The sequence below is a fragment of the Rutidosis leptorrhynchoides genome, chromosome 4 (assembly GCF_046630445.1).
Source record: "Rutidosis leptorrhynchoides isolate AG116_Rl617_1_P2 chromosome 4, CSIRO_AGI_Rlap_v1, whole genome shotgun sequence".
NCBI classification, from domain to species: domain Eukaryota; kingdom Viridiplantae; phylum Streptophyta; class Magnoliopsida; order Asterales; family Asteraceae; genus Rutidosis; species Rutidosis leptorrhynchoides.
In genome coordinates, this window is record NC_092336.1 from 171,234,866 (window position 1) to 171,306,954 (window position 72,089).

The window sequence follows — 72,089 nt, forward strand, 5'->3', positions numbered from 1 at the left end:
CGATCGAGTGTATATGGTAAATTATAGGGACGCCCAATTGTAAATCTTTATATTAACATTAACAAACTATCATTTAGTTAAACAAATATAAAGCCCATTAATAGCTCATAGTCTAATTTCCACAAGTGTCGTTCTTTTGTCCAAACCCCAATTATGGTACAAAGTCCAATTACCCAATTTTAGTAATTAGCCCAACATCATGATTACTTCGGCTCAAATAAGCATAATAATAACTTAAGTACGAGACATTAATTTAAAAAGAAGAACATAGCTTACATTGATTATTTATCGCGTAGTGTTACACGGACAGAGCTCCGACTTTAAAACCCGTAAAATAACCTTTACATAACCCGAACTAATCTAATATAAAACTACACTATACTATATATATTATATATATATTTATTTATTACAGAGTATTATTATTATTATGTGTGTGTGGGTTTTTAAACTCGGACGAAAAATGGCAAATTTATAGACCAGGCCTGATTCTGATCCTCATGCGACTCGCATGGGAAATAGCCTTCTGGCCATGCGACTCGCATGGCCACCAGAATCCAGCTCAATATTTTTGTTTTCTTGTTCGTCGACATAATTTAAAATAAATATAAATATATAAATAATTAATATAATTATTTATTATATTATATTTTCGGACGTCTTCGCGTATTATTTTATATCGTGTACTTTGCGTTCCGCAACTTGTACTTTTATCATTTTTAGACGTTCTTCATCAATAATTTGAACCACTTTAATTGTATCTTGTACATTTGAGCATTTTGGACCTTTCCGTCTTCAATTCTTCGTTTTCGCCTTTTGTCTTCGCACTTATTAAATATAAACGAATATTACTTGAATATGGAACAATTACAACTAAATAATTTACATATTGGGAGGATATTGCTACTAAATATATGTTCATTTGGAGCACTATCAAATATCCCCACACTTGATCGTTGCTTGTCCTCAAGCAATACATAACTTGAAATTATAATACATCACACAAATCACTTCTTTATTCTTCACACTTTGTACATCAGTGATTTTGATATGGCGGTATAAATAATGATAGTAACGATAGAACCATGGTTAAAGGTGGGTGTGTCATCCACAGTTGCCTCGGGTTTAGGTCAACGACACTTGCAATCAAATAGCCGATTTACTTTCGGTTTCCAAAGCAAAGTGCACATTTGAAAGGCGGTTTACAGTCCCACATGACTATAAAAATGTAGATCCTTAAGGAAATTGGATCTTTATGAAAACATTTGATCTTTTGAAAATTCAAGCTAGATTTTACCCTAGACAAGTTTTCTGATTTAATCCATTCTTTGGTGTTGCAAAATATATTTGTGGATCAATATTTTGGCTTAAAACTTTTAGGTTCGTGTAATCCACTGCTATCCTGGTATCGAAAAGCACACATCCAGTTTACTTGTTCCGTATATTACCTTTCGGTAAACTACCGTCCGGTTGTAAAGGAAAGCGATGAACAAGAAACTGTTAAGGCAATGTCTAATGACATGCATTTGTTCATGGTCTAAAAACGTGTCGGATGCTAGAACTATCCTTGGTAGGAGCAATAGTAAAGATCATCCTATGATTTTTCGGTCTGGCACAAGGTCCTGTCTCTGACCATGCTATGCAACCACCGTTCTTACGGTTGACACCCGATTTGGTTCAGGTGACCTAATGAATTCTAGGTGAATTCCTAGGATTTTACGTTCAATGGTAATGAACGCATTGAAAATGGGTTTTCAGAAAACAAATCGGTTTGTATTTTTGATCAAAATATTTTCTCGTTCAAGCTCGAGTTTAGATATCATCGAATTCCATGAGTTTGTAATTCTCAATCTTTAAGGTCAATCTCAAGGATTGAGTAATATCAGGCTTAAAAGCTGATTTTTAATCTTTTAAGGAGATTATCCTTTCTGGGGATCTGATTCATTAGTCTTATCAAGCTAATTTGCACGGTGCCCCCCCATTGTACGAGATAAATCCTTCTCATGGTTAGGATAAATCTGACCACTTGGCGACCCTGTTTGATGCTGAGGTCCTTGGATTTCCTGCTGATTTTAGAAATGACTTTTCTAGATTTTTCGTCAACCTACAGCTGGTCTGGACGACAACTTCTTGACCTAAATCAAGAAGCGCGTGTCTTTTTCGGAAGACTTTACTTCCTTTTAATGATGGAATTGATTCATCGTGTAGATCCATCTCTCATTACAGTAAATCGGGTAAAACAGTTAATTTAGTCCAAAACAAAACACCTGCAATAACTTTACAGAAACATGTGATAGATAGTTCTTAATTGAATGACTTGGTATATTCTCCCCACACTTAGTTTCTTTCTTTGCCTTTTTATTCTCCTTTATTCCATTCTTAAATGAATTCAAGCATTTTGGGTTGTTTCTCAATTTATGTCCTTTTCGAGGTAACGATAATTTCGGTATTAACACCTAGTTTTCATCGTTCATAAATATATATAAACATGATTTTGACTTCATTTAGTTAAAAAAAATTTTTTAATTTTCACAAAATTTGGCAAATAAACTAAGTGTAAACCCGAGAGAATTTATAACCCTTCCCCACACTTGAGATCATGCAATGCCCTCATTTGCATGAAATCAGACTATAATTATAAATTCATGAGGGTGATTAGTGTAGAAAAGTGATTAAGAATACCTAGTTTGTACTTACAAAGCTCGTCGAATGATAGATGGCGCGCCTCACCGTTCATTCCTTCTTGTTTTATCACACATGTTTTTCTTCAAAAATGGTTGCTTTTTTTGAACAGTTTGCTAATCTTTGAAAATGCGTCTTTTACCCTAACTTATCATGCATGTTTATTAACGAGTTATGCACTAACCCGAACCCCTAATTTAACGTTAAGTGGGGTTAGACTTCCCTACACTTTAGCTGACGATATGTGAAGTCGGTGGAATAAGTTCCTCGAATTAAAATAGTGAGCCAGTTATTTATATCTCGGGTGGTGTATAATATATCAATGGGTTTAAAGTTTAGACTCACCCGTTGATCGTCACTACTTAATTTTTTTTTAAGTGTAGCTTTTAGTAAATGGATATGTCTCTTTTCTGGTTCTTGGTCAAATGGATCGTTATACACTGACATACATATTCCTATAGGGTGGTCAATTCCTAACATTTCCTTCCGTTCATTCTCGGGTTCAAAGTTTTCACCTCTATTACCCATTTGGGTAAAATTTGAGGTGTCATTATCTATTACAGTTCTTAGTTCATCTTCGGTAGATGATTTGTCTATTGAGAATATTGGGTTGAAAGGTTGTGGAATGGTGAATTTCGGGATCGAAGTAGATTCTTCTTCATTAATGGTACTTATCGGTCCCACCACTTTGGTCTCGGGGGTAAAATTTTCAACGTTATCGTTTTCCCAAGAGTACCAATTTGTCACCCTTACTTCTTCTTCATCCATTGGTGGATCGATGATTTCGTCGGTAGAGGCTAATGTGTCGATATGTTGTGAAATTGGTAAAACTGAATAAAAAGTATCATCGGGATAGTTGGTGATTTCGGAGCTCTCGAATTCATCAAAATTCGATGATTTGAGATTTTCTTGAACAATACTCCTCAGATCAACAGGTGTGTAGTCTGATAGAGTTTCAGCTTGCCGGTTTACAAACTCGCTCATTTGTTCCTTTTGAGCATCAAGTTCTTCGAGTTTGATTCTCATATAATCTAAAGAATTTTCGGACACGTAATTTTCCTCGTCTTCTGGTTGTTGAGTTTCGATAAATTCTTGGGAATAATCCCAGTTTGAATTGCGTTCTTCGTAATCGCTCCATTCAGGTTCTGTGGGTACGTAATTTTCCATAGGAACGTAATAGTAACATTCCCATGTTGAGTGATAATCTCCACAGATTTCACAACCAGTTATTGTTTCATCGTTCGCGATCCAAGATTGACTGAATGAATTGTCATCAACACTCGGTTGAGAGTATTGATTTAATTGATTTTGGAGTTCAAAAAGAGTTTCCAAGGCCTTGTTTTCAAAATTTTCCATTTTATTGCGATGGCCAAATTTTAGCTACAATGTGGTGCATTCACGAATTATCCTATTAGTTATAAAAAAATAGAAAAACTTATCTAAGTTGTCCAATTAATAGACTTTTCTGATTTTTGCCCACGTTTCGAATAGCCAAAAGATGCAGCAGGTAGCCAGGTCCCTTTAAATCGGAAGCCCACAACTAGCCACTAACAAATCCAACTATTACTACGAACCAGAAAAATGTCAACGTCCATTAATTTAACCACTTAAATAATTTTTCTTTCCGTTTGAGAATTAGATAAGAAGTAGAGAAAATTTCTAAGTCCTAGAAAACTAAAGCGTCGAGAAATAAGAAAGAAATAGATTGCGCGTCAAAAAGTGTCGAAAAATAAAAAGGTAGAAAAATAGGCGTCGAAAAATAAAAATAAGAAAATAAAACGTCGGAACTTAAAAGTCTAAAAACTAAATCTAAAAAGTTGTGCCTAAAGGTATTAAGGCTTAGAAGCAATTCTATAGGAAATCCGCAATTACTTAAAGGCACTAAAATCTATTTAAAACTAAAGCGAAAAACGGCGTCGCAAAATTCTAAAGCACCTAAATCTTAGTCTAAGGAATAAGCACTTAAGGGATTTTACGGCAATGCCTAAAAATTCTAGAAATAAAAATGAAACTACGGTAAAAACTAGACTTAAAACTAAGCACGAATGATAAAAATACAAAAATTACGCTAAAAATAAATAAAAGATACAAAATATAAAGGAAAATAAAAAGTTGATAAAATTATATATTTTTATAAAAATATTATTTTTATATTTATATTATAAAAGTATTAATTTTAAATAAAATAAAACTAATTATAAGTAATAATAACTAATTAAAAACTGAAATATAATAATAATAAATAGATTAGGGTTTATAATAATAATAATAATAAAATCCGTAATAAATGCGAAATTAGGGTAGAATGGTGGCCTGTCAGAAGACCTCATGCGACTCGCATGGGTTTATGCAGAAGGGTCATGCGAGTCGCATGACCTGTTGGTCCAGTTCAAAATGGGGGTCAAAAAAATGACAGGTTCACGTTTTATTTATTATTTATTTTTTATTTTCTGTTTTTCTAATTTTTAATTTTTCTGTTTTAAAAATATTTATATAAAATATATAAATTAAATAAAAACTTTATATTTTTATAAAACTAAAATAAAAATAGAGATAGTTTATAGTAAAAATCTTAAAAATAAATTTATATATAAAAATTTTTAAGTTTTTAAGTTTTTTTAAATTTTTTTTTTTTTAAAGATTTTATATTGTTTTTCTAAAAACAAAATATAAAAATTTCGCCGACTCCCCGGCAGCGGCGCCAAAAACTTGATGTGGTAGCACGGGGTTACGAAATAGTGTATATTTTTAATACGGAATGCTACAAAATTTAACAAGTTTTAATTAAATATTTACAAAATGGATATACCAAAACCTTGCTACAACACAATAGGCAGTGTACCTAGTCGCGAAGTAGTATAGTTTTTAGTAAGTCCGGTTCGTTCTACAGGGAGACGGGCTTATGAAACACTTTATTTTTATATAACAATATATAAATATAAATATAAAAAGGGGGGTTTTACCGTTTAATGACCGGTTTGTCGATTTTAAAACTTTAGTCGCAGTTAAAACCTAATGTAAAATATAAAATAAATACAAGACTTAAATTAAAGCGTAAAGTAAATAACGATAATGAAATTGCGAATAATAAAAGTGCGATAAAATAAACTTGCGATAATTAAAAAGTACGATAATTAAAAGTGCGATTAAATAACAATAAATAAAAGTGCGATAATTAGAAGTGCAATTAAATATAAAATAAAGAAAATTAAATATGAAATAAAAGAATTATGCTTATTTAAACTTCCGTAATCATGATGTTTGACGTGTTGATTTTAGTTTTATGCCCATGGGTTAATTGTCCTTTGTCCTGGATTATGTAATATGTCCGTCTGGTTTTTGTCCATAACAGTCCATCAGTCATAAATATAAAATGCGAGTGCCCTCGTCAAATTATTATTATACCCGAAGTTAAATATTCCAACTAATTGGGGATTCGAATTGTAACAAGGTTTTAATACTTTTTTTAATGAATACACCAGGTTATCGACTGCGTGTAAACCAAGGTTTTACTACTTTGTTAACAATTACACCAATTACCCTTGAATGTAATTTCACCCCTGTTTTAATTATTCTAGTGGCTATTAATCCATTCCCGTGTCCGGTTAAATGAACGATTATTCGTACATATAAATACCCCGCCCATCGTGTCCGATCGAGTGTATATGGTAAATTATAGGGACGCCCAATTGTAAATCTTTATATTAACATTAACAAACTATCATTTAGTTAAACAAATATAAAGCCCATTAATAGCTCATAGTCTAATTTCCACAAGTGTCGTTCTTTTGTCCAAACCCCAATTATGGTACAAAGTCCAATTACCCAATTTTAGTAATTAGCCCAACATCATGATTACTTCGGCTCAAATAAGCATAATAATAACTTAAGTACGAGACATTAATTTAAAAAGAAGAACATAGCTTACATTGATTATTTATCGCGTAGTGTTACACGGACAGAGCTCCGACTTTAAAACCCGTAAAATAACCTTTACATAACCCGAACTAATCTAATATAAAACTACACTATACTATATATATTATATATATATTTATTTATTACAGAGTATTATTATTATTATGTGTGTGTGGGTTTTTAAACTCGGACGAAAAATGGCAAATTTATAGACCAGGCCTGATTCTGATCCTCATGCGACTCGCATGGGAAATAGCCTTCTGGCCATGCGACTCGCATGGCCACCAGAATCCAGCTCAATATTTTTGTTTTCTTGTTCGTCGACATAATTTAAAATAAATATAAATATATAAATAATTAATATAATTATTTATATATTATATTTTATTCTTGTGCATAGTAGACTAGATATTTTTGGTCCGTTGCGTCGGGCGTTTCTTCTTGGCTCGGGTCCCGGTTCCGGATTTTCGGACGTCTTCGCGTATTATTTTATATCGTGTACTTTGCGTTCCGCAACTTGTACTTTTATCATTTTTAGACGTTCTTCATCAATAATTTGAACCACTTTAATTGTATCTTGTACATTTGAGCATTTTGGACCTTTCCGTCTTCAATTCTTCGTTTTCGCCTTTTGTCTTCGCACTTATTAAATATAAACGAATATTACTTGAATATGGAACAATTACAACTAAATAATTTACATATTGGGAGGATATTGCTACTAAATATATGTTCATTTGGAGCACTATCACATCCTCAAATTTGACCCAATTCCAATTTACCCATTTTGACCAAAGTCATAAAACGCCCCATAATCACTAACGACTAGTGATTTTATTTCCAAAACACCAATTAACACTTAAATAAAGTATTTACATACTTGATTCACCAAAACTTGACTCAAATCTTAGTTTGACACTAAATCAAAGTCAACACCCATTTTGACCAACTAACATGTTCTTATGAACATCTATACACAAACACATTTATAATCTAGTGATTACACCCAAAATCATGACCAAATTCGTCACCAAACCCTAACCCACCAATAACGGGTCAAAACCCATCTACTAACCACAACAAACCCATTTCACAACCATTAAAGGGTTTCTAACAAAATCAAGCTCAAACCCTAATTTGAATATCAAAATCAAATAATGAAATTTGGAGTTAGAGCTTACCAATACTACCAAAATGTAGCCAAGAACGAGATGAACAACTTTAATACTCGTGACTTGACCCGATTCACCCTTCTTCTTCCTCAAACCAAGTTCTCTCTCTCTAAATTGAATGTGTGTAGTTGAGAGAGTGAGAAATGAGATAGGGTTGAGCTTTGGATCAGTTATTAAGGCCTCAAACCGTCCACAATGTGAAAAGACTAAAACACCTCAAAATATACCCTTAAAAACGGGTCAAGAAAGTCAATTCAGCGACCTTGTCGCGTTTCGTGACAGTTTGTCGCGTTTCGCGACACCCAGGACGCGACAAACCACCCAATACGCGATAAAGTGGTCAGGTGGGGGATTTCCAAGCCGTCGCGTTTCAACCTAATCTGTCGCGTTTCGCGACGCACCAGAACGCGATACAAGTGCTCCAAACGCGATACCTTCAGCTCTTCAACCGAATTTCAGTTTCCAGCTTCAAATTAAAAGTTCAGGGACTGAGGTTGACAGATTCTGATTCTGATGTAAATTCTGAAAATGCATAAGTGTTAGGTTCACTTTTAGTGGTGCTTTCTAATGCATACATTTACTGACACTTTCAGGAACATTTTCTGATGCACAAAATTCAAGATCTTACATAAAAGATGAACTTGATAAATGTTGCAAGAATACAGAAATGAAGGCTTGGGACAATGTTTTTCAAGTCCTCTAATCAAAATTGAATGATAGTGCTAATCTAACTTGCTTTGAAAAGTAAAATAGACTTGAAAAGTAAACCTACTCAAAGAATACAAGAAAATGCGGAGAAAAAGATTAAACTAAGCTACAAGATGTTCTTAAACGGCCTAAATTCGACCTCTACTTATACGATAAAATGAAGCTCAGCCAGCGGCTTGGATTGCTCAGCTGGCGACTCAATATGGCAGTTTTGATCTTCTATTTAATGCTGACTCCACCTGGTTGCTTATCCGGTGGTTGGGCCTTTGGTTACGTTCAAATGTTTTAATGATACGTGCATACCCTGCGGCTTGGTATGCTGAGCTGGGGGATTGGGGCAAGAATCTTGGAAAGTCATTTAATCTGGTCTGACGCTCCAGCCGTTTCTTCTTTAGCTGGCGGCTAATAATGTTCAGCCGGTGGTTGGATTTCAAATCTTGGCGGTCTTTTTTCTTCATTTAAGACGGCGGTTGGACCTTGATTCCAGCCGACGTCTAGGATTTCTAGCCGACGGCTGTGTTTCTTGACTTTGTGTTGACTTTCTTAGTTACTTGTCTTTTTTTTTTTTTTTGTCTTTTTACCTGATTAATTACTAAATTTCGCACCAAAGATGTTTGTAGACCCATTTACACAAAATATGCATAAAATACATATAAAAGGTTAATTTTGTATTAGAAACCGGGAAAATACGTCTCTAAAAGAGTTGTAAAAGTAGGTATAATTTGAGACGTATCATTGACCAATGCACCTGCATGGAAGAAATCAATGAAGAAATAAGTTGAACCGTGCCCACAAATGACAAAAATTTATTTATGTAGTCATTAATCTTGCATTTAACTCTATCAATAAGGAGCTTACAACCCTTATAAAATAAATGAGAAGAAACTAGAGGGACCCCAAGTATTTAACAGGAAGCACGCCCTCATCGAAGGGAAAAAGCTCAAGGATATCATATCTAACACGAGTAGGCACATCACAAAGAAATGTCATACTCTTCTGCATACTCAGGACTAAACCCATAATCCTCTTAAATTCTTCCAATGTATTAACTATGATCTTATTCGGATCCTTGCTGGCATGCGAAAACAGGAAAAGATCATCCGCAAAACAAACATTAATAATCTCTTGTTTCTCACTTCGGCTGGTAATGAAACTTAGGCGATTCTCTAAAGTTGAGCTTTAAAATCAGAGTAAGAGTTTCCATGACTAACGTGAAGAAACAGGGGGACATGGGATCACCTTTCCTCAAGCCCTCTTGCCCTTAAAATAGTCATGTAACTAACCATTCACATTAATCGAAAATGATGTTGTTGACACAAACTTCATAATCGATTTAATCACAGATTTATGAAAACCAAATCCTCGCAAGATAGCCTCCAAAAACTTTCAATCTACGATATCATAGGCCTTTTGAATTTCAACCACAAATGCACATCTAGGAGTATCATATGATAAGTATTAGTTTCTCATATTCTCTTTTGTAATCAAGATATTATCATAAATACATCTTTCGGAAACAAACGCGGACTAGTTCTCACTAACAATAGACTCTAACCCAAATTGAATAAGAGTCGCAGTTTTTTCACTAATACACTTTCAAATTACATTACAACTTGAAATTGGGCGATAGTCATTTACCTTGATCGGGGTTTGAACCTTCGGGAGAAGGGTGATAATAGTGTGGTTTATTTCAGTTAATAACTGACCTTTTCAAAAAAAGTTCATTTACAGCTTCAGTAACATCATTCCCTATAATATCCCAAGACGTCTTGAAAAAAGCCGAAGTAAACCCATCCGGATCTGAAGAATTACTTTCATCGATATCGAAAATTGCACTCTTCACTTCATAATCCATAACCAGTCTTCAATAATGAAAATATCCATGTATTTGTCAAATGAAAATATGTTATCTCTTTAGTCACTTTATTTTTTAATAAATGCACGGTTAATTATACATGGATACATAAATTTCATCTTTTTGAAATCCTTAATTATATTTAATGGATGCATGACGGATCCATATAATTTGGATGCCTAAAACTGATTTTTAGAATATGGATCCATAAAATTTAGATGCATAAAATGTTAGAAATAAAGCACGTGAGCCCTAACAAGACTTGATAACCTTAGGTTATCAAAACCACTTACAATAAACGAAAATAATTGATGTATATGAAGAAACTAGCGAAAACGATAAAGAAAGGAGAATTTAACGAGGTTATATGTAATCACGAATGATTACTTTAATCCTCGGCCACCAAAGAGAGTTCTTTTATTGATAATTTTCGTGGATACATGTATGTGTTACAATAAGATGCTTAAATAGGCAAAACTCAACAAGGAATTAACTTTGGGAACAAGAAAACGCGTTTTTGGAAACTTCCTCATCAGACCATAGCCGCGTCACGCCCAGGAGGAGCCGTGTCGCGCCTCCAAGGCAAAAACCAAAACAAAAACTTTTTTTTTTGTTTTTCAAATCCTTGTTTAACTCGCTTCGAACTTCAACAATCTCTTACTCGAAGAGACGTTAAACAACATCCATCATAACCTAACATCATCAACATCATCATCCCACAATAACAACTTGACTCGCTAATTATACCTCCTTTTGATACCGCCGGATTTACACCCGAATCACGCCGCACTTCATTCGACAACCTTCGAACAAGTGAAGTCTTTCGACATCAAAAACTTACCGCTGAGTTATAATACGATCTTTATGTAACTAGCTTGGGAAACCAAAACAACTCTTTAGCTATGGCACCTACCTCCTTAGTTTAGGAGATAATGGGTCGTATGAGTCCGACCTGACCCAATTAACCCCATCGCCCAAGTGATCCACCCGTACACAATATCATCCACCTGATTCAACTTTCCAACAAAGAATAAACCCGCCGGTAGATCAAACATGTGGATAACACCATTAAGGCAACCAGGTGAGAATGCAATCACACCCTTGATCTTCCACATAACTGCCTTTGCTTTCACCATTGGAACACTGACCACATAAGTGCGCTGTAAGACCCTATTCTAATTTCTGTTTTGTTCAGTTAGGTGGGACGCCGTCCAGAATGAGGGACGCCATCCAGTAAAGAATGGTGGGACTCCGTCCAAGGATTGGGACGCCGTCCAACAGAACTGACGGGCCAGTTGTGTAATTTTAGGATTTTAAAAGGGTATGTTGGTCTTTTCACTTGGGGTCAATTTGGAGCCTTCAAAGCTGACCCATTGATCATCTTATCCTCACTTTACACCCACAAACACTATCATCTTCAAACCCTAGAGAGAGGAAGAATTTTAGAGAGAGGAAGCTCCATTTGGAGAAGAAGGAGTTGGATTCTCACCAAAGCTCGGGTTTTAAAGTTGTTCATCTCGTTCACGGCTACGTTGTGGTAGTATTGGTAAGTTCAAACTCCGAATATCATTTGTTAGATTTGTTATTCAAGATTAGAGTTTGAGCTTGATTGATTGTGAAACCCTTTTGATGATGAAGTGAGTTTATGGTGACTAGTTATTGTGGTCACTTGGCGGGTTTTGGGTTAGTTGACATTTTGGCCATGATCAGGCTTTGATAATGGGTATAATCACTAGTATTAGTGATTATGGAAGTGTTAGAACACTTTTGAGTGTATTTGGTTGACTAATTTTGAAATGGGTCAAAATTAGGATTTATGTGTCGAATTGGGCAAGACGAGTGTTTAACACTTGTGTTGTTTGTAATGGGTTAGTTTGTAATCTACCCTAATTGTGTTGTTTGTTTATGTGATAAATGGAATAGGTACGTTCCAATGGCGAGTTGCGGGATTGGATTGCACTTCATCGAGGCGTTTAAGGTGAGTGTAAATTTACTATGCATATGTGTATGTGTAAAATGGGTGCGTGTGTGTAGAGTGACCCTTGCTTGGGTTTACTCTATGTTGGTGTGGTTGAATGGACTCCTCTTGTGCTTCGGGTCCATGTGATACGCTTATGCGTTTCGGGTTTTACCCTTGGTGTGGTGATTTGGCTAGCGTTTTGGATAACCCTTTTGGCGATGGGTTGCTAGCATTTGTTGTTGAGGAAATGAATCTCGGTTAGTGCAGATTCATGATGACTCGGTTAGTTCGATCATCTTGGTGATGAGGTGGTGAATTTCGGGTTGTGCGAATTCACTAAGGTCCGGGTAGTTCGGTCATCCTTCATATGGTTTGGGTTAAGGGGTTAACCTTATTTGTTGTTGTTGATTATATTTATTGTATACGCGTATATACTTATCGTTGCGTTGTAGCATCTAGTGGCATTAGCTTGGTGATTACATAGCGTGTAGCTACTTTGCGTATGTGCTCTTTTGTAGTTTGTTTACCATGCGGAGCCGGTATGTGTTTATCTTGATGCTTGGTGATGCGTAGCCATTTTATGCATATGTATGTGTATAGTATCTTTACATTCACTAAGCATTAGCTTACCCTCTAGTTGTTGCTATTTTTTAGGTTCGCATGATTGGCGGCTCGGGTAAGCGTGGGAACTAGTAGACTCGCGTAGGTTGCTTTAGAAGACGTGCTTTTGGATTGATTAGGATTGGGTAGCGTATCCCCAATCGCCATGCTCGGTCTTTATTTTGTGTTAAAAATCATGTGGTCGAAAACTTGTAATTTTGTACGAAAGTCGTAAAACGGCCGATGTGGGCCCGGTGTCGTAAAACTCGGTTTTATCGTGGAAAACACTTAGTTTTAATTATTATAACATATTATGAAAGTTTTTTCGTGTGAAAGTGTCGGGAAGCGGGTTTTTCGTTCGCGTAAGTTGGAACTTGGTAACAGAATTTTTACAGTGCTTTTGGACGCCGTACAAATTGATTGGACGCCGTCCTGTCTTTTATAACTGGACGCCGTCCAGATAACTGGACGCCATCCAGATACACTGGATTACAAAAAAAAAATTTTAAGGCGTGTTTTTAGTCGGATAACGGGTTGGGTCTTTACAAGTGGTATCAGAGCATGGTCTAAGGGATTTAGGTGACTTGAGATAGGTGTCTAGACTTAGACTTTTGTGTGTGCTTAATTGTTGCGGGACTTGTAGGAGTACGGTTCGGAATGGGAATTTGGTTAGTACCTTAATTGTAGGTGGACTAACGTTTATATTAATATGTGGATATTGTTAATATATTATTGTGTTGTGTTTGTGTTTAAGTTTGCGTTTGCAAACATCATCCAGCAAGATGGTCGTGGTACTAACGAGTGGATACGACGTGTTCGCGTATTAATGACTAGCTATCATTAATACGGGTACAAATCGTGTCTAACAAGTGATGTAAGACTATTGTTGAGCGAGATGGGGCGAGGTTGCGTGTGTGATTTTACGCGTTCGTTGTTTAATCGTTGCTTTCTATAGAATGAATAGAAACGGGTCTTCAAGAGTAAATCGAAGCGACGAAGATGAGTTTAATGCTAGGGTTGCGGCCGCCGTTGCGGAGCAAATGGGTGTGTTGGAAGAAAAAATGGATAGGAAGTATTCCGAATTTCGAAGTAGTGGAGAAATGGAGCGTTGTCATAAGAGCTTCATGAGGACTAAACCTCCGATGTATGATGGGAAACTGGATCCTTTGAGAAGCACAACAAGGATCTCAGATGTCGAGGGGTGTTTTCGCACTATTGAATGCCCTCCCGAGAAGAGGACAAGACTCGCTACTAGTTTGTTGAGGGGTAGGGCGAAGGATTGGTTGGATGGTAAAATTGATATTGTTGGTGGTGAGTCATTTGTGGGGTTATCGTGGGACAATTTTAAGAAGGAATTCTTCGAGGAGTTCCGGACTCAAGCTGATTTGTCGAATTTGCGTAATGAGTTGCGAAATTTGCAACAAGGATATATGGATTTGAATACTCTCAAGACGACCTTTATGGCCAAGGCTCGATTTTGCCCGGAGTATAATGGGAACGATCGTATGTTGATGGAAGATTTCTATCGAACTTTGAATGATGACTTGCAGAACAAAATTAGCATTGGTCAAGTGAACTTATTTGCGGAGTTATTCGCCATGGCTAGAGGTTTCGAATCGTATTTGCGATCGAAGGTTAGTGAACCTTCAAGTAAGAGAAGGGTTGATTCGTATGGTGCTCCAAGTAAGAAGACTAAGGGTGCAAGTGCGAGTATGGGTAATGTGGAGAAAGGCATGACGAGTTCTCGTGCGCCTAGATGTTTCAATTGTGGTGTTAGGGTCCACAAGTTATGGGAGTGCACAATACTAAGAAGTGATGACGGAATGTGCTACTATTGTCATAAAGAGGGACATCGCAAGCCGGATTGTCCGGAGTTGGCGGCGGCGAATGCCGCAAGGAGACGTTAAGGTACGTTTCGTTTTAATAAATATGTCCTTTGGATATTTATTATGTGTCGTTGTGTACGAGTTTGTTGAAAGCATTTTGTTGTGCATATTTTGTTATGGGTGACGTTCCTAGTGGAATTACCCTATGGTGACGTTTTGATTGGCGGACGAAGGGCGTAAGACTTAGTGCAACCAAGCATTCCTTAGTGTTTGGGAACCATTTCTACCAAGCCATGGTAATGGTCTTTGATGTTCGGTTGTTAGCGCGTGTTCGCTTTTATGTTGAAGATGGTGAACCATGAGGTTCGTCGGGTGGATGGAACCCTTGAGATCGAGTGTTTGATCTCGATGTATGTTGGTAAAGGAGTCTACATGACGCGACGTTAGGTGCCTCCTTCATACCTACTAGCGTGGTATTCGACTCCGATGGTGTTGCGGTTACATTGAACTTAGGGTACCGGTGAGAAACCCTTAGGTGCTTGAGTGACGGAGTGAAAGTCACAAGTGATAGCAACTCGGTGATTGCTAGAGTGATGCTTGTACGGTTTGGTAAGTACTTCGGTTGAAGTCGCGAAAGGTAACCCGAAATCTTTCATGTGCTCAAGGAGGGAGCAAGGCGTTGTGATGTGTATATCTTGGAATATAAGACGAATGGATCTTGTCTTTCTTTAGCATGTTGGTTATATGTTTCTCGGTGAGACGGAGACGGGCTCGACGGCTGACTAAGTCAACAATGAGTGGATAGTGGTTTCGTGGGATACTTTTATCTTGATGATGTGGTTACGGAACGGAGTTCTAAGTGGGGGAGTTTTTACTCTCGCACGAAGATGTTCTAGTGTGTTGATATTGGACGATGCTCGTATAGATTCGAGGCTAGCGTTGAGACCTACGTGATTGATTTTGGTAAATGTACGGTTTGGAATAAATTGTACTTCTGGTTGTGGATTTAAATTATCACCGAGGTGGTAATGTGGTGAATCTCTTTGGGAGATAAATGGACGTGTTTGACGAGCGAGGTGGGATCCCTCGGTTAAGGGATGTGCGTGTTGGATTCTCTTTTAGAGAAGTATTGTTTCGTGCCTATGTACGATATAGGTGGTTCTTGCTCGATTGTTATGGCGATGTGCTCACATACGTATAATGCGTGTGCAAAGATTCCAAGTGAGTGGAATGTTTCTAAGTATTTGTATATACTTGTTGTTCAGGGTGAATGGTTAGTGTAATCCGTTAGGATTCACTATAGTGTAGCAGTGCGCGATGTTGCACTACTCGTTGTTTGAGGCTAAAAGAGCGTATGTGATTGGTGGGTTATGGCCGTTGATTCGGTCTGCTAACTTCATCATGGGTGTAGTGTTATATCGGTATGGTATAACGTTATCGGGAAATTCGAGTACCGATGGGGAATGGGAGTACCATTCTTTGTGTGTGGTTTGGGACATGAATATCGGGTTGTTCGTATTCACAATATTTCGGGTAGTACGATTGTCCCTGTTGGTTGGACTCATAGTTTGAGGTAGTGAACGACAGGTAGTTCGGATTCACTAAGGCTCGGGTTGTACGGCCATCCTCGATTATACTATGTGGTGGAGGTAGTGAATATCGGTTTGCGCGTATTCACGATGACTCGGGTTGTGCAGTCATTTCATTGTGGGAAATATGGATTGGGTTGGTGAATTTCGGGTTGTTGCGAATTAACTAAGGTTCGGGTTGTTTCGACCATCCTCCATATGTGTTTAGGCTCGGGTTGTTTCGGCCATGTTGGTGTGGTTAGTATTGTGAACTATTGGTTGTTTTATACACCAATGGTGGGGTCTTAAGGACCATGTTGTGTGATTAGTGATTTCGCTCACATGTTGTTACGGGTGTGACAATAGTCGATTTTGTACACCTTGGGATATGCGTTGCTATAGTCATTTTGGGCGCGGTCGGTTTAGCCGTTTGCTTATGATGTTACGGTAGTTGCGTAATAGACGTATTTGCGCACTACAAGGGATATTAGGTGTTAAGTGTTATCTGTAAGGATTCGCTTGGATTCGGTCTTCATAGGTTCGGTTGTTGACCTTAATTTTGGTATGCGGTTGCTATTAACATTGTACTTGATATGAGTATGCTAAGGGTTGATATCTCGGTACGAGATTGGCGGAGTTTTTCCAATGTGAGGGATTGAGAAAGTTTTAGTGCTCGGATTTGTGGATTTGATAAATCGCGGAAGACGATTTAGGGCTAAAGACGATTCATTGAGAGGAATTGCCTAGAGATGTTGGAAGAAAACATGATGGTTCCGCGTATGTTGAGCGATTGTGGTAGTTTTCGGATGTTGTGTGCATTGAATGTCTCGAAATGCGTGTACATGTGTAATTGCTAAGTGGAATAATCTTCAAGATTACCGATAAATGTGGCGGAAACCGAATTGAGACGCTTATTTAAGGACTATTGAGGGTGGGTCCTGTTGGTTAAGTGATGGAGATCACGGGGACGTGATCCAATTTAAGTGGGGGAGAGTTGTAAGACCCTGTTCTAATTTCTGTTTTGTTCAGTTAGGTGGGACGCCGTCCAGTAAAGAAAGGTGGGACGCCGTCCAAGGATTGGGAAGCCGTCCAACAGAACTGACGGGCCAGCTGTGTAATTTTAGAATTTTAAAAGGGGTATGTTGGTCTTTTCACTTGGGGTCAGTTTGGAGCCTTCAAAGCTGACCCATTGATCATCTTATCCTCACTTTACACCCACAAACACTCTCATCTTCAAACACTAGAGAGAGGAAGAATTTTAGAGAGAGGAAGCTCCATTTGGATAAGAAGGAGTTGGATTCTCACCAAAGCTCGGGTTTTAAAGTTGTTCATCTCGTTCACGGCTACGTTGTGGTAGTATTGGTAAGTTCAAACTCCGAATTTCATTTGTTAGATTTGTTATTCAAGATTAGAGTTTGAGCTTGATTGATTGTGAAACCCTTTTGATGATGAATTGAGTTTATGGTGACTAGTTATTGTGGTCACTTGGCGGGTTTTGGGTTGGTTGATATTTTGGCCATGATCAGGCTTTGATAATGGGTATAATCACTAGTGTTAGTGATTATGGAAGTGTTAGAACACTTTTGAGTGTATTTGGTTGACTAATTTTGAAATGGGTCAAAATTAGGGTTTATGTGTCGTATTGGGCAAGACGAGTGTTTAACACTTGTATTCGGGTTTAATTGGCATATTAGGACCATTTTCACTCGTGATAGTGATTGTTGGTTAGTTTGGGCGCGGCTTGAACTTGAAAGTGCAATTGGGTCGAAATTTGCACTAGTTGTCGAAATGGGTTGGTTTGTAATCCACCCTAATTGTGTTGTTTGTTTATGTGATAAATGGAATAGGTACGTTTCATTGGCGAGTTGCGGGATTGGATTGCACTTCATCGAGGCGTTTAAGGTGAGTGTAAATTTACTATGCACATATGTATGTGTAAAATGGGTGCGTGTGTGTAGAGTGACCCTTGCTTGGGTTTACTCTATGTTGGTGTGGTTGAATGGACTCCTCTTGTGCTTCGGGTCCATGTGATACGCTTATGCGTTTCGGGTTTTACCCTTGGTGTGGTGATTTGGCTAGCGTTTTGGATAACCCTTTTGGCGATGGGTTGCTAGCATTTGTTGTTGAGGAAATGAATCTCGGTTAGCGCAGATTCATGATGACTCGGTTAGTTCGGTCATCTTGGTGATGAGGTGGTGAATTTCGGGTTGTGCGAATTCACTAAGGTCCGGGTAGTTCGGTCAACCTTCATATGGTTTGGGTTAAGGGGTTAACCTTATTTGTTGTTGTTGATTATATTTATTGTATACGCGTATATACTTATCGTTGCGTTGTAGCATCTAGTGGCATTAGCTTGGTGATTACATAGCGTGTAGCTACTTTGCGTATGTGCTCTTTTGTAGTTTGTTTACCATGCGGAGCCGGTATGTGTTTATCTTGATGCTTGGTGATGCGTAGCCATTTTATGCATATGTATGTGTATAGTATCTTTACATTCACTAAGCATTAGCTTACCCTCTAGTTGTTGCTATTTTTTAGGTTCGCATGATTGGCGGCTCGGGTAAGCGTGGGAACTAGTGGAATCGCGTAGGTTGCTTTAGAAGACGTGCTTTTGGATTGATTAGGATTGGGTAGCGTATCCCCAATCGCCATGCTCGGTCTTTATTTTGTGTTAAAAATCATGTGGTCGAAAACTTGTAATTTTGTACGAAAGTCGTAAAACGACCGATGTGGGCCCGGTGTCGTAAAACTCGGTTTTATTGTGGAAAACACTTAGTTTTAATTATTATAACATATTGTGAAATTGTTTTCGTGTGAAAGTGTCGGGAAGCGGGTTTTTCGTTCGCGTAAGTTGGAACTTGGTAAAAGAATTTTATAGTGCTTTTGGACGTCGTCCAAATTGATTGGACTCCGTCCTGTCTTTCACAACCGGACGCCGTCCAGATAACTGGACGCCATCCAGATACACTGGATCACAAATTATTTTTTTTAAGGCGTGTTTTTGGTCGAATAACGGGTTGGGTCGTTACATGCGCACGTCTTTTGACAAACCCGATTTTCCATCCCGAGCCAACACCTATTGTACGGATGTATCATCAACCATGACTCTTAAGAAAATCTCTTGTTTATCTTCCTCGGTCGATCACAACAAAGTTGCCATTGGAGAAGATCTACCCGAAGTACCGGAAGCTCTAGTGTACCCAATTCGACCCGAATTTTCACTAGCTTCAACTTCCTTTGAGCTCCCACTCAAACAAGATCCCTCAACAATTTCGAAAAGCATTAGCATGCTAGGAATTTTGACATTCACAACATCACCTAGCCATTTCTCCTTAGGAACTTCAACCATATACATGGTTCCCCTTTTAAACCCGCGAGCAACCACATAATCTCCCTTAAACACTACCCACTTTTGATCTCCAAATAGGACTTGACAATTATCGTCATCCAATTGCCCAACCGAAATCAACCGACTCTTGAGCTTTGGAACGAACCGCACATTCCTCAAGATCCAAGCATAATTCAAGTGTCTAACCATGAGATCACCAATACCCGCAATATCAAGTGTACTCCCATTTACAACTCTAACCTTACCGGAGTATTTCTTGAAGTTCACCATATCGTTCATGTATGGGGTAACATGATACGAGGCACCCGAATCTAAAACCCAAGATTCATCAAGAACCTCTTTTTGGCACATCAACGCATCTTCGATCACCATAGTCGATGCGCTCCCGCCTGACTTAAGACTCTGGCACTTTGACTTATAGTGACCAACTTGTTGACAATTACAACACACCACGTTCTTGCTCCTTGACGGACTTCTTGACCTAGCTCTTTCCAGACTAACACTTAGAACCGAACTCGAACTTCCATTTGAATCTTTCCTACGAATACCTTCGATAAGAATCAAATCCCGAATTCCTTCAAAGGTTAACTTAGTAGTTCCGGATGAACCACTAACCGCCGTAACCGTACCGGGCCAACTATCGGGCAATGAAGATAGAAAAACAATGCCTCAAGCTCATCATCGAATTTAATATTCATCGATTTCAAACGAGTTAAAATTGAATTAAATTCGTTAACATGATCCGCCGCCGAGGAACCCTCCATCATTCTAGCATTCACCAATTGTCGAATCAAGAAAACTTTATTCAAAGCAGATGGCTTTTCATACATGTTAGATAAAGCCGCAAGTACACCCGTCGTTGTGGTTTCACCCACGATGTTGAACGTTTGTGGCCAGAGAAAGTCGAACAACTCCTAGGGCTTGCCTATCCAACAACTCCCACTCGCCTTGAGTCATCTCTTCCGATTTAACACCCTTCAACGGTTGGTAAAGCTTCATTTGATAGAGCACATCTTCAATTTGCATCTTTCAAAAGCTAAAATCATTCCCATCAAAATTATCAATCTTCACATCACTCTTTTCCGCCATTGTTCCCGTGAAACCGAACCGAAGCTCTTGATACCACTTGTTAGGAATAAAGCACGTGAGCCCTAACAAGATTTGATAACCCTTGGTTATCAAACCCACTTACAATAAACGAAAATAGTTGATATATATGAAGAAACTAGCGAAAACGATAAAGACAAGAGAGTTCTTTTATTGATAATTTTCGTGGATACATGTATGTGTTACAATAACATGCCTAAATAGGCAAAACTCAACAAGAAAATAAATTTGGGAACAAGAAAACGCGTTTTTGGAAACTTCCTCGTCAGACCATAGCCGCGTCGCGCCCAAGAGGAGCGGCGTCGTGTCTCCAAGGCAAAAACCAAAACAGAAACTTTTTTTTTTTCATTTTTCAAATCCTTGTTTAACTCGCTTCGCACCCCAACATAAAATTGATTTTTAGATTACTCGATTTGCACTTTACTTATAGAAATAAATGAAGACTCATAATTGTTCTTAGTGTTCTAATATTATACAAAAACAATTTGTCACTGTTTGGTTACCCGTCTTACCCCTGTCCGAAGAAGGCTTTGCATACTCCGATACGAGTCAACTTATTCATTTCTGTATTAGGAAATTTACATAAAGATCATGGCCGTTTTCCAGATTCTTTAATTAATCTTGATTCACAGTTGGATTTGAGCTCAGCTCAAGTCATATTAAATGTACCTATTGAATTAACTTGAAAAATTATCCAACTAATTACAGTACTAGTGCAGATTATAAGATGCGTCAGGTCTGTTTTATTATTGGGGATAGAAACATATATTGGTATTACTAGTTAACTAAACTTGATTGTCTTTGACCTTGCAATCAATGAGAAAAAAGGGGTTGTGTTGTAAGAAAGAAAAAGGAAAAAAGTAAAAGAGAGAATGTTTTGCTGAAAAATGTGGAAGTTTGTTAAAGGGTTCTTCCCCTAATTATTTATATGCTCATATCATATACTACAATAACAATTATACGGCCTTTATAACTATACAGATTTTACTTTAAAATTTCTTGTATTTTTATTTATAGTTCATATGTAAAGTTCTCTTTACTCTGTAGATGTTTATTCGTATGGTTTGATAATCGTAAAATATAGTAAATCATCCTAGATTCTTTTGTAATACGTCAACAAATCGCAATGTTGACTGGTCCGTACACTTCGATCAGCTACGAGGACAGTAAGTAAAATGCGATTTCGAGCATACGTAAATATGCTTCATATTGAGCCAACTGCGTGTTAAGTTTATTAATTATTATTTCATGCAGTCACAACAGCACAATTGCACATGCATAAAGATACTATACGCGGACTTCATGTGTGTGTATCAATGGGCTGGTCAGTGTTTTCCTTTTAACCTAAGCACAAAAAATGAAGTACTGTGCAACAGGATCAATATAAGAAAGCTTAAAGGCTAAGAAACTTCATCCACTCACTTGAAGAACCCTAATTATTATAATGAATACAAAAAGAGAAATGCAAATTACAAATTACAAAATGGAAATATATAACTAAGCAAAACAATAGCCTAGCCTTCAATTCTCTCCCTTATCTTTTCCTTCCCATCAGCATCTTCTTTTTCTTTTTATCCTCCTCTCACTACTAATATCTTTTCTGTATATTATTCTCTTGTTAAGTTTTGATTCCCTACACTCATATATTATCAAAAATAAAACCCTTTAAATACTTTCTAAAAGAGATAAAGAGAGAACAAATAAGTAATTAAAACATGGTTTTCTCATCACTTCCACCCTATCTTGATCACCACAATTGGCATCTACAGGTATATGATCTTTAACCAACTCTCCCTTTGATGCTTGATCCTAGCTTTTTCCGATTATTCGTATTAATCTTCATCCACATGATAAAGGAAAAGCATATATACATCTTTGTATAAATTGATTTCTACTCTTTTATAAATACTTGTTCTCTTTAAGTAGATCTTTTCTTGAATATACTATGATACACAAACTACATATTTCTATGAGCATATCTTTAATTTTTCTTTCTACTTATGTTTATTTGTGTTTTCATGTTAGTTGCAACAATCAAACCATCAACAAGCAAGCGTTGGAGGTGCCGAAAACCCTAACCTCCAACCACCACCTCCGCCACAACCTGGTGGTGGAGGTGGTGGTGGAAGTGGAGAAGGTTCTATTAGACCGGGATCTATGGTAGATCGAGCACGTATGGCCAAGCTACCCATGCCAGAACCAGGACTAAACTGTCCACGTTGCGATTCAACCAACACCAAATTTTGCTACTACAACAACTATAACCTCAACCAACCTCGACACTTTTGCAAGACGTGTAGACGTTATTGGACTCGTGGTGGCGCTCTAAGAAATGTTCCGGTTGGGGGAGGTTGTAGGAGGAACAAAAGGAGTAGAAAAAATGGAAGCTCAAAATCTCCAAACCAAAACGCGCCTAAATCTGTCAGCGAAAGTCCATCAAGGGGTAGCATAGAAACTATGCCAAGTACTCAATTTTCTCATCCTTCATCTCTTCAATTACCATTTATGAACTCTCTTACTCAATATGGAGGTGTTGGTGGTAATATAACCTCAAATCTTGGTGGATTTCAACCTCAAAGTGAAATGGGAAATTATCAATTAGGAGGTGGAAGCTCAAATGGGAATAATTTTAACAATGTGTTATCAATTGGAGGGGTTGAAAATTGGAGATTGCCATTCTTGGCTGGATTTGAGGTACCAAATAACACTAATCTATTTCACTATCAAAATGAAAGTGTAGCTGAAGCGCCACAATCATCGATCATAGGAGGTGATCAAACACGAATTACAAACTCTGAAATCGAAAATAGTACTCAAGTAGATCCTCCGGTGAAGAGGGAAGACAACCGAAGCTTTAATCAGCAAACATGGGGAAGAAACACGTGGAGTGAGTTTTCTAGTGCGACGAGTACTTCTACTACTCCTACAACACATTTCATATAATTTGGCTATATTCTTCTTTGATATCCAGTGATGCATTACAAGTGAATTTCAGCTTACAGTACGTTGCATGTAGTAGTGTAATTATAATGAAAGTACTGAACTGATCAAATTAGGATCATTCAAGCCCCCTAGGTAGCTACAAAGAATATGTTCAATCTCAAGATCAACTAAATTAGGGTTCCACATCAACGTTTGATCGTGTGCTGATGGTGGACTAAAGGTAGGTTTACTTTTTTAATTAAGTTGGAGCTGAGAGTATTATCTTGTGTTTCTTGATTCTATTAATTAATGTGTGTAAGTTTAGTTGTACTTTTATGTGGTATGTTCCAATAACATCGATCTATGTAAGTGTGTGCTGCTTTGCTAATTAATCATGTATTATGCGCAATTGATATATTGCTAGCTAGTCTCTTTATTTGACTTGAACTTAATGATTCTACGTATGAATGAAGTCTAGGAGTTTATCCCTCGTTATAACATGTACTAGCATATGGTAAACCGGCATTCATGATCGAAAGATCTCACTGAGAATCAAGGTGCTGGGAAACTTGACACTCATTTCGATTTCCTCCTTGAGAATCAATCCATCTTTTTCATAGTTTATCAATAAAATCCTAGCTCATTTCTCAATAAACGGTTAAGATTCTTTCTTCGATCAGGCTACTTAGAAAGGGTGAATATATGTAAACAATTGTACGTGACTTAACTGAGTTATACAGTGACCACTTTGATCATTTCTCTGGTCATCCAATATATGATGCTAGCAAAATATAAACATGATGACAACTCTTGTGAGAATATTGGGACTATAACCATTAGAGTAATTTAGCTAATATCTAAATATATGATACATCAATTTATAAATATGATAAAACTTAGAACATCAACTTGTTGTATTGGCTGTGTTGCCATTATTCTACTTTCCTAGCTAATTGTGATCCGCGCCATGTAGGTTGTTTAGTTTGTTTTTTGTCTGTAGTTAATTGGCGTCTGTTTGGATTTCTTTTGTATTGGTTGTACTTTTAAATCTTCAAATCCGTTGAATGCTATATATCATTTTTTCAAAGAAATAAAAAGTAACTTGCAAGAAACACTAGCGAATGGGTCATGCAAATCGGTATAGTAATGATAGTGCAATAATAAGGGAGAGTAAAGTGTAAATCTTGAGATAAAACGTTAAGAAAACGCTCAATTTCATGCAACTGTTTTATTCTTGACCATAAAGAAGATATATAGGTATTGCAGAGAGTACTACAAGTGCATTGATAATTATGAGGTGAAAAAGAACATAGTTGGTGTCATCACATTTTTGAGGCCAAAGAAAGCCGGCCATAATTGATACAGTAATTCTCTCTTTTTATTTTTTTCTCTGTGAAAAGGTAAAGGAGTACGTAGTTTGAGACCAAATCTTGGACTCATGATAATTACGAGGCAAAACAAAAGTGAAATGATGGGTGAGCTATATATACATAATACATTGCATGAAAATGGAAGAAATAAAATGAGAAAATATCAATTTGTAATCTAAGAAGAAAAGAAAAGTAAAGAAAGGAATCTGGCAAGGATAGATATGATACTACTTTATTGAAAGGAACCACATCCTCCGGTAAAGATTTATTAGACATATTGCCAAGTCACGAACTCTAAGCTATAGAGAGTGTAGTTTGAAATCGTTTAATCTAACAACTAAATGGAAATCAAACTGAAAAAACTAAATAGAATTTGAATTCAGTTTTCAATTCAATTTTCGAGTTGAAATTCGATTTTTGGTTCACTTTTTTTTTTTTTTTTATTCAGTTTAACTGAAAACCAAATTTCAACTGAATTCAACTATTAATATATCAATTTAGTATAAACCAATTTAAAACGAAAATTCAAACTCATAATTGATTCTTATAGTTATTTTGATTATGTAATGATTGTTTTTTGGTTTACCAAAATCTAACCGAATTCGAAGGATTCGAATGTTTATGTGTTCGTTTTTGTTCATTTTCAATTCTAAAATAGGTTTTGGGTTTTGCTTTTAACAATTACAACATCGAATACAATCGAATTAACGGAAACCCGAATAACACCCCTACTAAGTTAGCTCTTTAATTCTACACCTTAGACAATTTATAACCCTGTTTATGACGTTACAGGCAAATTATGTACTTTTTGGTGAAAAAGTAGGTTTTGACTGTGACAGTATTTGACATTCGTTAACCCAGAATGTAAAAAAAAAAAAAAAATTGTCAAATATACGTATGGTGATGTAGTAGAATCTGATTGGAAGTTGGCTTTGAAAAAATATTATAAAAAAGGAGAAATGAGTGTCAACTTGTGATGGGGTGGAGACAATCTAACGCGCAAGTTTTTCCGTTTGTTTTTCACGGTGACGTTGGGTTATTTCCGTCAGATGGCGTCACCGGCGGTTAACTAGGCTAACGTCTAATTTCCTGACGCTCAGATAGAATTGATCCTATAACATTCATAAATAACGTTAGTACATTAAACAAATTAAATCAAAGGGTTTGACTAATTTGTGCCCTTATAATAAAAGATAATGATGATTAAAAACATTTAAAATTTTCAATTATAACTTAAAATTTATTTATTAAGCTCATTCATTTTCATTTATACACAAATAATAATTACACACTAAATGTGAAAATGTATATTTCATCAATGGTGTTTTTCACGTGCTCTTAGAACACTTATTAGCTTTTAAATCAGATAATCAAAAAGTCTATATAAAGAAGGTGGTAAACTAGCTTCTTGTGCACGGCTAGATCCAAAATCACGGGGTTAATATCGTACAATTCTGGAAGGTATAAACATTAATCTTACATGTATCAAACATAAGATATTTATAAGCTACATCCATTGTTGAGGCTGTTTGAGCATATTATATTTTATATTTGATTATCGAAATGCATAAATATAGTTGTACTTGATCAAAAGAGAGGTAAAAATTGTAAATTAAATAGCCAGGTAGTTTCTGAGCATTCATGCATAAAACAATAACATTGTTATCAAGGCAATTTTTATAAAATTCTTAAGCATGTACTTGTTACTACGTATATAACTAAACTTGTTTTATTATGTACCATTAAGTTGCAGTAGAACAAGGTTCGTACAAAAATTTCTTGAAATGTTCTATTTCATATATGCACGTACGTGTGTTTGGATCATGGAAGAATTTCTCGAATTTGTGAAAAGAAAAAAAAAAAAAACTAAAAATAATACTCCATGAAAGAATCCTCATTGTTTTGTACTCCGTATCTTGTTTTCCGTGTAGTAGTGATTCAAATAGTACCATGTAACTATATAGACTGCTTTTGCTTTTGTTTATTATGGACATATATTCGAATCAGCTTTACACTTTTCTTCTTTTTTTTTACCTACATTTAATTTAATTATTTTATTTATATTTTATTTTACTTAAACGTATGGGAGACGAATATATATAACACTACTAGCGGATATAAATTGTTTATCATGACAATATACTCCGTAATATTCATATATATTTTCAGGAGAGGATGAAAAGATCTTCAAAAATTAACATGTCACAAATAAATAACAAAATTACACCATTGATCCCTAAAATTCGTTAAGATATTTATGGATCAACCTAAAGTATTTTATTAGTGTGAATGATCCCTAACGTTCCAAAAAGTTTCGTTATTAATCCTTCAAATTAACACACGTGAAATCCCTCTGTTAGTCTTCAATATGTGAGCAACACACAAGGCTGTTTTAGTCATTGTATAAATCTAGTCTAATAATACATAATGATTATGTTAAACCGATTAAATCGAATGGAATTAGAGCTCTTTTATGACCCTAAATCGATTATTAAATCAGTCTTTTATAACCCCAAATCGATTCCTAAATTCGAAATCTTAAATTCTTACTGACAATGGTCAATTGTTGGAAGCGCTATACTTCGCACTTCATTGTGAAACAAGACAAATGAAGTTGCTTTTGAATCCGGAGTCACAGAATGTGATTCAATCCTAATTGAAGATTGATGAAAGTGAAACAAGACGAATGAAGTTGCTTTTAATTAGTGTTGGCTAGGATTTTGCTTTGTATGTTTTAAATTATGTAGATTGATTAGAACAATGATGATGTTGTATCTGCTCGAATTATAATTGATTTGTACTCTACTTTTGGTACATCAATAAAATTCATTGTTTTCTTCATTCTTTTTCAATGTTTGGTTATTGCTTTTGATGTGCAATTTGATGTACATATAGAACTTGATGAAAAACCGTGTGTACTTTTAACAATTCAGATTAACGCAGCGGATAGTTAAAATAATAATCTTTTATTATTTCATAAAAACATTTACAAGATTAAATATTCATATATTTAATGAAACATGCACACGATTAATTTATCCCAATGAGATCCAGTTACACCATAATAATTGTCATGAAATTAAATCATAAGATGAGTAAACGATATACATTTCTTGAAGAAACTGATGAACGGAGAGAAACCTACGATCAAAAGTATGACCGTCTCTTTGGATAGTCCACACTACACTTCAAACAACGTCAATGGATGCTAGTCCAAACTCAAGTAATAATTAATCAACCTTTGATTAATATTATGAACCCAAAATAATACTCCGTATGAAACAATGTTATTTTTCTTACTTTCTCTCTTCTCTCTTACTAATCTCATAACCAAACGAACACACACACACACACACACACACACACACACACATATATATATATATATATATATATATATATATATATATATATATATATATATATATATATATATATATATATATATGATATACTCCGTTTGTTTGGTAGCAAAACGCAAATCAAAAGAATATCTTATTTTCGATTTCTTTGTCTGTAATATCATATTTCGTTTGATTTGGTTTTAAAAAGTCGTATTTCTCAAATACTTTAGGGGTATGTTATGTAACTTATAATTAATAATTTCTATCATGTCGCTTTCATGTGAATAGTAAATTAATTAATTTCGTTTCATTTACTATTCATATGAATAGTAAATGAATTAATTTCAATTTACTATTTTGTTACTTGAGTAATATATATACCTCATATATATATATATATATATTTTATTTGACGTCTCGGTGTATATGTGTGTGACCCCGAAGGCTCAAATGAAATTGGCCATATAGTTATATGTTGTACCTTGCACATTAATCCTACAGACTCCCACTTGTGCATGGTACAACACCAAGTAACTATACAAACAATGGTAAGCATCTAGCAACACGTCATTGTCCCCAAATTTATGTGAGAGTAGTTTCTCGAAACTGTTTATGGTAAGTTTTAAATGTCATTCATCCTTTTGTTTCAGATACTTTAGTTAAACTTGAGATATGGATCATCGGTCATTCTCATTTGTTTAACAATTTTGTTTCTCGATCTTAGAACTGAATTAGATCACCAAATTAATTAAGTATCATCTTAATTACATCTGGGTGCGGCCACACAAATATCTTATTCATTCATCGAGGAGCTCAAAAAGTATCTAACTCCAAACATTTTAGAGGAACAAATCCTATATTGCATACACGTGTCTATCACGAGCTTTACATTGTACCCAAAAATGGCCTTTATAGCATCCTTATTCAGGACAGCGTTTAACCATATCAAAATACAATGTTTCATACATCAAAACTGGCGTGCATCTCAAGTCTAAGGACATAAAGACATAATCACTAAAAGATTCACTACTGACAATGATCCATGTAGTGACATCTCTGTTGGGTCATTCCAATATTCATCATCAATGAATACATATAAATGTTGGTCTCTACAAGTTAACTATTTATCATCAATAAATATAACCAAAACTTCATATTAATCTTAATTCATGTTATTCCCATAACATGATTGATTATGGAGATTTTGAATAATCAACAATTACTCATGGATTAAATATGCTAATGTAGAACACAGTGATATATATGAAAACGATCATACCATCAATATATCAATTCATTATGATAAAACTGTTTAATATTCCAAAAATATCCAAATACTAAATTACAAATGAAAAAGATCAGCAGCATAACGAAGTCTAGTATTACTAGATTGATCATCATGCTTGTTGTGCATCATGGGCTTCATGAACGGGTCAACCACGTTATCATTTGTATGAACTTTTAAGAATACTAATATCATTCCTCTTAATGACTTAATGAATGTAGTCAAACTTTTGAAGAATGTGTCAGATACTTTTATATACATGTGATTCTTTCAAAAGTATATTAACACTCGAACTATCACAGTACATATTATAGAAGATTAAATGTTATGTACTACTCTGAGTATAACAACAAACTTCCTTATCCAGTACAGCTTTCTGAGCAGCTTCTCAGTCAACAATGTATTCTGCTTTTGTTGTAGATTGTTCAATAGTACTCTGCCTAGAGCTCTTCCAATCAACTGTCTTGCCCATCATGACAAAGAAACAACGTGACTGGATCGAGAATCATCTTGATCATTTTGGAAACTAGAATCAGTATAAAACTTAATACTTAACTCTTCTTCCAAACCACCGTAAACCAAGAACATATCATTAGTACTCTGCAAATACTAAAGAATATTCTTAACAACAGTTCAATGTACTTCACCTGGATTATGTTGACAATGACTCGTCAAACTTAAAACTAATGAAACATCGAGTATAGTACATATCATGGCATACATAATGGATCATATAGCCGAAGCATATGTGATACATTTCATTTGTCTCATCTCATCTGCTGTAATAGGACTTTTGATACTTTCTCACGGTTATGCCCTTTTTCATTGGCAAAGCTCCATGCTTGGAGTTTTGCATGCTAAATCTCTGCAAGATAATGTATGTACTTTGATTCAAACCAATAAGCTAATTGGATCTATTGTATAGATCCTCATTCTAATAATATAAGTAGGTTCATCAAGATCCTTTATGAAAATACATTTTTCAAGCCAAGACTTGACATCTTGCAAGTTGGAATGTTATTTCTAATAAGTAATATGTCATCAACATATAAGATCAAGAAGACTACTTTGCTCCCACTAGCTCTAATGTAAACTCAGGGCTTATCTTGGTTTTGAGAAAAATTAAACACTTTGATTTTCTCATTATGCTTAAGATTCTAGCTCCTGGATGCTTGCTTTAATCCATAAATGGATTTTAGAAGCTTGCATACTTTATTAGGATGCTTAGGATTCATAAACCCTTCCGGCTGAACCATATATACGTCCTCGCTTAGGTCGCCATTTAGGAAAGCAGTTTTGACATCCATTAGCCATATTTTATTATCATGAAAAGCAGCTATGGCAATAAGTATCCTAATTGATTAAATGCTTGCGACTGATGAAAAAGTTTTCTCATAATCAATTCCTTGAGTTTGAGTGTAACCTTTTGCGACCAACCAAGCCTTAAAAGTGTTTACATTACCGTCCATGTCAGCCTTCTTCTTGAAGACCCATTTACTCCCCACTGTCTTGCAATTGGGTGGAAGATCAATCAAGTCCCATACTTGATTATCTTTCATGGACTGCATCTCTGTCTTCATAGCATCTCGCCATTTGTCAGATTCTGGATCTGATATAGCTTCACCGTAGCTAGAGGTTTCATCATAATCCCTTAGTTGAGGTTTATCTGATTTAATCAGATAAATAAACCTCATAAGCCGATGAGTTCTACTAGATCTATAAAGTGCAGGTGTAACACATTCTGGCTCACCAACAGTGCACTCAGTTTCAATGTGTAGATTTCTAGTACTTACTGGAGGTATGTTACTTTAAAGTACATGAATTTCTTCAAGATCTACTTTACTCCCACTGACTTCTTGTAAGAGAAGATCTCTTTCCAGGAATTCAGCAGAACGAGCAGAAAACAAGTTGTCTTCAGCTTGGTAGTAAAATTAGTAACCCATTATTTCCTTTATGTATCGTACAAAGTAACATTAGATAGTTATGGGTTCTAATTTGTTTGAAGTGTCATGCTTCACGTACGCTTTACAACCCCAGACTTTCGGATAAGACAACTTGGGATTCTTTCCATGCCATAACTCATATGGTGTCTTTTCTACTTTCATAGTTGGAATCACATTGAGTATGCCTGCAGTAGACTCTCATGCATATCCCTAAAAGACGGTAGTAGAGAAATCAGACTCATCATAAATCAAACTATATCAAGTAAAGTTCGATTCGTCTTACTCAGACACACCATCGTGTTGTGGTGTATAAGGTAGAGTGAACTATGAGACAATCCCACAATTCTTTAAGTGGTCTAAAAAACTCTTGACTCATAAACTTACTTACTCCATCGGAGCGAAGTGCTTTAATGGTCTTTCCAAGCTGATTATCTACTTCATTTTGGAATACTTTTGAATGTTAAAATAGCTTTATGTTTATGTTTCAGCAAGTGAACATAATCATAGCTACTGTACTCATCAGTAAATGTAATGAAGTAAAATTAACTAAATCTATACATTGTTCTTAAAGGGCTACATACAACAGTATGTATTAGTCCTAAAAGATCTTTAACTCTTTTACCTAAATAGGAGAAAGAAGCATTTGTCATCTTTTCACATAAACATGACTCGCATACATCAAATGACTCAGAGTCAATTGATTCCAAAAGTCCATTAGATTGGAGTTTTGAAATGCATTGTTTGTTTATATGACCAATATGACAATGTCATAGATAGGTCTTATTCAAGTCTTGCTTGAAGACTTTGGCGATGTAGGTATACAAATAATTCTCATTTGAATTTATACTATGCATATCAATTTGAAAAATACCATCACGTGGATAGGTATTAAGATAAATATATTATCCATAGAAACTGAAATACCTAAGTGTGTAAATGCAAGTTCAAAACTAGCATCTTTCAAATTATGTCGCTCGCAATATTGAGAGCATAATGCTATTGTTCCAACGAAACAATAAGACAACTTAGAGAAGTAAGTTCGGAGGTACCAATAGCTTTAACAAAAGCTTGATCCCCCTTGCCTACTTGCAAATCCAGCGTGACTTTCTTCTCATTCCCTTCATATATTTTACAGGTGTGAAGGCCACAACCAGTTAACAAAGATCTAGGAATCACTAGAAGAAGTATATAACTATATATGGAATATACCTGATTTGCTAGTCTCACCAGCGTTGCATTTTCTCAGCTCAGATTGGAAGATAGGACAACTTCCTTCTCCAATTTCCAACCTTTCCACAATGGAAACATTTGACGTCTTTTGTTGGGTTTTCTTTCTTGGGAGGTGGTGGAATTTTCTTCTTAGCAATTGACTTGCCTTTTCCTTTTCCCCAAGTTTTTAGCTTATTCTTTTTCACCTTACCATCCCTAATCATCAGGACACCTGGATTGGAAACCTTAGATGGAATATTCTGTTCAGCAGTTTTGAGCATCGAATGCACCTCTGCCAGAGATTTCTCCCAACCTTGCATATTGTAATTCATCACAAATTGATGATACGATTTTGGTAATAAAGCCAAAACTGTGTTCACAACCAAGTTAGGCGGCAAGGTAGTTCCAAGTTTTTCCAATCGGCCAATGTAGCTTTTTCATTTTCAAGACGTGAGAGCTCACTGATTGACCCTCCTCTATTTTTCATGTTTGAAGAAGCTTATAAGTTTCATATAACTCTTAACTAGCCTGTTTCTGAAACATATTTTTCAGCTCAGTCATCATATCATATGCTGTACGATCTTTCATTTCATTTTGGAGGTCAGAAGTCATACTAGCAAGCATGATTAAAGCTATCTTCTCTTGCTCATCAAATAACTTCTGATAAGCAATCTTTTGAGCAGCATTAGCTGTCTCAGCAGGAGAATCGGGTAAGGGTTCTTTAATTTTGTTCAACTTCCCTTCATATTTGAGAACAATTCTCAGGTTGTGGTACCAATCGGGGAAGTTTGAACCACTGAGTTTCTCCTTCTCCAACAAAGAACGGAGGGTGTTTTGGTTTACGTTTTGATTGTTTGATATCTACAAAAGAACAAGGTTCAATTTTAGTATTTCGATATAATACTTTAATAAATAAATTACCCAAGTTTTAATATATTTAAAAACAATTAATTTACGAAAGCCCAAGATCCACATAGAGGTTCCATAACTACATCTGTTGATCAGCTAGCAGTTATAGAGTCTACTGGTAGGTAGCGAGTACCAATTGCATCACAGGTGCAACTCTTAGATCTTTATGGGACCTAGAAATATGTGTAGTTCTACAAACCACTATTATCTACTGGCATGTTTGTCCCATCCTTGCCTCGAATTCAGGTCTCACCGTGAATACGATTAAGTCGTCCAATTTGGAAACTGTGGAAATTCATCCTAGTCTCACTCGTAACTGAAAATCCACCTCGTGGTTATAATTTGATTAGGTCTCACCGTAATCAAAAAATAACGAGGAGTGTTTGCAAGCTCATTGGATGGCATGACTTAAATTTGACGGGTATTTTAAAAAGTTTGTGTTAACGAATAATGCATGCACACAAGATTCGCTAAACTATTTGTTAAAAATCATTTTAACCAATTTTATATAGATCGATCGTGTTTATGCGTCTAGTTTGTTATTTTATTTTATATATAAAAGTAACAAATACACAAACGTGTATCGTTTTAAAACAATTTTAAAAGATTTCGGTCATATATAATTTGTGTTTCAAAAATCATTTAACTTTAAACTCGTTAGAGTTTAACTTTTAAAATCATCAATTTTAATCTTTGAAACTGTTTCCGGTTTTCTTTGATGTTTTCATCAAAAACATTTAGCATATATTATAATCAACAATTAAATATAAATGCAAAAATAAAACACAATCATACCGTGCATCACACACACATAGCCTAGCCCAAAAAATCCTATGCTTAATCCCATGAGCCGACATGTGATCAAGAGGTCAAACTAAGGGTAATATCGTAGCTCCCACTTAATTCAAGAATTAAGTGAAAACTTGACAAACGTCATCGTTGCCAAATTGACCTGTTCGCCATCTTCTAAGTCAAACTCCACGTTGCATCTTTATCTTTAATCTTCATCTTATTACATTTATTTAAAATTGAAAAATACAACTAATCTAATACTTTTACAATTTAGAATAAGCTTAAATACAATACTATGAAAATGAAAAATAAATATAATACAGCTTTGGCTTCAAAATAGCCTTTCTTATAAAAAAAATTAAATAATTAATATGACTTAATATCGCCGTAATCAACAATCACAACAATCATACATAGGTCGGGGCATTATGTGCTATGTGTGCAATCACAAATTTTAATAACTACATTATTAAAACCTACATATGGCTTGTCCATGGTTACAATCCATGTGTATAACCATTGAATGAAATAAATAACAATTATTCAAGCCATAAAAATAAATTCAAAATTTATAACAGTGATTTTTTTTTCAGATCTTATTCGTACGTCATGAGGTAATCAACAAAGTTGATTTTCGAAACCATAAAGGTTTTGACTTTTACCAATTCACCACAAAGCTAAATCTAAAGAAAATCGCGCGACAATTAAGATGGTGTAAAAGCGGCTCGGATACCACTGATGGAAAACCGTGTGTACTTTTAACAATTCAGTTTAACGCAGCGGATAGTTAAAATAATAATCTTTTATTATTTCATAAAAACATTTACAAGATTAAATATTCATATATTTAATGAAACATGTACACAATTAATTTATCCCAATGAGATCCAGTTACACCATAATAATTGTCATGGATATAAATCATAAGATGAGTAAACGATATACCTTTCTTGAAGAAACTGATGAACGGAGAGAAACCTACGATCAAAAGTATGACCGTCTCTTTGGATAGTCCACACTACACTTCAAACAACGTCAATGGATGCTAGTCCAAACCCAAGTAATAATTAATCAACCTTTGATTAATATTATGAACCTAAAATAATACTCCGTATGAAACAATGTTATTTATCTTACTTTCTCTCTTCTCTCTTACTAATCTTATAACCCAACGAACATATATATATATATATATATATATATATATATATATATATATATATATATATATATATATATATATATATATATATATATATATATATATATATATATATATATATATATATATATATACTCCGTTTGTTTGGTAGTAAAAAGCAAATCAAAAGAATATCTTATTTTCGATTTCTTTGTCTGTAATATCATATTTCGTTTGATTTGGTTTTAAAAAGTCGTATTTCTCAAATACTTTAGGGGTATATTATGTAACTTATAATTAATAATTTCTATCATATCGCTTTCATGTGAATAGTAAATTAATTAATTTTATTTCATTTACTATTCATATGAATAGTAAATGAATTAATTTCGATTTAATATTTTGTTACTTGAGTAATATATATACATCATATATATATTTTATTTGACGCCTCGGTGTATATGTGTGTGACCTCGAAGACTCAAATGAAGTTGACCATATAGTTATATGTTGTACCCTGCACATTAATCCTACAGAAGTATAGCATTAGTATATGTTGAAATTTATGTTGATGCTTCTTGACATATTAAAATAACACACATATTGAATGATATGATGTAAAACAATACATATAACTTACACTTGCATTTGATGAGGTGTTTGATGTATTGTTGTAGCATAATAAAGTAGGTGTTTGATGTAAATTAGTAGCTATAGAAGTATAGCATTATAATTGTAGCACACTCAAAAATAGGAGCAATAATTTGAATGTAAAACATGCAAGTGATGTGTTAAATATTACTAATAGCAACAGAACAATCACAATAAAGTAATATGCTTCTAAGTAAAAGTTACCCATTTTTACACTTTTATTGATTATAGTTTTTATGCACTGGTGTTGGTGTTGAACCTTTCTTTGCCCTTATTAGCCTCACTTTGCCTATCATCAAATACTAGTGTTGACCATCTACACACAATTCTAAGTCTTGTTAAGTCGTTTTTAATAAATGCAAGTTGCCTTCTAGTCTCTATCGTATGAAAATTAATATAATCTTTTACTTTCTTTTACTACCGAATTGTTGACCAAGATAAAACTATATGTTAACCACACTTGTGGATGCTTCTTGTTTCTTTAAACTCTTTAAACTTTCTCCTCTTAACACCCTCAATTTCATCTCCAAGGTCAGAATCACTTTTAAATTCTTCATTACTCAACACCTCTAAAGCTTCAAACTTTTCAATATCTTTTGGAATTTGGTTACTGGCATTATCCATAAATTCACCATCCTTATCAATACTAAATTTTAAGTCATTCATACTCACCTCAACATCTGATACTATGGTATGATCATTATCAACAAACTTACTTTCATCATTATTATCAAATTCATCATATTGATTACCTTGTTCACTATCATTACCTTTAACATCCACATCATCAACTAGTTAGCATTTAAATACTTTTTTTTTACTTGAAGTATTTAGTTAGTTTATTATTAAATTTTGAGTTAATAAAATTCAACCATGGAGGTTTTTGTTATCTTGAACCGAGAAGGTTTTTTAGGTTAAACTGTGAAGGTTTAACAATTTATCTATCTTTATTGTTTAAGCCAACGATCTCCAATTCCACATTATGTGGTATCAGATTAGAGGAATGGCTAAACAATCTGAGATTGAAAGACTGAATCGCAAGTTTCACGAGTTGGAATACATGAAAAATCTCTTGCGTAACATAGAGATGAAGCTTCACAATCTTGATTTTTTCGGGAGCGGCTCAATCGTATGATTTTGTTGATTCGATTGATCAACTTTTTAACATAGAGTACGGTCCTAAACCTTGTGAGGTTGAAGACACCGTACCAATTTATGATACTGAGGTGAATAAGAGACACAAGAGGACAGGGTTAATATCGCCTTTTGTGTTGCCAGTCACTTGTGATAGTGAAAACGAGACAATTAATGGTCCTTTTCGTGTGTTAGAAACAATTAACGACAACACGTCTAAGATTGAACTCCTAGTTCATTATAATGTATTCACCACTTATAAGGTTTCTAATTTGTCCACATTATGTTGGTTATAGTGGAGATGACGTAGACTCGAGGACGAATCTTTTCGAAGAAGAGGAGAATGATGCATATCCAATAGATAGTCAAGTTGGTCTTATAAGTATTGGGCTGCATAAATATTGTAGGCTTCATGATTTTGGGCTTTATGAAATTGGACTGAAGTGTCAATGACTTGGGCAAGAATAACGGTGTAAGAAGGAGTCAATAATGAAACATTTTAGTTTGATTCAAATTAGTTTTCTTATTTTTAAAATTCTATTGAACTTATCCTCTTATTAGGTTAGCATTTAAATACGCTTGGTTTGCTTGGAGTTTTTAGTTAGTTTATTATATCAAAATTTAATAATAAACCAACTAAAAGCTCTAAGCAAAACAAACGTATTTAAATGCTAACTAGACACCTAATCATAAGATAAGTTCAATAAAATTTAAAAATAACAAAACTAATTTGAATCAAACTAAAATGCTTCATTATTGACTCATTCTTACTTCGTTATCCTTGCACAAGTCGTTCTTGTAACACCCGGAGATCGGGCCTAGTTGAAAATGACCAAATAGGCCCTTGTATGGTGTAATTTAGTGATTTTAATAATTATATGTTTATAATTATGTGATTGTTTGATTTGCTTGGGGTGTGGGTTTTAACCCCTTTATTGTGAATGTATTTGCTTTATTTCTTTCCATTCTCCAGAAATTTTCACACAACCCCGTACCTACCATCTTCACCCAATCTCAAACCCTAAGTGCCAAATCTTGTTCTTAGATTTGTTAAGCTAGTGAAATCATTTCCTTGTGATTTAGTATCTTAAACAAGGTAATTTCTAATCAAAATCATGGCTTAAATCTCTGAAATTTAAGGGTTTTTGTGAATTTTTGTCAAAAAGTGATTTTGGTGTCAAATAGATTGATTTGAAGTTCTTTTGATGTAATACTTGTGGGTTTATGTCCTAAAAGGTTTTATAAACACGTTATGTTCAGTTTTGAGGTCAAAATCGAGTCCACGATCAAAATTTGGTGGATTTTGCCCAAAACCCGTAACTTTGCTGTTGGTGCAACTCAAGAACACATTCGACCATTTGTCTAGACAGTCGGTAGTTTGTATTTTGGAAGACAATCGGTAGTTTGTCTCTGGTCAGTTGACCGTTTGTTTAGACATTCGATAGACTGTCTAGACAGTCTACCGACTGTCTATGATAGTCTACCGAAATTGGCAGTTTGGGGAAATTTTATGAAAAGTGTCAGGTTTTAGCATTTAAGTTGCCCGTGTGTCTAATTTTGATTAGAACACTAGACTAAATTGGTTTATGTTGCTCTAACTCGGTGAGTGGGACTATCTCTGGCTGTAGTTTAGAGAAGCAAGTTGTGCTACTAGGATTTACCAGTGTTAGTTGTCTTATGTAGTATCTGTATTGCTGTAGAATTACTATTATTCTTTATAGTGTAGGGTTGCCTTGCGTTAGCCATAGTATTTGAGTTGCTTGTGTATGTTGCCTGGTTGTGCCCTTTATTGTTAGAACCTCGATTGGATGGGTTCCGCTCAAGAGGTGAATCTCGATTAGTTGGTTTCATCTCGAGGGGGTCAACCTCGATTGGTTGGGTTGGGTCTTGTGGACTACTATCTGTTGAGTATAATTCAGAAGAACATATTCATTGCGTGAGGATGACTATACTGGAGATTTAGTAGTTAGGACTATCGGTAGAACCTGGCTTGATCAGCTAGTAGTCGAAGGCTCGTACAAGCCGTCGATCCTCTTACTAGAGCATCACTATTTTTATTGCATGTTGAACATTGTTTCTAGTTGTTGTTGGTACAAGTTGATATGTATGCTAGACATGTTAGGTAGTTCCATTCACTTAGCTTCGTGTTAACCCCTCACCTCCTCCCTTGCAGGTTTTGGATCTTTTTCATGCTAGATTGAAGGGATGGAACTTGTTGAAGATATGTTTGACAGAGCAAACTCTGATGTCAAGTATTTTATAATTATAATCAGATATTAACGTAACACCTTTTGTTTGTAATAATGTAAATGATTGTGATAATTATGTTTATATGTATGTAAGGGAATGTTTTGTAAGTATGTCTTCCGCTATGTTTTAAAAAAAAATTACAGTGTTGCAAGTTGGTATCAGATCATAGGTTTGGCCGCATATACATTGTTGAATGTCATGTTCCCAAATCTTATGTCATTTCAAACATATCAAAGGGGACGGGTTTAGTGAATGTAGGAATTCATATGCATTAGTTGTGATTAAACTAACTCGTTATACAAAGCTTTTGTGTGAGATGTTGTGGTAGTGTAGATGTGGCAGATGATGTAGGAAACACAACTGGTCCCTTAGCCCTCCGGAACATTCAGAGCTCCTGAAGAAGGGCACATGTCAGAAGATGATGATCCTCAGGAACAAATACTGGACTTGCAGATTTAATTAAAGGAAACCCTAGATCGTATTAAAGAATTTGAACAACAACATGTTCAAGTGAACCCAAACATCAGTGTTTCAAATCAGGCTACTCCTTCGGTGGTATGTGGTACCATGTTCCTCCCAACACATACCAGCCAATCGGGAAGACTTTGCAACAGTCGTTGTTTCCACATCGGTATCAGTTTCCTCAACAATATCAAATACCGCCTCAGTATAATCAGTAGTTTCCCAATTAGATGATGTACCCGTATTAAATGCCGTTATTTGAGACTCCGATGAGGTGTACCTATAAACAGTTTATGAGTTATCAACCTCCGGTGTATGCAGGACATGCAAATCCTTCAGTGACTTTAAACTGGCTGCGAGAGTGAACGAGCATTGGAAGCATGCCAGTGTGAACAAGAGTTACGAGTGTTGTATGTTAGTTGTCTTTTTAAAGATCAGGCAATGAGCTGGTGGGATTCCATTACTGGCCATTTTTCGAGAGAACGGGTAAATCGGATTACTTGGGAGCAGTTTCATGTTAAGGTCTGTGAACAATATTGCTCTGAGTATGATTTGGAAAGGATGAAAACATAGTTTCTTGGGATAAGGATGACGGACGAAATGTCGATAGATGATGTGATCTGTGAGTTCAATGACAAGTTGAGGTTCGTGCAATAGTGGGTCCCGTATGAGAAGCACCATGTACAACATTTTATAAGGGTTATAAAACCAGATGTAATGACCCGCACTTTTTCGATCATTCTATACTTATAAGATTAATATTTACATAAATTAAACTTACCAACATGATAAGCAATCCAAATTGTTGAGACTTATGTTTTCAAAGAGAGTTTTACACAACGATTGACCGTCTAGTTTGACCGATGATATCACGAACTATACAATATATGATAATTATACGATTGTGTATATATATGTATATATACATATTTAACATAATCTAAGGATGTTTTAATACCTCATTTTGTATTAATAACAATAAGTTATAAGTATATTTTGAAACTACTAACTTAAGTTTTCAAAACAATAACCATACGTAACGTTATTTGATATAAATACTTATAACCTATAATGTTTATACATATATCGTATATATAATGTATTTAATCACTTTTTAAAGACTTAAATACATAAAACAATATAAGTATATTCACAAAAGATAGCTATATTTGAATTCTCATTCCATTTTTCACAAAATTTCTATACGTATATCTAGAGTACATGTACTCGTATCATACCTAACCTCTATACGTATTTACTATTGGTATATACACATCAAATCACCACCAACCAGCCCTTGTTCAATGCCTTATGTATAAGGTAACTACTTTTGTTATCTAGTATGACAATTTCACATGATTAAAAGATTTTTTCACAAAATTACAAACTTATACACCTTTTACACCACCATTTATACTCCATTCCATTTTCATTTTACTACACATTTCCTTTAACTAAAACACACACACTTTTAAGAGCCTTAACCTCCATAACTATTCAGCTAATATCCATGAAGATCTAGCCATAAAAACATCACTTAAACACCATAAGAAAAACCTTACAAAAACACTTCAAGAATCCTTTCAAGAACACAAGTTTACTTCCAATCTTTCATCCAACTCCACCACTCTTTTGGTTCTAGGTCTTTACTCCTCTTTTACAGCAATCTTGTCCAAGTAACTTGAGGTAGTAACTTTGTTCATAACCTTATTCGATTCATATATATATAGCTATCTTATTATATGGTATAAAATTTTAACAACAAGAACATAGTTTGAATGTTTTCAAACTTGTTTGCAAACTAAATAGATCCTTCTAACTTAACTTTTAAAATACTTCAAGACCTGTAATATATCATAAATATATGCTAATTTAACAAGGTATAACTTGGTTTTTCAAAGAACACCTTAAAAACTGTTTTTACGACGTCGGAGTGCAACCGGGGGCTGTTTGGGGTTGGATAATTAAAAACCATCTTAAACTTTGAATTGGAGGTTTATTTTCTGGAAAAATTATTTTTACTATGAATATGATAACACATAAAAATTTCATGATTTAACTCAAAGTATAAGTATTTTTAGAAAAATAATCATTTAAGGTTGTTTACATGATGGAAAATGATTAACTTCATAAGTTTCATTAAAGTTTGACCTATGACCTGTGATTTAGAATTCAAACTAAGGTATTTACAGATCATAGTCTTAAAGAGGGACTCGATCCAAGGAAGTGGCAAGTTGAATCAACGAAAACGGAGTTGTAACGAAGAAACTATGACCAAAACGAGATCGGATATCTAAGACTAGTTTAGCTACGAAAATAATTGGAGAAAATTAAATAAATCACATCTTTTTAAAATAACATGATATTTTATATATATGTACTCATAATTTAATTTTATATGGTTCAGGATCACCCGTAAACAATACGAGAAGATTAATCATAAGATCCCATGATTGTACGCAACACGTCATTTGACAACACCGGTACTTTATGTACGCAACACATCATTTGACAACACCGGTACCGTGGGTCAAGATTAATCTCGACCAATACATATACGATGGGGGTTTTATTTATTTCATTGGGGGTTTATTAAACACCAAAAAATGAACCATTAAAATTGAATTACTAACATCGGACTGCTAACTACGGACTAAGAAATTATTAAAAGTATTAAAAGTATAATAAGTATATATATGTGACGATTGTTTTAAAAAGAAAAGGTATTGATATATTATATATGGATAGGTTCGTGATATCAATCGGAGACCAAGTCAAAATTACATATCTTCAAGACGAAAGTGAGTATATAGTCCCACTTTTAAACTCTAAGTATTTCGGGATGAGAATACATGTATTTTATGTTTTACGTTATGGACACAAGTAACTGAAAAATATATTCTACGTTGAGTTGTACCACTGGCATACTTCCCTGTAGCTTGGTAACTGTTATTTACAGCGGTATTGTAAACGCGAATCCTGTTGATAGATCTATCGGGCCTGACAACCCCAACCGAACTGGACGACCAGTATTCAACGGTTGCACAGTACTTCGTTTTGTGACTACACTTGGTACGGTGTAGTAAGATTTCATAATAAAGGGAATATGCGACGTGATTAAATGTTAAGTATGGTTACCAAGTGCTCAACCACTTAGAATATTTTTATTAAAACGTTTATATATGAAATCTTGTGGTCTATATATATATATTGCTGCCGGCATTAAACCTATATCTCACCAACTTTATGTTGACGTTTTAAACATGTCTATTCTCAGGTGATAACTAAAAGCTTCCGCTGCAACATGTTGAATTTAAGCAGGATCTTGCGTACTCATATTTGTGTCAAAAATAAAACTGCATATCCGAGGATTTGTATTGTAAAATATGCTAGAAATCGTGTTGTTATCATCATATGTAAAGTTTGTAAGTCTAAGATTATCGCTAAACGATAATCATCTTTTTATTGTCTAAAGCTTGTATCAAAAATAAGAATTATGGTTTGTAATGTAAAATATATGCAGTTGTTCTTTTAAAAATGTCGCATATAGAGGTCAATACCTCGCTATGAAATCATACGTTATCTAACACGTTCTTATGGTTAAGGACGGGTTATGACATGTGGTATCAGAGCGGTGGTCTTAGCGAACCAGGTTTGCATTAGTGTGTCTAACTGATAAGTCGTTAGGATACATTAGTAAGTCTGGACTTTGACCGGGTCTGATTTAAAAACCATTGCTTATCATTGTTGGTTAAAATTTATATGTAAATATTATGTAGTACTAATGGGTTAGTTGTTGTGTGATAGATGTCGGGCTCAAAACTTGTTATCACATTCAGCGACTCCGAACCAGAATCTTCAGATGGTGTTCCAGTCATTAACCTATCCGATGACGAAAATAATATCTTTGGGGAAGACTCACAAATTCCGGATGAACCGACTATAGAGAACCCGGAAAGTGAACCCGAGGAGGAAAGTGAACCCGAGGAGGAAAGTGAACCCGAGGAGGAAAGTGAACCCGAGGAAGAAATACAGGAAATTACGAAAGACAAGTTCGAACTAGGAAAGAAACGAAAGGCTAATGAATTAGAAAATTCAAATCCCGAGTTTAGTAAGGATGATGTGGCACCAACTCCACTAGACACTAGCACCCCTATTCCCGCTATTCCTATTCGTTCTATCCCGGCATCCAGTTCTTCAGCCCCACTGCCAAAATATAGGCAGACAGCTAGGATAAGCGTTAGGCCATTCCTTGAACCTAAACGTCCTAGAAAATAGACCAAACGATGCGCTGCCGTATTAAACCATGGGATCATATAATGTTTTGTATAATATTATTAGTGTGGTTTGCTTAATGTTCGATGTAAGATAAGCATATGTAAAATAGTGAAGTGTGAAATGCAATAATTTTCCATGGTTAAGTATTATTTGGGTGGTAGTAATTGATTTTCGTACTAAGCTATTAAGTATGAACTTTAACGGGTAGGTACTACCCTAGATATAATTATAAAATGCTAATAAGAAGAAAAGGCTTTTATAATAATAACTGGTTCATATTATTAATAAGCTACGATGTACTGTAAATACATACTACATCTATAATATTCCATGTGAATAATTATTTTTTTTCTCATTCTTATTGAAGATTATGGCGCGATTGAACAGAATGACGGAACAAGAAATCCAGGAACTCATCAATCAGCGAGTGAACGACAGAATGTTATGGGTCGAGGCTGCAAGAGCTGCTGCAGTTAACCCAAATCCTCGTGTAGGATGCACCTACAAAACTTTTCAAGCTTGCAAGCCCTCATCATTCAGTGGAACGGAAGGACATATCGGTTTAACCTGGTGGATAGAAAAGATGGAGACTGTGTTTAAAATCAGTGGTTGTGTTGAAAAGGACATGACCAAGTATGCATCATGCACTTTACAAGATAGTGCACTCACGTGGTGGAAAAATTATGTGAAGGCTGTAGGAGGAGATGTAGCTTATGATACTCCGTGGGAAGAATTCAAAACAATGTTAATCAACGAATATTGTCTAAGGAACGAGGTTAGGAAGTTGGAAGATGAATTACGAAGCCTGAAGGTTGTTGGTACTGAAATCACCAACTACAATCAGCGATTCATGGAATTAGTTTTGCTATGTCCTGAATTGGTTCCAACCGAAGAACGGAAGATTGAAATGTACAAAGATGGTTTGCCCAAAAAGGTCAAGGCAAATGTTACAGCATCGAAACCTAAGACAATTCATGAAGCTATAACCATGGCAAACGAGCTAATGGATCAGGTCATCATGGATAAGAAAGCATTCAATACTGATGTGAAGGTATCAGGTAACAAAAGAAAGTGGAATGGAAATTATGATCGAGGTAACCAACAACAATCTTTTAAGAAACAAGAAACCACGCAAGGTGCGGGTAGTGGTTCAGGCTTTGGTTACAAAGGACAAAATCCTTTATGCAACCGATGCCACAAACATCACTCTGGTTACTGTAATATGGTATGCAACAAATGTAATCGAAAGGGTCATCTTGCTGAAGATTGTAGGGCTCTCGTTACAAATACAAATGGTACCAAGACTCCTGCCACTAATGCAAATAGAACTGCTTTGGCTACTGTTACTTGTTATGGATGTGGGAAACAGGGTCATTATAAGAGCCAGTGCCCGAATCCAGAGAAGAATATCGGACCTGCACGAGGGAGAGCATTTGTTATTAATGCTAGAGAGGCGTGTGAAGACCCGGAGCTTGTTACGGGTACGTTTACCATTAATAACTTATCCGCATCTATTATATTTGATACTGGTGCTGATAGAAGTTACGTGTGTAGAGACTTTCACGCTAAATTGAATTGTTCATCATTACCTCTAGATGCTAAGTACATGATTGAGTTAGCTAATGGTAAACTAATTAAAGCCGATAAAATTTGTCGTGATTGTGAAATAAATTTAGCAGGTGAAACGTTTAAAATTGACTTGATACCCGTAGAATTAGGAAGTTTTGATGTAATAGTCGGCATGGACTGGATGTCCAAAGTAGGAGCTGAAGTTGTGTGTGCCAAGAAGGCAATTCGCATTCCTTGTAAGGATAAAATGCCGGTGATGATTTATGGAGAGAAGGGTAACTCAAAGCTAAAACTCATTAGCTGTTTGAAAGCCAAGAAGTGTTTAGAAAAGGGATGTTATGCTATTCTAGCACATGTTAATAAAGTCGAAAAGAAAGAAAAAGAGAAGTGCATCAACGACGTGCCTGTGGCAAGAGATTTTCCTGAAGTTTTTCCAGAAGAGTTGCCGGGATTACCTCCATTTAGATCTGTAGAATTTCAAATAGATTTAGTACCAGGAGCTGCACCAGTGGCTCGTGCTCCATATAGACTTGCACCGTCCGAATTAAAAGAACTTCAAAGTCAGTTAAAAGAATTACTAGACCGTGGATTCATACGACCAAGCACTTCACCGTGGGGAGCTCCAATTTTATTCGTCAAGAAGAAAGACGGATCTTTCCGAATATGTATAGATTATCGTGAATTAAATAAGTTAACTATCAAGAATCGGTATCCACTACCGAGAATTGATGACTTATTTGATCAACTGCAAGGATCATGTGTTTATTCGAAAATCGACCTAAGATCGGGCTATCATCAACTACGCGTCAAAGAAGAAGATATACCGAAAACTGCTTTTTGGACACGTTATGGTCATTACGAATTTTTGGTCATGCCGTTTGGATTGACGAATGCGCTAGCTGTATTCATGGACCTCATGAATCGAGTTTGTAGTCCATATTTAGATAAGTTTGTTATCGTTTTCATTGATGATATTCTTATCTATTCCAAGAGTGAGCAAGAGCATGAACAGCATTTAAGGTTGATATTAGAGTTGTTAAGAAAAGAACAGCTATATGCTAAATTTTCTAAGTGTGCTTTCTGGTTAAAAGAAGTGCAATTTCTTGGTCACGTTGTTAGTAGCAAAGGAATTCAGGTTGATCCAGCTAAAATTGAGGCCATTGAAAAATGGGAGACTCCTAAAACACCAACGCAGATACGCCAATTTTTGGGTTTAGCCGGTTATTATAGAAGGTTTATTCAAGATTTTTCCCGAATAGCTAAGCCGTTGACAGCGTTAACGCAAAAAGGGAAGAAATATGAATGGACCTCTGAGCAGGAGAGTGCATTTCAATTACTGAAGAAGAAGTTAACTACGGCGCCTATTTTATCGTTACCAGAAGGGAACGATGATTTTGAAATATATTGTGACGCTTCGCGACAAGGTTTTGGTTGCGTTCTTATGCAACGGAAGAAAGTTATTGCATACGCATCCCGACAATTGAAGATTCACGAGCGGAATTATACGACGCATGATCTAGAACTGGGAGCAGTCGTGTTTGCATTGAAGATATGGAGACACTACTTGTATGGGGTTAAATGCACTGTGTTTACTGATCATAAAAGCCTTCAACATATTTTTGATCAGAAACAGCTGAACATGAGGCAACGTAGGTGGGTCGAGTTAATAAACGACTATGATTGTGAAATTCGTTATCATCCCGGGAAAGCGAATGTGGTGGCTGACGCACTAAGCAGAAAGGAACGAGAACCAATTCGAGTACGAGCGATGAACATAAAAATTCGCATGAATCTCAACTCACAAATCAAAGAAGTTCAATGAGAAGCACTTACTAAAGAAAATATAGGAAATGAAATAATGAAGAAGTATGAGAAGCAACTCGTTATGCGGGAAGATGGAATTAGATATTTTGCAAATCGTATTTGGGTACCGAAGTTGGGTGGATTAAGGAAGTTGATATTGAACAAGGCACATAAGACAAGATACTCGATACATCCTGGAGTGGGAAAGATGTACCAAGATCTTAAGACACATTATTGGTGGCCTAACTTAAAGACAGATGTTGCAACATATGTTGGGGAATGTTTAACTTGTTCCAAGGTCAAAGCAGAACACCAGAAGCCGTCAGGATTACTTCAACAACCAGAAATTCCAGAATGGAAATGGGACGGTATTACCATGGATTTCATCACGAAGTTACCAAAGACTGCCTGGGGATACGACACCATTTGGGTAATTGTTGATCGTCTTACCAAATCTGCACATTTCTTGCCTATAAAGGAAATAGATAGAATGGAGAAATTATTACGATTATATATAAAGGAAATAGTTTCAAGGCATGGAATACCTATTTCCATTATATCTGATCGTGATAGTAGATTTACCTCAAAGTTCTGGCAATCACTACAGGAGGCACTAGGAACTCGTTTGGATATGAGCACCGCATATCATCCGCAAACCGACGGGCAGAGTGAAAGAACAATTCAGACTCTTGAAGACATGCTCAGGGCATGTGTGATCGATTTTGGAAACGAATGGGATAAATATCTACCATTAGCAGAATTCTCGTATAATAATAGTTATCATGCGAGCATTAAAGCTGCGCCATTCGAAGCATTGTAAGGAAGGAAGTGTAGATCTCCTATTTGTTGGAATGAAGTAGGAGATCGACAATTAACTGGTCCCGAGATCATACACGAAATGACTGAGAAGATAGTACAAATCAAGGAAAGATTGAAAACAGCCCGTAGTCGCCAAAAGAGCTACGCCGATGTCCGAAGGAAACCATTAGAGTTTCAGATCGGTTACATGGTTATGCTAAAGGTGTCACCTTGGAAAGGTGTAATACGTTTCGGAAAAAGGGGTAAACTGAACCCAAGATATGTAGGCCCGTTCAAGATCATCGAACGCATTGAACCGGTAGCTTATCGACTCGAGTTACCGCAACAACTCGCCGGAGTGCATAATACATTTCACGTCTCGAACCTTAAGAAGTGTCTTGCAAAGGAAGATCTCACCATTCCTCTTGAAGAAATCCATGTCGATGAGAAACTACAATTCATCGAAGAACCAATCGAAATCATGGATCGTGAAGTTAAACGGCTCAAGCAGAGCAACATACCGATCGTTAAGGTTCGTTGGAATGCTCGAAGGGGTCCCGAGTTTACTTGGGAACGAGAGGATCAAATGAAACAAAAGTATCCACACTTGTTTCCCGATGACGCAAAATAGGTACAATTTTAAAATTTCGGGACGAAATTTATTTAACGGGTAGGTACTGTAATGACCCGCACTTTTTCGATCATTCTATACTTATAAGATTAATATTTACATAAATTAAACTTACCAACATGATAAGCAATCCAAATTGTTGAGACTTATGTTTTCAAAGAGAGTTTTACACAACGATTGACCGTCTAGTTTGACCGATGATATCACGAACTATACAATATATGATAATTATACGATTATGTATATATATGTATATATACATATTTAACATAATCTAAGGATGTTTTAATACCTCATTTTGTATTAATAACAATAAGTTATAAGTATATTTTGAAACTACTAACTTAAGTTTTCAAAACAATAACCATACGTAACGTTATTTGATATAAATACTTATAACCTATAATGTTTATACATATATCGTATATATAATGTATTTAATCACTTTTTAAAGACTTAAATACATAAAACAATATAAGTATATTCACAAAAGATAGCTATATTTGAATTCTCATTCCATTTTTCACAAAATTTCTATACGTATATCTAGAGTACATGTACTCGTATCATACCTAACCTCTATACGTATTTACTATTGGTATATACACATCAAATCACCACCAACCAGCCCTTGTTCAATGCCTTATGTATAAGGTAACTACTTTTGTTATCTAGTATGACAATTTCACATGATTAAAAGATTTTTTCACAAAATTACAAACTTATACACCTTTTACACCACCATTTATACTCCATTCCATTTTCATTTTACTACACATTTCCTATAACTAAAACACACACACTTTTAAGAGCCTTAACCTCCATAACCATTCAGCTAATATCCATGAAGATCTAGCCATAAAAACATCACTTAAACACCATAAGAAAAACCTTACAAAAACACTTCAAGAATCCTTTCAAGAACACAAGTTTACTTCCAATCTTTCATCCAACTCCACCACTCTTTTGGTTCTAGGTCTTTACTCCTCTTTTACAGCAATCTTGTCCAAGTAACTTGAGGTAGTAACTTTGTTCATAACCTTATTCGATTCATATATATATAGCTATCTTATTATATGGTATAAAATTTTAACAACAAGAACATAGTTTGAATGTTTTCAAACTTGTTTGCAAACTAAATAGATCCTTCTAACTTAACTTTTAAAATACTTCAAGACCTGTAATATATCATAAATATATGCTAATTTAACAAGGTATAACTTGATTTTTCAAAGAACACCTTAAAAACTATTTTTACGACGTCGGAGTGCAACCGGGGGCTGTTTGGGGTTGGATAATTAAAAACCATCTTAAACTTTGAATTGGAGGTTTATTTTCTGGAAAAATTATTTTTACTATGAATATGATAACACATAAAAATTTCATGATTTAACTCAAAGTATAAGTACTTTTAGAAAAATAATCATTTAAGGTTGTTTACATGATGGAAAATGATTAACTTCATAAGTTTCATTAAAGTTTGACCTATGACCTGTGATTTCGAATACAAACTAAGGTATTTACAGTTCATAGTCTTAAAGAGGGACTCGATCCAAGGAAGTGGCAAGTTGAATCAACGAAAACGGAGTTGTAACGAAGAAACTATGACCAAAACGAGATCGGATATCTAAGACTAGTTTAGCTACGAAAATAATTGGAGAAAATTAAATAAATCACATCTTTTTAAAATAACATGATATTTTATATATATGTACTCATAATTTAATTTTATATGGTTCAGGATCACCCGTAAACAATACGAGAAGATTAATCATAAGATCCCATGATTGTACGCAACACGTCATTTGACAACACCGGTACTTTATGTACGCAACACGTCATTTGACAACACCGGTACCGTGGGTCAAGATTAATCTCGACCAATACATATACGATGGGGGTTTTATTTATTTCATTGGGGGTTTATTAAACACCTAAAAATGAACCATTAAAATTGAATTACTAACATCGGACTGCTAACTACGGACTAAGAAATTATTAAAAATATTAAAAGTATAATAAGTATATATATGTGACGATTGTTTTAAAAAGAAAAGGTATTGATATATTATATATGGATAGGTTCGTGATATCAATCGGAGACCAAGTCAAAATTACATATCTTCAAGACGAAAGTGAGTATATAGTCCCACTTTTAAACTCTAAGTATTTCGGGATGAGAATACATGTATTTTATGGTTTACGTTATGGACACAAGTAACTGAAAAATATATTCTACGTTGAGTTGTACCACTGGCATACTTCCCTGTAGCTTGGTAACTGTTATTTACAGCGGTATTGTAAATGCGAATCCTGTTGATAGATCTATCGGGCCTGACAATCCCAACCGGACTGGACGACCAGTATTCAACGGTTGCACAGTACTTCGTTTTGTGACTACACTTGGTACGGTGTAGTAAGATTTCATAATAAAGGGAATATGCGACGTGATTAAATGTTAAGTATGGTTACCAAGTGCTCAACCACTTAGAATATTTTTATTAAAACGTTTATATATGAAATCTTGTGGTCTATATATATATATTGCTGCCGGCATTAAACCTATATCTCACCAACTTTATGTTGACGTTTTAAACATGTCTATTCTCAGGTGATAACTAAAAGCTTCCGCTGCAACATGTTGAATTTAAGCAGGATCTTGCGTACTCATATTTGTGTCAAAAATAAAACTGCATATCCGAGGATTTGTATTGTAAAATATGCTAGAAATCGTGTTGTTATCATCATATGTAAAGTTTGTAAGTCTAAGATTATCGCTAAACGATAATCATCTTTTTATTGTCTAAAGCTTGTATCAAAAATAAGAATTATGGTTTGTAATGTAAAATATATGCAGTTGTTCTTTTAAAAATGTCGCATATAGAGGTCAATACCTCGCTATGAAATCATACGTTATCTAACACGTTCTTATGGTTAAGGACGGGTTATGACACCAGAGTATATAACGGTTGCTAGATTTGCATCAACATTGTCACAAGCTTTCCAGTGGGATAAAGCAACGAAGGTTGATGTGAAAGCTGTTAGAAACAGCTTGATGGGGTATGCTGCGTCTCAACAAAATTTGGTGGTAAGTCAGTCGAGTTCGAAGTCTATGAAATCGGGTGGATCGAATCAAAACGGAAGGTCGGAGTAGAGTGGTTCCGTGTCGAGTCAACATGCAACCAAAATAGTGATGCTATGGTTGTAGAGCTTTACACACTGGTCCATGTTCGAATTTGACCAAAATATGTCTGAGGTGTAGAATTGTGGGACACGAGGTTCAATCATGTTCATTCAAAGATGATGTGTGTTGGAGATATCATCAAGTGTGGCATAGATCGAGTCAGTGTCCGATTCCTAGAGGAGCGAGTTATGGGGCAGGGCCAGGGGCACAGTCGATATCGGTGGGAGGATCTTTTTTTTTTAAAGGCAAGCCGCCAAAGTACAACAGGTGAGGATTAAACTTGGGTCCCTTAGGAACTTTCCAAACACCTTACCACCAAGCCACCCCTTGCTGGAAGGATCTTCAACCTCTTCGGTGGGACAAAAGAGAAAAGCTGGGGCGAGAACTTATCAAATGTTTGTTGATGCAGACGCTGCTTATGATGTTAATACCGGTATGTTATGAATACCTTTATACTATTTAGTTGTAAATTCCTATTGTGTTAGTATTTTCAAGTATGTAGGAAGTTATATATTGATCATGATATGTACGTTAAGATAGATCCTGACTGAATTAGTAGGTGTAATGTTGCTTTAGTACTCCATTGTATTTGTTTAGTTGAGACAATAAAGAAACTTCTAGAAGCAGTGACCATCATGTTGACTTTTGGGGATAAAGGAACCCTTGACTTGGGTTGAGTTCAATACCAAGTATAACCTATGACGTGAAGACATGGTTGATTGATAGATAGTGTTTGATAAAGTGGTTGGTACGACAGTATTTTGGAATGATTTGACCTAATGATTCCTATACTTTGACGGAGGTATGATACCTGACTTCATGATTGTAACCTTTGGACACTGGAATGATAATGATTGGACAATTGTGATATGATTGACAAAATTTGTTGACTTGTGTAACAAGTGAAATTTCCTTTGCCGATGCATAACAGGAAATTGCGGATGTCGATTGATGTGTTGACCAATTAGGATTTTTCTTTGTCAATCTGAAGGAAATATAGATGACATGAGTGAGTTATACATGTACTAAAATGACCCGTCAAGTACCCTTAACGGCTCTGTCACTTGGTCCCACAGCTTGATCATAACTCTATATGAATTTTCATAAATAACATTGCATTCATTTAATAAAATTGATTACCTCAAAAGGAAAAATCTAAATCATTTGTAAATTTAGCAAAACCAACCCAAATGTATAAAAAAGGGTTGACCAAAATAAGTCAACAACTACCCACAATGTAACAGTATTAAAAGTAGAATGCAATGTTTAATGTTTAAATCAAAATCTGCGACAGACAATGCAGACTCTCTAAGCACAGCAGAAGCAATCAATCATGAACCTGAAAATAAAACATGCGAGTAAACTGTCAACAAAAATGTTGAGTGAATTATAGGTTTAATATTGCAAACAATAATTAATTTAAACCATAAAAATTTATGTTTGAAAACATAAAGACTCATTTTGGACCATAAAAATTATATGCTCGAAAACATATAAACACATTATTCCATTAACCCGTAAGCCACCTGGTAATAACTTAATAACTCCTTACCCTTCATAAAAACCAATATAACAATATACACTGAACATGTGTATCTTCCAATATATAAAGTACTAATACATTCCGTCTGTAACTGCTAGCACGACTAACACAAAATGGGGCTGTCAGGCTCAATAGATCAATCCATAGGATTCATGTTCACCAGTAGAAACCAGTGATTAATATTACCAGATTAGGGAATATTTTTGTTCGACTCACAATGAATAATTTAAACCAATTTCCACTTGTGTCCAATATGTAAAATAAATTGCATGTATTCTCATCCCAACAGATTTAAAATAGAAAAATGGGACTATAACTCACCTTAAAGCAAATGAAGCAACAACACAGAAACGCGAACAGCAAATGGTAAATTGATCAAGAATGATCACAACTCTGACCTATAAATAAAGCGGGTCGATATAAATAACTAACTTAGGTCAAGCCTTAGTATGATAGCTATAGTACTTATTGCAAATAAGCATAGAACAACACTCGGTATGTTTCGGTATGATCAGGACAGCGTATAATACGTACTTTCTATTTTTAGAAAGTTTCTATTTTTAGCAGGTTTCCATTTTTGGAAAGTTTCTATTTTAGGAAAGTTTTTATTTTTGGAAAGTTTCTATATTTGGAAAGTTTTTATCTTAGGAAAGTTTTCTTAATTAGAAAAGTCAACAAAAGTCAAATAAAAGTCAAAGTCAACTAAAAGTCAACTCAAAAGTCAACCTTGATCAAACTTAGTCAACATTAAAATTTAAAGTGTAATTTATATTAATAATATAAGTTATAATATTATTTAAAATCATACTCGTATAATCATGTCATATCATAAGTTTTATTAAATTAAATTGAATTATAAAGTTAACATAAGTTTAAATGATATAATTAATATAACATAAGTATTTAATTAATTAATTAAATATTAATCATCATAAGTATTATTAATTAATAATAAATTTTTAATCATATCATAAGTATTATTAATTAATAATGAATTATTAATCATATCATAAGTATTTTAATATAATTATTAAACCATAAGTATTTAATAATTAAATTATAATTAAATAATAACTAAGCCTTATAATAGATAAATAAAATAAATAATTAATCTTTATTATAAGTCTTGATATAATAATCTCATAACATAAGTTTAATACTTATCATAAGTATTTTTCATCAATAATAAAAGTATTATTAATCATAAGTTTAATTATAAGAATTATTAAATCAAAATATAATTATTAAATGATATACTAAATACATATCAAAAGTCTTATTTAAAAATAATTACTTTTATATCTTAAGTAATTTAATTATAATGCAAATCATTATTTATAACCTAAGTTTCAATTTTATAATCATAAGTTTAATTAAAAGTTCGTCGGGTCATAACTTGAGCCTCGGTTGTCAGTTTTTGACAAATTTTATATATATCCTCGTCTAACCAACTAACCCGACACAATAGTGCACTCAAGAACACCCTAATATCAGTTCATAAGTCGTGAAGAACAGCCATGAACAAATCCTAAATCATTAATCCGTTTTAAAACTTGTTTTAGCCATTCCGGGTGATCCGTGGCTCGGATTTCGATGACCCGAACATGAATGTTCATCCAATCATCAATCCTAACCCAATGGTACACCCTATAGTCTCCAAAAATGGTCACAAAGTCGGACCCCATCTGATCATACAAGCTTTTACATTTCAATTTCATCAAAATACTAAAACAAGCATAACTTATGATCCGAAACTCGAAATGACATGAATTCAAAGCCTAAAATTATTGTCTTGATGAGAGGAAATCTTCTATACAATTTATTTAACCAAAAACATCTATTAAATATACTGATTTTAAACAAATAGCAGCTGTCTGCTTTTGATCAAACCGAAAACATATGAAATCGAGCATTTCTAAGCATCAAATCAACAACACAACAACATACAAGTACTATAGCAACAACATATAATAAAAATCAGTAAAAATGAAAGAAAAATGAAAAATTAGGGTTCATGAATATACCCTAATCAAAGAACAAGTAGTATGGTTGCGTAGATCTTGAAATGGTAAATCCGGAAACGATAAAAGCCCTAAATCTTCAATGTAAAAATCAAGAGATGATGATGATGATGTTAGAGTGAAGGTGAACGGCCAAGAAGGAGGAGGAGAGGAAAAAGTTGATTTTAGGTTAAAATGAGGTGAAATGAGCTTTTTGATCAAATGGAATACAAGTTTGCAAAAGTGAAAAAATCAACCCTCCCCTCACCCCTTGTGGGTTTTGGCCAAAAATTGGAGGAGGATGGGCTCCTATTATCCCATCATGAAGAGTAGTGAAATTACTTGTGGCCCGAAAGCCCGAATGGATCCCGATTAGTGAAAACATGGCTACGCGATTGAAAATTCGAAAGAACATGCACACGCGATAAATAAAATATAAAAATATTATATATACTCATATGATATAAAAATATCATAATTAAAATATATTGGATTCAAAAATCTCAAAAGTCTAACTGTTGGTTTGAAAACCGAAATGATTCGCTGGATATAAATCCAAGAAACGTAGAAACGTACTGATAACGCCAAAAGCATACATGTTTATTGTCGTTATTTCGATCTAATTCTGTATCTATTTGTATGTATTTGTTGTACTTAAGCATTGTAATTCATGTACATTTGTAAAAGTCCATTGTGATTGAACTAATGAAGACCAACAGCGAAAACAAAGTTAAAACGAAGATTGAACGCGTAAAACAGCCCGAAACTATTGAAATAGGTCCAAATGCGGCACATCTATCTTAGATGCGGCGCATCTATGTACAAAATAAATCCCGACAGTTTCAGATGCGGAGCATTAGGAATTCTGGACCAAAATAGCAGCAGATGCGGCGCATCTGAGATGGATGCGGCGCATCTGAGATGGATGTGGCGCATCCAAGCCAGATGCGGCGCATCTATACTAGATGCGGTACATATGTTCCCCTGCTGACAGTTCTGAGTGCCAAAACGAGTTGGATTGCACTAGACTTAAAGGGATGCGGCTCATCCTAAAGAGATGCGGCGCATCTGGTCACTTTCTGGCCAAAATACCTAACTTTTGAGCCTATTTAAGGAAGGCTTTGGTTACATATTGAATACACCTTCACTGTTACATTCTCTCTTAGTTCTAGTACGATTTTCAAAGCTCAAGGAAGGTTATAGGGTCAATCTTCATTCTTTCAACATCAAGATTAAGCTAGGATTATTCATCGCAATCGGTATTATCATTTTATATCTTTTATACATGAATTCAAATTGTATTTTCTGTTTCATTAGTTCTACTATGATTATGTTTGGCTAAAAGCCTTGTGTGTTTACTTCAATGTAAGATTTATAGCTTGGGATTGTTCTATATTTCGATGTTATGATAGTCACATATATGTTTGATTGATTAAATTATCTAGTCCAACCAAAAGAACCATAGTTATGATTGTTAGTTTCTCACTCAATTACGTAAATAGTAAACCAATTAATGTAATTTAACTTGGTGAACAATTTATTCTTCAATACACCTAGTAATCTAGACAATTAGATACATAAGCTTAAGTGCGTTATGTGTTTAATCCGGTAATTGAACAAGTTTCAAAGCAACATAGTCATGAAATTACCTCAAGTGATTGCTGTAGTTTAGGTTTTACGTGAGTTTAACCGGGTTGGGTCTAGTTAGTTAAATCAATATAAATCACCATGTTCTTTAGAGAAATTCATTGTTGTAACCATCTTTATATCCTAGTTCAATTATACAAGTTGTGACTTGATTTATGTGAGTTTATCATTGGCTATAACTTGTACTTCAACACCTAGTGATCTAGTCACCTATATGTGAGTATAGGATGATAATTGAATGATATTTAGGTTTTACAATCATGTAATCAACTTAGAGTGATCTTAGTAAACTAGGTTTTATGTGAATTTAACCAAGAAAGAATCCTATTGATTAAACATAGTTCTTAAGTTTATAGAAATTGTGAAATTAATATAAACTCCTCTATTGTAACTATCACATAACGGTTTTAATTATAAAAGAACAATCCTTGTCGTTTATCAAGCATAGAAGTAAACACCGCATTCTCATTCTTGTTATTCATTATATTTTTTTACTGTTTCGTTAAACAAAAATACAACTTCAAATACAAACCCCCCTTTTAGAATAATTAATCGTGGTAAAGTCATTAAAACAAACTTCTCCCTGTGGATCGAACTGGTCAATTTACTTGCTAGCTACTACATGATCGGGTTTAGTTGCCTGTATTATGTGTTAATTATTGAGCATATTGTCTACATTTTAAAGGTTAAGTCTTGACACATCACGTACAAATCCATATATGAACACATATAATTATATGACACATAATAAGGAAAATATTATTATTCAAATAATAATGTAAGTCATAGAAATGACGTGGCTCGAATACCAGCAAACATAAGTTAAATATAAACGGTAAAGAATAACAGAAAAAGTAAGGTCGTTACAGCACCCACCCGTTAAATAAATTTCGTCCAGAAATTTGAGGAATGACCATCAACGGTACCGAATTTGAATAATAGGAGCGTATCAATGTTCTAAGGGATTCCTGTCCTCAGAAGGGAACTACTTACCTTGGGAGATGTTCCGGCGTATAACAATAAGAATATGTATATGACTCTATTTAGGTTTCTTGATCTTAAGATCAACAAATTGATTTCGTTTCTCGCTAACATGAATATGTCATCTAAATATATTTCTACAAAAGGTATGATGATGTTTTTATCCATACATGCATTTTCAGTAAGCTGGATGCATGAAATGCATCATGAACATTACTAAGCTCATCTAAACATTGAGCGTTTATGTCACAATACAAGGCTGATAAATAGAGTGGAATACATGGTGATCACAACCATGCAGTTTGATATCCGGATAGTTTTAGCTACGAATGTTATTAACCCTTTAATTCTGGAAGGTAGCCATAGGCATAAAGAACCCGATATTTAAGAAGTGTCTGATGTGAATAAATGAATCAAAATTCTAGCTGAAAGTCACTGATCAGACTTACATGCAATGCAAGCCATAATTATTTAAAGTGTCCTCAGAACGGTCTGATCGATCAATGAAAGATACCGTTCAATTTATCATACTACACGTGAACTAATCCTTGAAAGAAATGAAGTGCAGAATGTACCACATGATTTCAGTTACAGGTTGATACGAAGGTGAAAAAACAACTAGCATAACATGTAGTTGCAACCAACGAGAGGAGATATACTTAGTGTTACTTAGTGCTTTTAATAACTATATGTTTATGATTACTTGATTGTTTGGTTGAGGCCAGTTCGTGACAAGGGTCACAGAACATGTTTCTTTATCTGATTTGAAACTCCGTTGTGGCCGCCTAACGAAGTACGAAAGATATCAGATAACTTGTAGATACCCGTTTATTGTGGGGTATATCTGCTTTATTTCTTTCCATTCTCCAAAAATATCCACACACACCCCGTACTTACCATCTTCACCCAATCTCAAACCCTAAGTGCCAAATCTTGTTCTTAGATTTGTTAAGTTAGTGAAATAGTTTCCTTATCATTTCAGTATCTTAATGATGTGTGCGAGGTGGTGTACGAAATACTATTATATACGATACAATTTACACAAGTTATTTATTTATTTATTGAATGGATATACCTAAACCTTGCTATACTTATAGGCAGTGTACCTAATCATAGAGTAGTGTAGTTTTTAGTAAGTCCGGTTCGTTCCACATGGAGCTAGCTGAGTTTAACGCTATATTTTTTTTTTTTACAACTATATTTGTATATAAATATATTTATATAATTAGTATTATTATTATAAAAAGGGGGGTTTTACCGTTTAATGACCTGTTTGTCAATTTTAATATTTTTGCATAAAGATAAATGACAATAAAATAAATTGCAATAATTAAAATGACAGTAAATAAAAGTACGATGAAATATGAAATGAAAGTATTATGCTTATTTAAACTTCAGTAATCATGATGTTTGACGTTTTGATTTTAATTTATTACCCTGGGTTAATTGTCCTTTGTCCTGGATTATTTGATACCTATTTGGTTTTTGTCCATAATAGTCCATCGGTCATAATTATAAAATGCTCGTCAAATTAACCTTATTCCCGAAGTCAAATATTCTAACTAATTAGGGATTTAAACTGTAACAAGGTTTTAATACTTTGTTAATAATTACACCAGGTTATCGACTGCGTGTAATGCAAGGTCTTAATACTTTGTTAACAATTACACCAATTCCATTGTATGTAATCCACCCTTGTTTTAATAAGATATGAACATTAATTTACCCACTTGATCAGTTTGAATAATCAATTACCCAACTCGAATAATTAATTAAATGATCGTAAAAGATGTCGTATAAACGTCACTAAATAGGACATGCATAATCATTTAATAATTATTAGATTAACTAATTTGAAGATAGGTTGGACAAATTCTAATGAGTTTTCATTCGATTAGACAATACCCCCCATCTATTAATAGTCCATAGTCCAATGTCCACAAGCGTCGGTCTTTTGTCCAACCCCAATTATGGTACAAAATTCAATAACCCCATCTTAATATTTAGTCCAACATCACGATTACTTCGACTTAAATAAGCATAGTTATAACTTAGTTACGAGACATTAATTTAAAAAGGAATAACATAGCTTACAGTGATTATTTATCGCGTAGCGTTACACGGACAGAGTTCCGACTTTAAAACCCGTAAAACCTTTCTTACAATAACCCAATTATTATTAATCTTAAATTAAACTTAATATTATAAATATAACTTACAGAGAAAGAAAGAAAGAGTGTGAAGAGGTACACAACTCGGCTGAAAATGTGACAATTTATAGACTTGGCCAGGATTCCTCATCCATGCGATCGCATGGAAATTGTGCTTCCAGGCCATGCGATCGCATGGCCATCTGGATCAGATATTTTACTTTTCAAAAACGTGGGCTGCTGAGTTATTATATTATATAATATAATATATATAATTATATATATATTATATTATATTCTTGTGCATAGTTGACTTATAATTTTAGCTCCGTTGTCTCGCGCGTTGATGCTCGGTTCATGTCTCAGTTTCGGTTTTTTTAACGTCTTTTCGTACGCTTTAATATCTTGTACTTTATGTTTCGCAACTTGTAATTTGCACAAAAAATTATTTTCCTTAACTCCCAAAATCCGAGCAAGTCTTTAACTCACTTTTAGTGGCACTTTTGAGTGCACTATGGCTTTAGTGGCACTTTTTCTTTAATTCTTTAATCTTCGTGCTTCATTTTTACATTTATTTATTTAAACGATTACAACTTAAAAATAGAATAATTACAACTAAAAACTTTACATATTGGGATGATATTGCGACTAAATATATGTTCATTTGGAGCACTATCACTTAACCAAGGTAATTTCTAATCAAAATCGTAGCTTGAATCTTTGCATTATAAGGGTTTTTGTGAAGTTTTGTCAAAAAGAAATTTGTTGTCAAATTGCTTGATTTGAAGTTGTTTTGATGTAATACTTGTGGGTTTATGTCCCAAAATGTTTTATAAACAAGTTGTGTTCAGTTTTGAGGTCAAAATCGAGTCCAGGATCGAGATTTGGTAGATTTTGCCCTAAACCCGCAATTTTGCTGCTGGTGCAACTCAAGAACACAGTTGACCGGCTGTCTCTGGATAGTCGACCATTTGTCTAGATAGTCGACCGTTTGTCTAGACAGTCGGTAGTTTGTCTTTTGGAAGACAGTCCGTAGTTTATCTTTGGTCAGCCGACCGTTTGTCTAGACAATCGAGCGAATGTCTAGACAGTCGACTGACTGTCTATGACAGTCTACCGAAAATGGCAGTTTAGGTAAATTTTATGAAAAGTGTCATTTTTTAGCGGTTATGCTGCCCGTGTGTCTAATTTTGATTAGAACACTATACTAACTTGGTTTATGATATTCTCAGGTGATAAGAACAAGAAAAACGCTCAGTAGATAGATATCTGAGCTGTTACTGGTAATCGGTGAGTGGGACTGTCTCCGGGTGTAGTTTATAGTAGCAAGTTGTGCTACTAGGATTTACCATTGTTAGTTGTCTTATGTAGTATTTGTATTGCTGTAGAATTACTAATTATGTTGTATAGTGTAGGGCTGCCTTGTGTTAGACATAGTATTTGAGTTGCTTGTGTCTGTTGCCTGGTTGCGCCCTTTCTTGTTAGAACCTCGATTGGACGTGTTCCGCTTAAGAGGTAAATCTCGATTGGTTGGGTTTATCTCAAGGAGGTCAACCTCGATTGCTTGGGTTGGGTCTTGTGGACTACTGTCTGTTGAGTATAGTTCGAAATGACGTATTCATTGCATGAGGATGGCTATATTAGAGATTCAGTAGGTAGGACTATCGGTAGACCCTGACCTGATCAGCTATTGGTCGAAGGCTCGTACAAGCCTCAAGTCCTCTTACTAGAGCATCGCTATTTTTGTTGCATGTCGAACGTTGTTTCTAGTTGTTGTTGGTACAAGTTCCTACTGTATGCCTGACATGTTAGGTAGTTCCATTCACTTAGCTTTGTGTTAACCCTTCACCTTCTCCCTTGCAAGTTTTGGATCTTTTGCATGCTATATTGATGGGAAGGAACTTGTTGAAGATATGTTTGACGGAGCAAACTCTGATGTCTAGTATTTTATAATTGTAATCGGATATTAACGTAACACCTACTATTTGTAATAATGTAAATGATTGTGATAATTATGTTTATGTGTATGTAAGGGAATGTTTTGTAAGTATGTCTTCCGTTGTGTTTTACAAAAAAAAAGTACGGTGTTACAGTTCCTACTTCAACCAAATTTCATAAAGCCCAAAATCATGAAGCCTACAATATTCATGCAACCCAATACTAGCAAGCCCAACCAACTTGACTATCTATTGGATCTGCATCATTACATAATGTGGAATTTAATAAAATGGGCTTGCTAGATAAATTGGCCTTTCTATCTTTAAGTGGAACGACTTGGGCAAGGATAAGGATGTAAAAAGGAGTCAGTTTGAAGCATTTTAGTTTGATTCAAATTGGTTTTATTATTTTTAAATTACGTTCAACTCACCCTCTTATTAGATATCTAGTTAGCATTTAAATACATTTGTTTTTCTTGGAGTTTTAGTTAGTTTATTATTAAATTTTGTGTGAATAAAATTAACCCGTGAAGGTTTTTGTAATCTTGAACCGAGAAGAAAATTAAACCATGAAGGTTTTTGTTATCTTGAACCAAGAAGGTTCTTCAGGTTTAAACATGAAGGTTTAACAATTTATCTATTATTGTTTAAGCCAACGATCCCCAATTCCACATTACAACTACTGCAGCAGATTGATCAAACGCACTAACTTGACTCATGTCCATGTCAATATAGGTAACATTACCACTCAAGTATTCACGACATGGCGTATTAGTGAAATATCCTTCATGATGTATTTTATGGATAAAGTGAAATGTCCCGTTCATATTGATTATAAACGTTCCATATTAATTGATTTCGTTGCGAGGTTTTGACCTCTATATGAGACATTTTTCAAAGACTGCATTCGTTTTTAAAACAAACCATAACCTTTATTTTATCGACAAGGTTAAAAAGTCACCACCTAGATTATCCAGAAATGATAATCTAAAAATATCACACTTACACACTACCAATACATATTGGTTTACAATATTAATATGTTACAACAAAGTAAATCTCGAATGCAGTTTTAAACAATATTATACAAGCATGCTGACACCAAATTTTGTCCATATATTAGCATGCAATAGCTGAAGCTCTTAATAATCACCTGAGAATAAACATGCTTTAAACATCAACAAAAATGTTGGTTAGTTATAGGTTTAACCTATATATTTATCAAATCGTAATAATAGACCACAAGATTTCATATTTCAATATACATCACATACATAGAGTTAAAAATCATTCATATGGTGAACACCTGGTAACCGACCTTAACAAGATGCATATAGAATATCTCCATTATTCAAGGACTCCCTTCGAACATGATAAATTCAAAGTACTAAAGCATCCGGTACTTTGGATGGAGCTTGTTAGGCCCAATAGATCTATCTTTAGGATTTGATTCAATTAGGGTGTCTGTTCCCTAATTCTTAGATTACCAGGCAAAAAAGTGGCATATTCGGTTTAATAATTCAACCATAGAATGTAGTTTCACGTACTTGAGTCTATTTCGTAAAACATTTATAAAACTGCATGTATTCTCATCCCAAAAATATTAGATTTTAAAAGTGGGACTATAACTCACTTTCACATATTTTTACTTCGTCGGGATGTAAGACTTGGCCACTGGTCGATTCACGAACCTATAACAAATATATACATATATATCAAAGTATGTTCAAAATATATTTACAACATTTTTAATACGTTTTACTGTTTTAAGTTTATTAAGTCAGATGTCCTCGTTAGTAACCTACAACTAGTTGTCCACAGTTAGATGTACAGAAATAAATTGATATATATATTATCTTGAATCAATCCACGACCCAGTGTATACACGTCTCAGGCTAGATCACGTCTCAGGCTAGATCACGACGGCGTATATCCGGTTTTACAGTGTTTTTCGTGTTTTCAGGTTTTAAATCATTAAGTTAGCATATCATATAGATATTGAACATGTGTTTAGTTGATTTTAAAAGTCAATTTAAAAGGATTAACTTTTGTTTGTGAACAAGTTTAGAATTAACTAAACTATATTCTAGTGATTACAAGTTTAAACCTTCGAATAAGGTAGTTTTATATATATGAATCGAATGATGTTATGAACATCATTACTACCTCAGGTTTTGTGGATAAACCTACTGGAAATGAAAAAATAGATCTAGCTTCAAAGGATCCTTGGATGGCTTGAAAGTTCTTGAAGCAAAATCATGACACGAAAACAAGTTCAAGTAAGATTTCCACTCGAAATAAGATTGTTAAAGTTATTGAAATTGAATCAAAGTTTGAATATGAGTATTACCTTGTATTAAAAAGATATTTTACTGTAAATAAGAAAGATTTCTTGAGATTGGATGATCACTCAAAGTGGATTTGCAAGATTGAAAGTAAGCTAGCAAACTTGGAAGTGTTGTTGGTGTGTTCTTGAGTAGTTGTTTTATAACTTGGTTTATGTATGGATTTATGAACTAGATTGAGCTAGATTTTGATGAATATGATGAAGAACACTTAGAACAATGGAAGAACACTTGAGAGAGAGTAGTTTGATTCAAGAAAATTGCAAAGTGAAAGTGTTTATGGTACTCCTCATTCACGTGAACTTGTAGTCTCCATATAGGCTCCATTAGTTTGTAATTTTGTGAGATATTTCATGCTAGATGTTAAATGATGGTTCCCAATGGTTATGTGACTCACATGGGCTGCTAAGAGCTGATCATTGGAGTATATATACCAATAGTAAATACATTTAGAAGCTGTGTATTGTACGAGTACAAATACGAGTGCATACGAGTAGAATTGTTGATGAAAATGAATGAGGATGTAATTGTATGCATTTTTGTTAAGTAGAAGTACTTTGATAAGTGTCTTGAAGTCTTTCAAAAGTGTATGAATACATATTAAAACACTACATGAATATACATTTTAACCGAGTCGTTAAGTCATCGTTAGTTTAGGTTAACGATCTTGTTAAATGTTGTTAACCCATTGTTTATTATATCTAAAGAGATGTTAAATTATTAGATTATCATGATATTATGATATGTTAATATATCTTAGTATGATATATATACAGTTAAATGTTGTTACAATGATAATCGTTACATATATGTCTCATTTCGAAATCCTTAAGTTAGTAGTCTTGTTTTTACATATGTAGTTCATTGTTAATATACTTAATGATATGTTTACTTAACATTTATCATGTTTATATATAATGTAACAATATATTAAAATAATTCATATGTAATTAGTAAGACGTTGTTATAACGATAATCGTTATATATATCGTTTTCGAGTTTCTTAATTCAATAGTCTCATTTTGTTATGTATATAACTCATTGTTAAAATAATTAATGAGGTACATACTTATCATAATATCATGATAACTATATATATATCCATATATATATCATCATATAGTTTTTACAAGTTTTTAACGTTCGTGAATCGCCGGTCAACTTGGGTGGTCAATTGTCTATATAAAACCTATTTCAATTAATCAAGTCTTAACAAGTTTGATTGCTTAACATGTTGGAAACACTTAATCATGTAAATATCAATTTCATTTTATATATATAAACATGGAAAAGTTCGGGTCACTACAGTACCTACCCGTTAAATAAATTTCGTCCCGAAATTTTAAAAAGTTGGAGGTGTTGACGTATCTTCTGGAAATAAGTGCGGGTATTTCTTCTTCATCTGATCTTCTTGTTCCCAGGTGAACTCATGTCCTCTATGAGCATTCCATCGAACCTTAACAATTGGTATCTTGTTTTGCTTAAGTCTTTTAACCTCACGATCCATTATTTCGACGGGTTCTTCGATGAATTGAAGTTTTTCGTTGATTTGGATTTCGTCTAATGGAATAGTGAGACCTTCTTTAGCAAAACATTTCTTCAAATTCGAGATGTGGAAAGTGATATGTACAGCCACGAGTTGTTGAGGTAACTCAATTCGGTAAGCTACTGGTCCGACACGATCAATAATCTTGAATGGTCCAATATAACTTGGATTTAATTTCCCTCGTTTACCAAATCGAACAACGCCTTTCCAAGGTGCAACTTTAAGCATGACCATCTCTCCAATTTCAAACTCTATATCTTTTCTTTTAATGTCAGCGTAGCTCTTTTGTCGATTTTGGGCCGTTTTCAACCGTTGTTGAATTTGGATGATCTTCTCGGTAGTTTCTTGTATTATCTCTGGGCCCGTAATCTGTCTATCCCCCACTTCACTCCAGCAAATCAGAGACCCGCACTTTCTACCATAAAGTGCTTCAAACGACGCCATCTCAATGCTTGAATGGTAGCTGTTGTTGTAGAAAAATTCTGCTAATGGTAGATGTCGATCCCAACTATTTCCGAAATCAATAACACATGCTCGTAGCATGTCTTCTAGCGTTTGTATCATCCTTTCGCTTTGCCCTTTAGTTTGTGGATGATAAGCAGTACTCATGTCTAGACGAGTTCTTAATGCTTGCTGTAATGTCTGCCAGAATCTTGAAATAAATCTGACATCCCTATCAGAGATAATAGAGATTGGTATTCCATGTCTGGAGACGACTTTCTTCAAATACAGTCGTGCTAACTTCTCCATCTTTTCATCTTCTCTTATTGGCAGAAAGTGTGCTGATTTGGTGAGACGATCAACTATTACCCAAATAGTATCAAAACCACATGCAGTCCTTGGCAATTTAGTGATGAAATCCATGGTAATGTTTTCCCATTTCCATTCCGGGATTTTGGGTTGTTGAAGTAGACCTGATGGTTTCTGATGCTCCGCTTTAACCTTAGAACACGTCAAACATTCTCCTACGTATTTAGCAACATCGGCTTTCATACCCGGCCACCAAAAATGTTTCTTGAGATCCTTGTACATCTTCCCCGTTCCAGGATGTATTGAGTATCTGGTTTTATGAGCTTCTCTAAGTACCATTTCTCTCATATCTCCAAATTTTAGTGCCCAAATCCTTTCAGCCCTATACCGGGTTCCGTCTTCCCGAATATTAAGATGCTTCTCCGATCCTTTTGGTATTTCATCCTTTAAATTTCTCTCTTTTAAAACTCCTTGTTGCGCCTCCTTTATTTGAGTAGTAAGGTTAGTGCGAATCATTATATTCATAGCTTTTACTCGAATAGGTTCTCTGTCCTTTCTGCTCAAGGCGTCGGCTACCACATTTGCCTTCCCCGGGTGGTAACGAATCTCAAAGTCGTAATCATTCAACAATTCAATCCACCTGCGCTGCCTGATGTTCAGTTGTTTCTGATTAAATATGTGTTGAAGACTTTTGTGGTCGGTATATATAATACTTTTGACCCCATATAAGTAGTGCCTCCAAGTCTTTAATGCAAAAACAACCGCACCTAATTCCAAATCATGCGTCGTATAATTCTGCTCGTGAATCTTCAATTGTCTATACGCATAAGCAATTACCTTCATTCGTTGCATTAATACACAACCGAGACCTTGCTTTGAGGCATCACAATATATCACAAAATCATCATTCCCTTCAGGTAATGACAATATAGGTGCCGTAGTTAAATTTTTCTTTAACAATTGAAACGCCTTCTCTTGTTCATCCTTCCATTCAAATTTCCTCCCTTTATGCCTTAATGCAGTCAAGGGTTTTGCTATTCTGGAAAAATCTTGGATGAACCTTCTGTAGTAACCAGCTAGTCCTAAAATTTGGTGTATATGCTTCGGAGTTTTCGGGGATTCTCACTTTTCAACGGTTTCAATATTTGCTGGATCCACCTGAATACCTTCTTTGTTCACTATGTGACCGAGGAATTGAACTTCTTCCAACCAAAATGCACACTTTGAAAACTTAGCGTACAGTTTTTCTTTTCTCAGTAATTCTAGAACTTTTCTCAAATGTTCTTCGTGCTCTTGATCATTCTTCGAGTAAATAAGTATGCCATCAATGAAAACAATGACAAACTTGTCAAGATATGACCCACACACTCAGTTCATGAGGTTCATGAACACAGCTGGTGCGTTAGTCAATCCAAACGGCATAACCATAAACTCGTAATGACCATAGCGCGTCCTAAAAGTAGTCTTCGGAATGTCATTCTCCTTCACCTGCATTTGATGATACCCAGAACGTAAGTCAATCTTCGAATAAACCGACGAACCTTGTAATTGATCAAATAAGTCATCGATTCTCGGTAGTGGGTAGCGGTTCTTGATGGTAAGTTTGTTTAACTCTCAGTAGTTGATACACAACCTAAATGTACCATCCTTCTTATTGACAAACATAAACAGGAGCTCCCCACGGTGATGTGCTTGGTCGAATGAAATCACGTTCTAAAAGTTCCTGTAACTGACTTTGTAATTCTTTCATTTCGCTAGGTGTGAGTCTGTATGGAGCACGAGCTATTGGTGCAGCTCCTGGTACAAGGTCTATTTAAAATTCAACGGATTGGTGTGGAGGTAGTCCCGGTAATTCTTTCGGAAATTCATCAGAAAATTCTTTTGCGACGGGAACATTATTGATGTTCTTTTCTTTGGAATTGACTTTTTCGACGTGTGCTAGCACAGCATAGCAACCTCTTCTTATTAGTTTTTGCGCCTTCAGGTTACTAATAAGATTTAACTTCGCGTTGCTCTTTCTCCGTACACCATTAAGGGTTTTCCTTTTTCTCGTATAATGCGAATTGCATTTTTGTAACAAACGATCCCTGCTTTCACTTCTTTCAACCAGTCCATACCGATTATCACATCAAAACTCCCTAACTCTATTGGTATCAAGTCAATCTTAAATGTTTCGCTAACCAGTTTAATTTCTCGATTCCGACATATATTATCTGCTGTAATTAATTTATCGTTTGCTAATTCGAGTAAAAATTTATTATCCAAGGGCGTCGGTGAGCAACTTAGTTTAGCACAAAAATCTCTACTCATATAGCTTCTATCCGCACCCGAATCAAATAAAACATAAGCAGATTTATTGTCAATAAAAACGTACCCGTAACAAGCTCCGGGTCTTCCTGCGCTTCTGCCGCATTAATATTGAAAACTCTTCTGCGACCTTGCCCATTAGTATTCCCTTGGTTTGGGCAATTTCTAATAATGTGACTCGGTTTTTCACATTTATAACAAACTACGTCGGCATTATTTGTTCCGACTTTATTTGTTTCTTTATTTTTGTTGTTCTTTGGTCCGTAAACCTCACATTTTGCCTCGCCATAACCACTTCTATTACACTTGGTGTAAAATGTTGTGCAAACCGTATTCGGATGGTACTCTGCACACCTGAAGCATGGTTGTTTCTGTTGTTTGTTGTTATTGAGGTTGTTGTTGGGATTGTTATTGTTGTTGAAACGGTTGTTGTAGTTGTTGCTGTTGTTGGGACGTTTGTTGTAGTTATTGTTATGATTGCGGTTATTGTTGCGATTATTGTTGCGGTTGTGGTTGTAATTGTTATTGTTGTTGTACTGGTGACTCTTGTCACCGTTTTCCTCCCACTTCCTCTTGAGTTGTTTCGTGTTGGCTTCTTCGACCGCCTGCTCTTTAATTCTCCGCTCAATCTGATTTATGAGTTTATGAGCCATTCGACTTGCCTTCTATATGGAAGCGGGCTCGTGTGAACTCACATCTTCTTGAATCTTTACTGGTAACCCTTTTACAAACGCGTCGATCTTCTCTTCTTCATCTTCGAACGCTCCCGGACACAATAGGCACAACTCTGTGAATCGTCGTTCATATGTGGTAATGTCGAACCCTTGTGTTCGTAACTCTCTAAGTTCTACCTTGAGCTTATTGACTTCGTTTCTAGGACGGTACTGCTCGTTCATCAATTGCTTGAATGCCGACCACGGTAGTGCGTAAGTAGCATTTTGTCCTACCTGTTCAAGATAGGTGTTCCACCATGTTAACGCAGTACCTGTGAAGGTATGCGTAGCGTACTTAACTTTTTCCTCTCAGTACACTTACTTATGGCAAACACCGATTCGACTTTCTCGGTCCACCGTTTCAATCCAATTGGTCCTTCGGTTCCATCAAATTCCAAAGGTTTGTAGGCAGTGAATTCTTTGTAGGAGCATCCTACACGATTTCTTGTGGAATTAATTCCACTGCTAGATCCAGAGTTATTGTTATTTTGCATCGCAGCCTGTACTGCGGCTATGCTTGCTGCAAGGAAAACACGGAAGTCTTCCTCGCTCATGTTCAAATTCTGACGAGTCGTCGGTGCCATTTCCTTCAAAAATAGCCCAAAAGAATTAAGTTAATCATATAGAATTTTAAGAGTAGTCAATAGTATTTCGTAGCATGGTATGAACTCATTTATAAAAGCTTTTTCTTCATATTAGCGTTTTATAGTTTTAATTCTGGTAGTACCTACCCGTTAAGTTCATACTTAGTAGCTAATATACAATTCAACTACTACAATTCTATATGAAAAAATTGATTATAATAAAATTTCGCGTTCAAATTTTATACAAAGATTTACAAACTTTCAATACCGCTATTATACATATAGCATGAAATATAGCACACAATCACTATGATACAAAGTAGTTGTGACAACCATCCTAGTTAATACGCAAGTTGTTCAGCAAAGGCAATAAAAACATGTAATTCATAAGTCCAGAAATAAGTCATGCATTCTGGTTTTACTAAGACGACTTCCCATCCTTGGTCTTGTGGAAAGTAACCGTTATGACCATTGGCTAGGTAGCATGTTGTAATGTCGTCAAAAGGACGAGGTTTCGTAATGTCCAACAGCCCCGTAATAATCTAAAAACCTTGTTTCTCACCCAACTACAGAATCCTTCACTTGTGGAAAAGTTTTATTTAAAAGTTGCAATCCGATGTTCTTTTTCTCACTTTGGTAAGAAGCGAACATCGCTAACCCGTAAGCATAACATGCTTCATTATGTTGCATGTTAGAAGCTCTTTCTAATTCACGAAATCCTATGTTGGGATATTTTGAGTCAAAATAGGTTCTTAACCCGTAGCGTAGAATTGCATTTGGGTTCCCCGCATTTAACGCTTTAAAGAAAATACGGCGTAACTTACGGTCTCCCCAATGTGATATACCCCACCTATCAAAGGAAAGCCTTTTATAAACTAAGGCATTTCTGGAAAGTCTTTCAAATGTTTGACAAGTTAATTTCGCCATAACTAAATGTGCTGATGAATTCTGACCAACTCTAGACAAAATTTCCTCAATCATATCCTCTGGTAGGTCTTCTAAAATATTCGGTTGTCTACCCTTAACGTCCATTTTATTTTTATACTGTAAAATAGACAAGGATTAGATTCGTAAAAGGTAATTTACAAACAATACAAGCAATTTTTACATAGAACATAAAAGTACAAGCACACTACAATACATATAATGCACAACATGATTACAAC

The 72,089-nt window shown here is 35.0% G+C and overlaps 1 protein-coding gene across 1 annotated transcript; it reads left to right on the top strand.

Annotated features, from left to right (window-relative positions):
• Positions 1–22,357: 22,357 nt before the first annotated feature.
• LOC139840382 (dof zinc finger protein DOF3.6-like) lies at positions 22,358–24,023 on the top strand. The gene is made up of 2 exons (XM_071830653.1): positions 22,358–22,514; positions 22,771–24,023. Exons 1-2 carry the CDS (start codon positions 22,461–22,463, stop codon positions 23,686–23,688), a joined length of 972 nt encoding a protein of 323 aa, XP_071686754.1. The 5' UTR covers positions 22,358–22,460; the 3' UTR covers positions 23,689–24,023.
• Positions 24,024–72,089: the final 48,066 nt, after the last annotated feature.

Coding starts and splice junctions, on each gene's coding strand:
- LOC139840382 (XM_071830653.1), top strand. CDS start 22,461: ATGGTTTTCTCATCACTTCCACCCTATCTTGATCACCACAATTGGCAT. Junction 22,515..22,770: donor ACCACAATTGGCATCTACAG/GTATATGATCTT, acceptor TTTTCATGTTAG/TTGCAACAATCAAACCATCA.